This window comes from Thrips palmi, unplaced genomic scaffold (genome assembly GCF_012932325.1).
Source record: "Thrips palmi isolate BJ-2018 unplaced genomic scaffold, TpBJ-2018v1 HiC_scaffold_8, whole genome shotgun sequence".
Taxonomy (NCBI): Eukaryota; Metazoa; Arthropoda; class Insecta; order Thysanoptera; family Thripidae; genus Thrips; species Thrips palmi.
This window is the reverse complement of record NW_023144635.1, coordinates 5,348,605-5,416,962: the sequence shown is the minus strand read 5'-3', so window position 1 is coordinate 5,416,962 and position 68,358 is coordinate 5,348,605. Positions and strand designations below refer to the sequence as shown.

Sequence of the window (68,358 nt, the reverse complement as noted above, 5' to 3'; positions counted from 1 at the left end):
GGAGCCGCGCTGCCCCCCGCGGCTCGAGATGAGTGCCGATCGGATCCCCGTGGCGCGCACTTAGCCCCGCGGCGCCCGTTTAGGCCGCCTCGCCTTTTTTGCCGTCGGCTCCGGGCTGCCGCTGCCTGCCTGCCTTGCCTGCCTGCCTTCCTTCCTGCCTCACTGCTTGCCTGCCTGCTTGCCTGCCTTTCTGCCTGGCATGACCTCCTGCAGAGTAGCGCCCCACCCGCACAAATCCGGCACCTGCCGCGCTCTTCCGGGCCGCCTCGGAGATGATCCGGTTCGACAAGGCGGTGCTGCGCGCGCTGGCCCTCCGCGATGGCCCCCGCGATGGCCCAGTCCCGTTAGGCCGGCCGATTCGGGTTGACTCGGGGCGCCTAGGGAAGGGAGACAATGCTTCTGGACCCTCTCTAGCCAACCTCTTGCCCCGCAGCGCGCAGCGGCGACCCTCGGTGACGCAAAGGTTATGTTGACGCGCGTGCCACAGCCAAGCCACCTCGTCGTGACGGGTCGTTTCTTCGATCTGTCTCGCTCGCATCCCTTCGGGACGATTCACAAGCGAAAGAGAGAGACTGATCGACGGAACGAGCCTTCGGGACCGCGGTGGCCACGCACGCTCACTCCGAGATCGAAAGCGCGGGCGCAGAGCGGAACGGTCCGGCCGCGTAAACTCACGTTTGCAGGGAAGGGTGCGCCACGCGCGCGGTGCGTCAACACACCCGAATGAATGGCGAGGCGGAACCGGCGACGTCACGCGGGCCGAGGCGCCACGTGGTCTGAGGAGCCACGTGGCCTGGGCGCCGCGTGGTCTGAGACACCACGTGGCCTGAGGCGCCACGTGGTCTGAGGCGCCACGCCGCGTTAGCGCCGCGTCGTGCTCCTCAACGCGATGATTGCCTGTTTGCGGAACACGACACTGACCCAACCTCCTTCCTGTTTGCAGGTCCGCAAGTCCGGCGACATCTCCCTGGCTGACGGCGTCGCCCTGGTCCAGTCCAGCGAGGGTGCCCGCGAGCTGTCTGGCCGCGCCCTGAGCGAGGACGAGCTCGACAACTCTCTGCCCCAGGACGCCGCCGAGCGCGACTCCCAGGTCGAGACCCTCCTCGTCGACCGCGTCGCCCGATTCCTCGAGTCCCGCACCCTGCAGCTGAAGGTCCCCGACAGCGCCATCTCCGACATCCGCCGCTCCCTCGATGAGTGTAAGTATCCACCGCATCTTCCTTTATCTTGATACCGACGTGGAGGTCGTCCCGGAGGCCGTCTCCAAAGTCAACCTGGCGGCCGTCGTCGCGGTCGTTTCGGAGGCCGCCCTGGGGTCACCGTCGTGGCCGCCAGGAGGGTCGTCCCGGACGCCGTGGCGGACGTCGGCGCGGTCCATGGTTCCCACGGCGTTGCGTCACGTCCATCCGGATGGCCGAGTAAAAGCCGCGCCCGGTGTCCGGAGAGATGCTGTGGCATTGATACACCGCGGGGCGGGGCGGGGCGGGCAGGCGTGGAGAAAGTAGTGAGGCACATTTTTTTCTCCCCGCCCGCCTCGCCGTCCCCGCGGCGTCGCGTCCGGCCCACGCGCCGGCACGTGCTGTGCACGTGTGCGTGTGAGCGCGCGCGTGTGTGCGTGTGCGTGTGCCTTACCACAAAGCCGCGCGCGTCGCCGGCGATAATTAGCTCGATCGCGACGCGCCGCGCCGCGCCACGCCACGCCCGGTTCGGTTTACTTTCTAGCGCGTGCTTTCTTCCACGCGTGCGCGGCTGCGCGGCGCCACACGCGCGTGACCCTGTCACTCCGCAGTCGCTTGTTTATACATTTGAAGAAGGAGAGGGTTTCTTTGTAGGCGGCCTGGTGGCGGCCTGCTGGCGGCCACGGCCAAGGCAGCGATAGCCAGTGGAGGTGCTTTCTCGCGTCCGGCGTCTCGCGGCGCGGATTATGGCGCACGATCTGTTTATTCTACTTTCCTATGCACCGCGGCGCGCCCCGCCCCGCCCCGCCCCGCCCCGCGGGACTCATTACGGCCGTCCGGCTACCGTCTGCTGGCTGCGGCTCCACGGCGACGTCCGGAGTGGGTCGTGCGGTTTAGTGGAGAAATTGGGGAGCCCCGCAACGAGGGGCAGCCGGTCGGCCGGCCGGCCTGGCAGGCTGTGGGTTTAGCCGGCCAGCCGGATCCGCGCGGCTCATCTCAGAGGCCGCGGTGTTGGCAGTGCTGGCGGCGCTCGGTGCGGTCCGCTGGCCAAGTCGGTCGCCGCGTGTGTGCGCGCACACTGTGCACACTGTGCTGCACATGCATGGCGCGGCAACGCATCAGCTAATCGGACTCCTTTTCGGCGGCGGTCCGCGGGCTAGCTGTACCTTGCGGCGGCGTCTGCCCAGCCCCGCCACACCCGCCGAGGCGTCGCGTCGTCGCTCTGCCGCTGTCTCGAGACTCTCGCACCCCTACGGGACGCCCCAACAGACGGAGACAGAGCGGCGAGGCGGCTCCTAAGGCTGCTGGTGTGCATGGTGATGACCTACAACTGCAGCCCGGCGGGCCTGGCGGCTCTGGCGGCTCTGGCGGCATTCCAGCCCGCAGGCATACGGCACTTTTAGCGGCCGCGGCGCGTCGGCGCGTCGGCTCGGCTCCACGTCGGCAGGACTGGCTGGGCGGCTTATCGGCTCGCCTTTCTCCCTAACGCGATTGGCCGTGCCGACGTCCTGGCCGGCAGCCTGGCCGCCAGCCTGGCAGAGGTCCCAGTGACCCAGTGTGGCCAGTGGGTCATGTGTCGCCGGGCCCCGCCGCGCCTCGAGCCTCGCGCCTCGCACGCAGGCGCACACTCGGAGACTTGAACGCGGGGCGGCACCGGAGCGCGCCAAATGAGAGCTCGGCTCGGCAGCTCGGTTTCTCCACGCCGCTCGCCACGCCATTTTTATTCAGAATAGTTGCCGCCGCGGCCCGCAAGTAGTCCAAGTAGTCCGAGAAGAGCGGGGAAATCGGGCAAAATCGGCCCGGTTCTGATGGAGATGAGATGACTGGTTGCCGACCTTGGCGTGTGCCGTTAATTCACGGCCAAGTAGGGCGTACCGCCCCGCCCGCCCCGCCCCGCCCCGCCGAGACACTCGTCGATGATAGACCACACGGCTGCTGCTGCACCGTTGCCGATATTGGCTGGCAACTCTGGGCTCTAAATCAAAACGACGCTAACGTGTCTGCTTTCTCTCCCCACAGCCCGTGGCAAGAAGAAGAAGCTGAAGATGCTCCTGCCCCTCCTGCTGCTGCTCAAGCTGAAGGCCGCCGCCCTCATCCCCCTGGCTCTCGGCGCCCTGGCCCTCCTTGCCTTCAAGGCCCTCATCGTCGGCAAGCTCGCCCTCGTCCTCTCCGGCATCATCGCCCTCAAGAAGCTGCTGTCCCAGCAGAAGCACACCCAGAGCTACGAGGTGGTGGCCCACCCACACTACAGCCACAGCCACAGCGGCGGTGACGAGCACGGCGGCCACTACGCCCGCTCCCTCAAGGCCGAGCAGCCCGCCCAGGACCTCGCCTACAGTGCATACAAGCAGGAGTAAGGTGCGCCTCCCTCCTGGCGCTGACGGCGTCCTCCACGCCGCCCGCGCCGTCCTCGCCTCTCTTCTCCGTGAGCATTGTACCATACACCGCGTCCGGCCGGCGCGGCCCCACCCCCTCACTCCCCCGCAGAGGGCCGCGGCGGCGGCGCCTTCCCCCACCAACGCTCACCAGCTAATTTATTGAACCCTCATCGTGTACGTCGCGGACGTGCCGGGGCGGGCCGGTTCGGCCGCCTCGGTGCGGCCTCCCCCTAGGTCCCCTTCCCCCCTCCCCCAAAGAGACGAGTCTGTGTGTGTGCTGTACATTTTGTTTTTAGAATGACCGTCCGTTCCCGACCGCTGGAAGCAAGGACTGATTATTTGACACAAGAAAAGAGGGGCCGTGTTTTGAGATCTCTTAGTGAGTCGGCCCGTGGCGGGCCTTTAGTCGCCTTTAGTGCGGTGTAGTGGTGTAGTTTCCTCCTTTCCGCTTGCTTTGCGACGCGTCCCCGCGCCGCGTCCCGGCCTCCTCGCTTGCCCCTTCGCGTGCTGCCATTCCCGTAATAAGACGATGAGACTGAACTGACCTCTTTTACGGATGCTACTATTTTCCCCTCTTGTATATAGACGTATACGACTCACGTGACGCCACGCATCTGCGCCTGTCTGTCTCTTTCTTTCTCTCTCTTCCCCACTGACGACGACTCGACACCGTGAAAGACGTTCTACAACTTGCATGATGTCGGTACTGCAACTCCATTGGCGACTCGTTTTTTACGACGTGCCGCGTCTCGTCTCTGGGAATGGAGGATATAGCTTTAAAAAAAAAATAACTTTCTCAGGGCTCCATTTCCCATGAGAGGCGACCGGTGCAGGACTCAACAACTTGAGACCCAGGACCAAAGAGACTGTCTAGCTGCCCCCCTCCCCCTTTCCAAGCTCCCTTCCCTGCTGGGCTAACCGCCTAGTCACACCAGAGCCTCGCCGTCCCGTAGGCCGTCGGGGTTTTGGGGTAAATGCCCCAGCCAGCTTCCTTTTTATTTCCCGTCAGACTTGACTCTCTCCCTCTCTCTCTTTCTCTCGCTGATGACTCAGTTTGTGTGTCAATCCCTTCTCTCTCTCGCGCTCGCTCCGAAACAGGTTTCCTTTCTCTTTCGCTCCTCTCCCGTGCCACGAGGAGAGGAGATGGAAAGAAAATATAAAAAGTAATTAATGGTGCCTGTATCGACAGCGGCCGGCCCGCTGACCCAGTAGCAGCATTCTCGCTGCTGCATCCTGCTTGCAGGGCGTGCCCAGGGCGTGCCCAGGCAGTGCCCGGGCAGTGCCCGGGTAGTGCCCGGGGAGTGCCTCACGGCCGCACCTTGAACCTTCGACGCCCACCCGCATCCTAGACTAGTTTGGTCGTCGCCTGGGAGTGGTCCTTATTCGAGAAAGATGGAAAAAACTGGTCTCTCTTGTCCTCGTAGAAAGTAATATGTGCTTCCAGCAGGTCATTGTGTTACTGGACGGACTCTCCTTGTCGTGAGAGGTGCCATGCACTTTAATTTAAAAATGAAAATGTGAAACTAAATTATTTCCAAACAATTCTTTGTAAATAATTTATAATAATATATTGAGTCTCCTTAATTTATGAAAGAACCTGACTAAGTTATTGTTGTTTTTGTTTTGTATTTATCGGACGCGACCAACCTCGCGATCTGGTCTCCAATAAAAAACGAATGTTGTGAAAATTGCTTTTCTGTCTCTCCGATCCTGCAGCTCCCTAACCCAGACAACATGAATTAATCATCGTTTTCTTGAACAGAGAGACACAAACACCAAAATTAACGAAGGAATGCTGCCCGCACTTGACTGCTTGAAAAAGAAAGAGACCGAAAAAGCACAAGTCATACACTTGCTTGTTTTCCACCTGGCCCGCCGGGTCCAATGAACCAGCACGCGTGACGTCACGCTGCTGTTGCGCGCTTCGCTCGCGCTTTCGAGCGGCCAACCCGCCAACACATTCTGCGCAGAGAAAGTTATCATGTCGGCCGTGAATCAGGCGGACCGGGCCGGGCCGGGCCGAGCCGGGCCTCACTCATTACCAGTGACGCAGCTCATGAATGGAATGCCGCGTAGAAAGTCGGACTGCGCTGCTGCCGACTATTTGAGCCGCCCGTCCCGTCCGTGCCGGCCTGTCCGGCCGGCCAAAAGGGAAACCTCAATTGTCCTTGTCACATTTCGCGGTGTGACGGCGTGTCTGTCGCACGACGGCCACGTGACAAAACGGATGCCGATTTCGAGAGGCGAAAAGAAAGCCAGACCGGCTGCGCGTGCGGCGCGCGTGCCCCAGTGGCTGCCTCGCATCCGGGAAGATGACTCCGCGCCGCCAAAGCGAAGCCAGAGCGAAGCCAAAGCGATTCGAAAACGGGAAAAGGGAGCGCTGCCGAGAGACAAGGTGCAGTCACACAGCACAGCCGTGGACAAGCGGCGCCAAAGACAGATACTCAATTTACTGGGTGATCAGAAAGTATTGACTTCCTCACTCACGACTCACTCACTCACTCACTCACTCACTCACTCACTCACTCACTCACTCACTCACTCACTCACTCACTCACTCACTCACTCACTCACTCACTCACTCACTCACTCACTCACTCACTCAACTCACTCACTGGCCTCAGCAGCTTTCACTGAGAAATGGTTATGATATTTTGGCTGATCCTTGTCGAATGCCTGCCTGTGAACGGGGTCAATATCATGAGGCCCCATCAGTGCCGCGCTGCGCCGCGCTGCGCGGCCGCGCTGTGATATGTCGGAAACGGGTTTCGGTGCGCTCGGGGAGGCTCGGGGAGGCTCGGGGAGGCTCGGAGAGGCTCGGAGAGGCTCGGAGAGGCACACTCAAGTGTGCGTGCGCGTCTGTGTCTGTGGGAACGCGCGCATCCAGAGGCCCCCGACGCCCCGACAACCAACAAAGAAGAATACGACCTGATACGGGCACTATAGGTCTTTAGAACTGAACGGAAACTGATGATGATTGTTCCGTAGAAGGAAGAAAAATAAAAAGACTCAATTGTATGAAAGAGCACACGGATGCAGGCGGAACAAAGAAGAGCATCAAAACGGGAGCCGGAAATGGGCACATTCTATCAAAGTATGAACTGTGGATAGTTTGTCCCTGAACGAATTTTTCTTATGCAAAGTGTCATTTCTGGCTTCTGTTTTTGTTCGTCATCTTTCAGCAAAAGTCACCTTAGAAAAAAAACCCAAATGCTCATAAATTTTCTTCAAAAGTATGAACAAAATCTCTTGGCAAACAACGGAGCGATTTCGACTTGTCTTCTTACTTCTTGGAAGCTGCCTCCGCTGGAGAGGGCAGGAGCAGTGCAGCCTTGAGTGGTCCTTCGAGCCTTCCAGTCCCTCCGGGTGGGTCTCTTCGGTGTCAAAGAAGTTGCCTACCGCGACGGCGCAGCGGAGCCCGTCTCGGGCACTTCCTCGCAAGCAGCCCCGGTGCGTAGGCAACCCGACTGCCTGCCGCTTCACTTCTTGACCTGCTCCAAAAACACTGGTCGGAGCCGCTGTGGAGCGACGGCGTGGGGGCAGGGAAGCAGAGTCCGGCAAACATGTTTCACGTCCTCTATATTTTAACACACTAGAATCGACAATCCAGGCACACACACAGGCACACATAGGGTTAAAATACACCTTTTCAAATATACAAAAACGCACAGACTCTCACTCTCTCACACTTGTTCACATCACAGCAGGCGTCATGGTATCAGAGCTCCCAGCAGGTGGGCAGTTAAATAAATAATAAATAAGGTCGGTGGCGGTGTCAGTGGTGCGCGGAGCCGCCCCCCGAGGAGCCGCCGCCCGCGCCCATGTTGCGCATCGCCATGAGGGCCGAGATGAGCAGCGCCAGCTTGGACAGCATCAGGGCCTTGCCGGCCAGCATGGCGAGCATGCCGAACTTCATGGGCAGCAGCGAGCCGGCCAGCAGCATGCCCAGCCCCATCATGCCGCCGAAGGGCTGGCGGCGCCGCCGGGCTGCAACACAGGGCGCAACAGGTCAACACGACGTGGGAAGATTTGATTACTCGGCCGGCGTGCGAGATTAATGCACGCACTCACTGCCATCTGACGTTTTCGCCACCGGGATGGATGCAATTATTGGGTTCGCCCGATGGCGCGTATCACTGGCTGACTGCCCAGCATGCGTCATCAAGCAGATTCAGTTTGCAATTTCAGAGTGACCGGGGAAAGAAACCTATCTAGTTATGGATTTGAGTGACTGCATTTGGGGAGCAAAAAGGGTAACAGTGACCCCACCAATGGATTCCTCGTCCGGAGAGCAATCCATTGGCGGGGTCGCACGTTCTGTTCAAGTCCCATTTAGGAGCTCAAATCGCGTTGAGAGTTTTGGTCGCCTCGTCCGGTCTTCTGGCCCACTGTTGGGCGCCGGCGTGCGACTTTCCGGCGTCGTGTTTGATGAGGACTGACTTACCCAGTCGGAGCCTCATGCAGATTTTGCGAGTTTGGCCCTTGTCATCACAAACCGCCTTCCGCTGGACGGACAGCCGCAGGGGGCGGGCCCCCACAAACAAGAACGTCCACTTGCCCGCCCGCGGGGCCCGGCCCCCAATGGGGCCCCCCATCCCCAAAGCCCGGCGGCCTGAGCCTGCATGGCCTGCAATCGGGGCAACCAATGACTGCGAGCCTCCACCACGCGGCAACGTGCACACCGACACCACTACCGCCACTACGGCAACTATACGGTTAGAACGCTTGCTAGAGAGGAATGATTTGTAACGAAGAAATTTGCTTTCGTAGACTTTGTTCATTTTTCGTCGTATTGCACAGCGATTTTTCGTAGGTTTTCAACAGTCTACAGCGTGACTACAAAGCGCGCTACAGGGTGAGCCAGGCGTGCGCTGTGGTGCCCAGTTTGGTCAAAGCCGCGAGGTATGTCCAAACGGTTGAGGAACAGATTGTTTCCATGCACGAGCTCGTATCCTAAGACTGCAAGTGCATTTTTTCGTTTCAAAGTGGCCGTCTACGTGCAAGAGGTGTTCGAAGGTTGGATCTTTGAGAGCTAAGAGGCTGTTTCTGTCCCCGCGTGTTCCCTGACTGACTCACCGTCCTCCCCGGCAGCTCCGACGGCTCCGTTGAGCTCGGCGACGGAGGGCAGCTTTAGCCTGAGGGAGTAGTTCTGCAGGAAGCCGAAGAGCTTCTCCATGATGAGCTTGTCCAGGGAGCGCTCCCGCTCCGGCAGGGATCGCGGCAGCGTCTGCTCCAGGTCGTCCACGGCGGCGCCCTGCTCGGGGGCGTCGCTGTCCCGCTCCAGGGTGACGCCGGCGCCCAGGGCGACCTTGCGGGTGGAGCGCGCCACGCGGTCCATGGCGTGGATCACCTGCACCTTGAGGCACGAGCCCAGGTCGTCGTCGCGGCACTCCAGGTACACGCGCCGGAGCATCCTCATGGCGCCCACCGTCCACGGCACCAGCGACGACGCCTCGTCCGAGGCCGCCGCCACCTCCCCGGACGACGCCGGCGTCGACGGCGAGGGCGTGTCCACCAGGTCGGCGCTGTCGGGGGTATCCAGGTTGTTGTAATCCGAGGTCGGCGCTGTGATGCGCGCGCTCGCGCTGCCCGACACCATCACCACCAACATGAAGATCACTACCGCGGCGCGGGCGCACATCGCAACGAGAGCCATGGTGAGACGCACTGCTAAAACGCGACGGGGACACTGCTGCACTACTGCACTGTGAGCTGGGCGACGACAGACTGTGTCCGGCCAGCCCAACAATGCCCCTTTATAGGGCTATGTACTTCTCACTTTCCGCGGCCCTCCGAAAAACAGCGCCGGCGTCGTCGCCGCCCCCGCGGCCACCGCAGCCCCCACCCGGGGGCCGATGGGCGCGATCGACGGCCGGCCGATGCCCTGACAAGAAGTGCCATATGCTTTCTCTCATTTAGGCAAAGGGGACTTTTTTGTTACGTCCCTACTTCCCCGGATCACTCGCGGGCCTCCCACTAACGCAACGCGGTGCCGCCCCCACCGCCCCCGCGGCCCTGGACGAGCCCTGCGGTGGCCGGCCCGCCCCCCACCGACAGGTGCCGATCAGGAATCTGTCGCGATTCGCGGGGGGCGGGGCAGGGTGGAGGACCTTCGGAGGCCCTTCGGAGGCCCTTCGGCGTGCCTTCGGGGGACCTCCGGAGGCCCTTCGGGGGGAGCCGAGGGCCGCGGCGACGAATCACACATTTCCTCGCCAAAGGATTCTCTACGGACGAAGTGGAGCAGCACGGAAAGAATGCCGGATTTTTCTCTCCCCTTCTTTCCGTCCCGTCCTGTCCTCCGTCCTTCTTGTCCGCCTAGTCCTAGTCTGCGGCGGTGGCGGTGCCGTGGTGGTGGTGGCCATGGCGACGCCGACCGAATCGGACACGATTAAAAGGGGAGGTGTACTTTCTTCCGCGCCTCGCCTTCCGTGCCTTCCGCGCCTCGGCCGCACCGCGAGTGCCACCCCACCCCGCCCCGCCCCGCCGCGCCGCGTCGTCGTAATAGGCCTGCCTTCACGGTGTCCCAGGTCGGAAAATTGGTGTATTGGCCGGCCGGTGACAAAAAGGCGGCGCGCAGCGGCTCGACACGGCCCGGCCGCGGCTCTGCTCGCCGCGGTGCCGCAGTGCTCTGCGCGCCGCCCCGAGCACGTCAAGGCTGCCTTCACCGAGGCATTGCGTGGGCCCGGTGCATCCTGGAGGCATCTCCGCTGTTCTGGACCTCCACCCCGTTGACGGCGTCCTCAGAGTCCCGTGCGAATGCGCGACATGCGGACCGTTGCCGTTGCTCGGATTCGGACTGCCGCGTCCCCCGGGGCGACGCGAGGACACGACGAACGACACGGCGATGTGGCCGCGCCCCGCCTCACGTCGCGCGCCGTCCCGTGCGCCCTCCTTTCCCAAATAACCAATACCGCGGTGGTGGTCCTCCGGCAAAAAACGGGAATATGAAAGGCAAAAACGGGGGAAAAGCCACATCGGCCGTCCGGGCAGCGCGCCGCCGCGCCGCGCCACGCCGTACAAAATGCCATATTCAATTATCCGCGTAGCCGGGGCCGCCGGGGCCGCCGGGGCACAGCGGAGCACTGGCCAGGAATTTTAAAGGCAAAAGAGGGCCACGGCGAAAACGGCAACAAAATAAATGCAAAGTAAATGGAAAGTGCCGGAGGTTTTCGGAAGCGCGCGCCGGACCAATATCGCAAAAGTTTTCATCGGCTGACGAAACGTTTTTTGCCTGCTGTGGGCGGCGCCCTCAGAGCCACGGTGGGGCCACGGCCTGATTACGTGGCGGTCAGCGGGAAGGGTCGGGAGGGCCAGCCGCGTAACCCGCTGGTCACCCCGCGGCCGCCAGTTCGATCACTAATTCGGTTGGGTGGGTGCCACGCCGCCTTGACCGCCGCCACCGCCGGCCCGGTCGCCCGGTCGCCACAAAGGAGGATGATTTAACGCGGCCTTTCTTCGGCCTCCAGGCCCTGCAGGCCCTGCGGGACCCCTCCAGGACCTCGGTCAACGCGGCGCCGCGACTCGCCGGCCGTCCGCGGCGGCGTGACAGTGCACGCGGCTTCCACTATGTTGGGGATAGTTTGGGCAATGCCGGGTGATCCTCTGCACACGTAAGTTTCTGCATTCCACGCAAAAAAAATTGTAGAAGGCAGAAGAATTAGTTTAGTTGACCATCTGCATCTGATCAGCGCCCCGTCACCCACCGCCTTGCCAACAGTTTGGCGGGGGAGCAATCCGGGCAAACATAGTTCCCTCGCGTCAGTGTGCCCTCGACCGCCCCCCCGCGCATCCCACGTCAGCAAGCAGATCGCTCCTCTCCCCGTGGGAGGCGGTGTGAGGAACGTCGCCCGGGACGCACCGCAGCTACCGCAGCGCAGTGCAGCAGGCCCGTGAGTTCACCAATCAAGAGATAACGAGACCGCCACACTGCACTGCCAAACAAGCACACTGTGGGCCAGGAGACCGGCGCAGACGACAAAACGTCTAGACGCGTCGAGCTCCACAGTTGGCATGAAAGAGTAGGGTCTTAAGAACATTTGAGCGTTGAGGAAGGCCTTTGACCGCAGCTAGGATATGACGCAGTCACTCAGCAAAAACGGCCACTTTTCAGAGAATCAATCACATTTTGACCATTTTTGCGAGGCTACTGCTCCAAAACTAGCTGCGGTCAAAGCCTTCCCGAGGCGAGGTATGACAGAGTAAGGTCTTAAGTATACTAGGGCGTTGAGGGAGGACCTTGACCGCAGCTAGATTTGACGCAGTGGCTTTGCAAAGTCAGCAAAAACCGCTGCTTTTGGAGTTAAGTCACTTTTTGGCCATTTTTGCGACTCAACTGCTCCAAAACTAGCTGCGGTCAAAGCCTTCCCGAGGCGAGGTATGACAGAGTAAGGTCTTAAGTATACTAGGGCGTTGAGGGAGGTCCTTGACCGCAGCTAGATTTGACGCAGTGGCTTTGCAAAGTCAGCAAAAACCGCTGCTTTTGGAGTTTAGTCACTTTTTGGCCATTTTTGCGACTCAACTGCTCCAAAACTAGCTGCGGTCAAAGCCTTCCCGAGGCGGGGCATATAAGAGTAAGGTCTAAGGAACACTTAGGCGTTTAGGGAGGCCTCTGGCCGCAGCTAGATTGGACGCAGTGGCCGCCCAAAGTAAGAAATATTTGCTTTTAGACACATCATTGACAGTTTTCTGAGGTCAGCCCTCAAATAATCTCCCAAAATTCTTTACAATCGACAGACTCATAATATCCTATAGTCAATGACATTCATATAATTAAAAGTAATCACATCAATATATTCTCTGTTATTTCAATAATCAGCGTATGAAAATGTTGCGTTGGTTACTCCTTTGGCCGGTCCTTGGCAAAGACACCGCGGCCACGGTTTTTGACATTCCTAAAAATCCGTCGGCTCTCGAGCCGCCTGCTGCCAATTACTCTTATTGAATCAATTTGTCGAATTGCCTAATTGGCCGAGGCTCATTACCCAGGTGTCTCTCAGCGCAAGCTCTGAGCTCCGGGCCGGCTCCAGGCCAGCTCCAGCCCAGCTGGGGCAAGCTTCAGCGACTCCGGGACAAATCGCAGGAAAGCGCCACCCGAACTTGGAGAGGCAAAGCGCTTTGACTTCGCTCAGCGGTGGGTAAAATGGAGGACGACGGCCTGGCCTGGCCCAGGCACGGCAAAGGCCCGGCCCTGGACCTCCCCGAGCCCCCCGTCGGAGAAACAATTTCGCGGCGAGAATCTGGAGAAAATCGGATTTGACGTAAGGCAGATTGTGTTGGAGACTTTAGGACAGTATCGCGAGTGTGCGTTAAGCCGTAGAACAGCAGAATTTTCAAATTGACTTTATAAAGACCTCCGGTGAAACTTTACTGTTATCACTACTTTTCAAGAATGAAAACAACCTTGCGAGATATTTTTTAAATGGTGCTACAGTAATTATTTTTTTGATGTACGAAAGAGTTATTTTCATAGAAAAGTTCATATTGATTTTTCTTTTTCTAAAATCAAAATTCTTCGTAATATATTCGAGTCTATATCATTCCTCCTACCTAAATGTTCGCCTACCTGTCTATTTCGCCTTCCTATTTTTCGCCTACCCAATAAAAATATTGAATAAAAATATTCAATAAAATATTGCCTTTTTTCGCCTACCTATAGTTCGCCTCCCTAACAAAAAAATTAAATAAAAATATTCAACAAAAAAACGAAAAAATCGGCGGCAAAAAGTGGCAATACGAAAGTCTCAAGGAGACCCGCCGATCAGCTTCGGTGTTCTTATGGGAACCGGGCCTTCATCCGACGCTCCCTGCCGCGCAATTCGACAGATTAGTGGGTTCGTATTGGGCTGGCCCACCCGAAGTGCGCGCGGTTTCTGTGGTACAGTGAGAGTCCAGATTCAGAGGCCTTACCTCAGAGGGGTCACATTGGGTATTTGAACCCGCGACCCCGAGTGCCGAGTCTAGTCAACTCCTCTACCCTGACCGCTCAGCCACCGAACCAGCTTGTCGGCGGCGATGTCGCAACTCCTCTTGAGCTACCGTTCGAGAAATCTGGTCCCGAAAAAATTGTACCTTGAGCGGTCTCGAACCCGGGACCTGCCGCTTCCCACTACATGCTCTTAACCACTGAGCCACCGGGACGCCATGGCACCCGGCCTGCCTGCGCTGGTACTCAATCTTCTCTGGATATACCTCGCAAAGCAATTGGTTGCCGAAAAAATTGTATGTACTACCGGTCCCGAACCCGGGACCTGCCGCTTCCCGCAACATGCTCTTAACCACTGAGCCACCGGGACGCCATGGCACCCGGCCTGCCAGCGCCGGTACCCAATCTTCTCTAGATATACCTCCCCAAGCAATTGGTCGCCGAAAAATTTAAACATTTTACTGGTCCCGAACCCGGGACCTGCCGCTTCCCACAACGTGCTCTTAACCACTGAGCTACCGGAGGATCATGGTGCCCGCACTGCCAGCGCTGGTACTCAATCCTCTCCGGATAGACCCCGTCAAGAAGTCGGTTGCCTCTGCCGAAAAATATGCTCATGGCACTAGTCTCGAACCCGAGACCTGCCAGTCAGGAACGCAGCACTCTAACCACGGCGCTACCAGGTTGCTATGCACACCACTCAACTAGCGCCAAACTTCAATAGCCACCCATCTTGCTTGATGCTGGACAAATAATAACTTCGGCGATGGGGTGAGCGCCGTGCGTAGCAACTTAGTAGCGCAGTGGTTAGAGTGCTGCGTTCCTGACTGGCAGGTCTCGGGTTCGAGACTAGTGCCATGAGCATATTTTTCGGCAGAGGCAACCGACTTCTTGACGGGGTCTATCCGGAGAGGATTGAGTACCAGCGCTGGCAGTGCGGGCACCATGATCCTCCGGTAGCTCAGTGGTTAAGAGCACGTTGTGGGAAGCGGCAGGTCCCGGGTTCGGGACCAGTAAAATGTTTAAATTTTTCGGCGACCAATTGCTTGGGGAGGTATATCTAGAGAAGATTGGGTACCGGCGCTGGCAGGCCGGGTGCCATGGCGTCCCGGTGGCTCAGTGGTTAAGAGCATGTTGCGGGAAGCGGCAGGTCCCGGGTTCGGGACCGGTAGTACATACAATTTTTTCGGCAACCAATTGCTTTGCGAGGTATATCCAGAGAAGATTGAGTACCAGCGCAGGCAGGCCGGGTGCCATGGCGTCCCGGTGGCTCAGTGGTTAAGAGCATGTAGTGGGAAGCGGCAGGTCCCGGGTTCGAGACCGCTCAAGGTACAATTTTTTCGGGACCAGATTTCTCGAACGGTAGCTCAAGAGGAGTTGCGACATCGCCGCCGACAAGCTGGTTCGGTGGCTGAGCGGTCAGGGTAGAGGAGTTGACTAGACTCGGCACTCGGGGTCGCGGGTTCAAATACCCAATGTGACCCCTCTGAGGTAAGGCCTCTGAATCTGGACTCTCACTGTACCACAGAAACCGCGCGCACTTCGGGTGGGCCAGCCCAATACGAACCCACTAATCTGTCGAATTGCGCGGCAGGGAGCGTCGGATGAAGGCCCGGTTCCCATAAGAACACCGAAGCTGATCGGCGGGTCTCCTTGAGACTTTCGTATTGCCACTTTTTGCCGCCGATTTTTTCGTTTTTTTGTTGAATATTTTTATTTAATTTTTTTGTTAGGGAGGCGAACTATAGGTAGGCGAAAAAAGGCAATATTTTATTGAATATTTTTATTCAATATTTTTATTAGGTAGGCGAAATATAGGTAGGCGAAATAGACAGGTAGGCGAACATTTAGGTAGGAGAAATGAACAACTCCCATATATTCATAGTGTGAGACGATTAACTGAGCAATGAGAAGAGCGCACTGGTCCGCACTTTTGACTCCGTTTTTTTTTGCCAACGCCGCGTCCATTCTTCAGTTTTTCCCCTTAATGGTATCCCCCCACCAGGGCCGGGTATGTTTAAAAAAGATCGCTAGAGCACAACTACCTTAATTAACTTAACGACCTTAAACTAACCACCTTCCATTGGGCGCTGTTACTGCTCCGAATCATCCCGATTGCAGCAACTTGGCGAGAACTCAACTTTACTATTTTTTTGGCCTGTGGTTCGTAGTGGCTGGCTGGGCTCCGGTACGCCCGGCCAACCGGCTGCCCGCTACTCTCTGCTGCAGCAATAGTTGCCTACTCCGCAGGCGCGCGAGGCCTGTCTGCCGTGCACTTCACCCCGTTCCGTTTTGCGAGGCGCCTACGTGCCTACGTGGCGCCTACGGGATGGGAACCGGTGCCATCAGGTACGACGCCTCTGCACCAGACCCTCAAGTCGGTGGTCGGGGGTTCAACTCTCCAGACCGAGACGGAGTGGACGCAGTAGTGTGCTTCTAGTCCTTTTTTAATTACCGAGCTATTGAATAGGAACTCCTTCCTCGCTCTCCCGGTCTCTCAAGGTCCACCCTTATCAATGGGCTCTTCGTGGAGAGCTCTGCGCAGCTGCGCCACGCTGCTGCTGGCTGCTTCCGACAGCCGTCGCTCTGTCTCTCTCGCTCTCGTAGGGCGTCGCTTGTATAGGCGGGAGAGAGACAGAGTGACGAAAACGACTCTCGGAATCAGTCTGGTGCCGGGCCCTTTGCAAGGCGGGGTCGACGGCCTGGCTGCCTCTGTCGTGCATGACCGCCCCGCGCCACGCCGCCCCCGCCCCCGCCCCGCCCCTCCGGCCCTTGGTCCTCCGCGAGACGACGCCGGGCCCCGCCGAGCCCTGCCGAGCCCCGCCGGCCCTACGAAGGGCGCATCGGGAAAACAATCTGAGCGCGCAGACACCTGACTTTCTCCTTCTTCTAATCGGCTGCTGCAGCTCCCCTTCCAGTGGCGTGTCCTGGCCGGCCGTCCCTGCCACGGTCCCTGCCACCGGGCTGCTGCTTTCGCCCAAGTACGTGGGAAGCGGCAGCAAGCGGCAGCAAGCGGCAGCAAGCGGCCCTCGCGGCCACCGGCCAGCCGGCCGCTCCCATATGCCGGGCCCCGCGGCGTGAGAAGGCCCCAAGACCGCTTTCCTTGACTGGATGCGCTTTATTATCGTGACAGGAAAGTGTGTGTCTCGTCTCGTGTGGAGTGTGGACATGGCCATGGCAATTACACCGCCAGGCCGGCCAGTCCGGCCGGTCCGGTCCGGCCGCCGCTGCTTTCTCTCTTCACGCGTCAATCGGGCCAGTTTTTCGGCGAGGAACGTCGGGCAAAGAAAAACGGGTGCTTTTCTGTAACAATTCTCGATTTTTATTGAGAATATAACAACAAAAACAAAAAAACAATAAATTAGATGTCGCGTACATCGTCAACAACAACAACAGTCGAAATAAATAAATTAATTCGTTGAGAAGAGGCTGAGCTGAAAGACAAGCACGCGGGGGCGAGTGCCCCGCGCGGCTTGCGCTGAGTATTTCAAGGTACTGAGAGTGTCATCCATATCCGGAATGGCACGCATGACAAGTCAACACTACGTTACAAAAGTACGGTATCAGTCGGTCCCTCAGGGAGTTATCGTTAAGTCAGAGGAGAGTGGAAGAGAGAAGTGAGGGAGAAAGCAGTGTTGCGTAAGAGAGAGTGTTTGTCCACAGAGGACAGTTTGGGGCAATTTGCAGGTCCAACAGGCAGCCAGTCGTGCAGTGTGCGGTCAAGCAGGCGAGCGAGTCACAGGTGCGGGAGGGGTGGGGGAACGTAAAGTCACTTTCCATTTCAATCATGTACTTATCTCAGTTGGTTGTACACAGATGGTCACTTAGTCTTTGGCAAATAGTCATTGTAAAGTACAGGGTTTGCTGTCAGGGATTATATTTTTTTTTAGTAGGCTCCCTGCAGCATTTACGTCATAATGCAGTTGTACTATGTCCAGTGCTTAATTGTACTCCAGTCCGTCACTGCTAATCAGATTTGTTTCTCTACTAGCGTCAACTTTATGTACAGGTAAGCGTTCGTCCTCGTTAACATTTCTCTCCAGAAGTCACAAGATAGTCTTTTCACGTGGAAAATGGCAAAAAGTTTCACATTTTCAGATTTTGTCAGACAGGCACAAGGAGGATATTTAGTCAATAAATATCAGCTTATATACATTCACAAATAATTTAAAAAAATAAATTAAGGGGCATTTGGGGGATGGGGACGATGGGGGCAGTGGGGATCGAGTGAAGAAAATGTCCCTCGTCTACCCAAAATTTCGGGACGAGGTGAGACGAGGTTTTGGCCCGGACACTGGCAGGCCGTCCGCGGAGCCGTCCGGGCGCGAGGCCCGTGTCAGCTGCGCGCCGGCCGTCGTGTTGGAGGCCGCGCCCCTGCCGGCGACGCGCTCCAGCCCGGCTACCCTGCGATAGCCGCGCCGGGCTGCGTCGACGGTGGCCGCGCGCTGGGTCCCCGGCGGAGCGAGGCGCCCGCGGCGCGGCGGCGGGACGGAGGTGCTTGTAGACGGAGGACTCGCCTGCGGGACAAGGAGAGGACGACGTCAGTCGGGCTGTCAGCGCGACGGGTGCAGAGCGAACCACTCCCACGCCCGTGAACGCCATGCATCACGGCTGACACTCACCTTACTGCTGGGTGGCGGGGACCTGCGCCCTGAACGCCATCTGGTGGGCGTCCTCGGTGATGGACCTGCCCCAGCCGCCGCTGCTGCCGCCGTGGCCGCCGCTGGAGGAGCCGCCGTAGTCGCCGCCGCTGCTGCCGCCGAAGGAGGCGCCGGAGCCGGAGGACCAGGAGTCGTGGCCGCCGCCGCCACCACCGTGGCCGTGGCCGTGAGACACGATCTCGTAGGTGACGGTCTTCTGCTGCTGGGACAGCAGCTTCTTCAGGCCGATGATGGAGGCGAGCAGCAGGGCGATCTTACCGATGAGCAGGGCCTTGCCGGCGATGAGGGCGATGGCGCCGAGGGCGAGGGGGATCAGGGCGGCGGCCTTCAGCTTCATCATCAGCAGGAGGGGCAGCAGGATCTTGGCGGCCTTCTCTGTTGGCAGAAAGAAGAAAGGGGTTAGCGGGCGTCAGTTGGGTTGCCTAGCTGTCGGCGCCGGCGTGGCGGCGGAAGGGAGGCCTACGCGCCACGCGGCGGGCTGCGGCCCTGCGGCCCTTCGGACCGTGGCGAAGGAAGGGCGAAGGACGGCCGCAGAGGGCAGGAGTTAACGAGCGGATAAATAGGGAAACGAAGAGACACATTCCTTGTCACGGCGTTTGCGACCATCTCGGCGCTGGCAGGCTGCAATGCCCAACCACCCCCTTCCTGGACGTGCCGGGCTGGGCTCCACGTTGACCTAGGCCCCGAGGCGCCCCGAGGCCTCGCAGCTGCCCGGATGTCGGGACGGCCTCGCGCCGCGCGCACGTCCGGTCGTCCAACTTTTTATCCCCCCTCTCTCTCCCTCTCGCTCCATCTTCATTTCTTTTTCGGGATGATGACGCCGGTGCGTCCTGCCTTTCCTTTCCCCGGCGTGTTGGGCGCCGTGCTGCCAGCTCCGCCGGGCTGCCTCTCCGTCCGTTAAAACGCGGCGCTATTCGCGCTGTCATCGCCATAGATCTCGCAGCCACCAGATGATGACCGGCACTGATGCCGGTGCCCGCGTCAAGAGGCGCCGCCACTGCCGGCAGGTGGCGCGGGCGGCGGAGCTGATTGGGCGCCATCAAGCCGGCGGCGCGGTGACAGAGAACGCCCCGCCCCGCCCCGCCACGCCCTCAGCCGACGCGAAGACACTCGTCAGCCGGCTGGCGTGCTGCCGGCGTCATTATTTCAAATGTGCAAACGCGCCGCCGGTTCGTGAATCACCGGCGACGGCGCGGCGGCGCGGCGGGCACGGCCTCTTCGTGACCGCCATTTCGGCGCGCGGCCGCGCAGCCCGACCTGCCCGAGGGCCTGCTCGGCCTGCTGCCCGCGCGGCGTGAACTGCTGCAGGCAGACGCGACCCTGCCCGAGTCACGATCGAGTTGCGATCAAGATTCAGTCCATGATCACGCCACGCCCCGCCACGCCCCGCCACGCCGCGGAAGACAGAGCCGGCTACAGGACAGCCGTGCCTTCCGACAAAAGCAAGCAGTTCGCTTTCTACCGCTCTGCAGCCGAATCAAACCGCCGACGGGTTCCTTTGAGGGTCAGGAGGAGGTGGAGTGGTCCACGCGCGTCATCAGGTAGCCGGCTCCCCGACCCGGCCGACTGGCTGCCCGATCCGGATTAGTGCCCCGGCCCGTTAGGGCGGCGCTGCCGGCCGGCACCTTGACCATCACGATGTCCGCCGTGATGGCCAGTGAGTTATGACCGTGCCGTGCTGCGCCGCGCCGCACTGGGCCGTGCTGCGCCGCGCGCGCGTTGACTTTCTAGCGACACAGAGGCCGCACGCCGCACGCACTCGTGGACCAATCACAGCGCTGGCGGCACGCAGTGGCTACTGCAGCGAGCGTGCGTCCCACATGCTACGAGCCGCACGCATGCACGAGGGCGGTATGCACGATGGCATGCAGCTAGCTGTGTCTCCGCGGCCGCAGGGACAACATACAGAGCGGGCAGTGAGGCTGGCCGTCTCGTGAAAGGGGCCCAATAATGTAAACAAGCGGAGTGATCCAGGACTGGTTCCGGGATGTGGGTCACTGGTGCTGCCGGTGCGGCGGGGCCAATGCCAAGGATCTGACCAGTGGCCCAGCCGGTCCTGCGGCCAGGCCCCGGGCGGCCAGGCCCCGGGCGGCCCTGCTCCGCGTGCTCGGGCCTTGCGTGGGCCGTTCCCAGTCCGTTCGGACCGGCAGCCGCAGCCTCCAGCCGGCCAGGACCGGTTTCCTCTCATCTCTCACATTCCTGTCCTGTCCCGATGTCCGATTCACTTTCACCAGGACTTTCCTTTCCCCCCGGAGTCTTCCGTCTCCCTTTTCCGGCCGGCCAGGGCCCGGAGCCTGCAAGGCATAGCAAGGCACTGCAAGGGCGGCCGGCCAGGGCAATACACTCTGAAAAATGTTTGACCCGGATGACGGCGGCTTTCTTTGACCCACATCATGATCCACCTGCTGCCCCGAGTGCCCTGCCCTGCCCTGCAGCCGGGCAGTGCGTGGCGGTGCCGGTTTCACTCCGTACAAGGTGGCTGGCCTGGGCCTGGGCCTGGCGGTTTGAATTAACGCAACGGCATTTTCGGCCCGGCCCACCGCCTCCTCTCACACGGAGGCCGAGGAAGACGGCCTCACGGTAGTCCGCACAGCGCCTCGCCGTCTCTCTCGCACTCGTGTGGGGCGTCCCTCCAGGTTGCAAGAAAGAAAGAGGAGAGAGATGGAAAGGGTGAGAGAGAGACAGAGGCAGAGAGACAGAGAGACAGAGGCAGAGAGACAGAGAGGCGCAGAGAGACAGAGAGATACAACGCTAGGTAGGAGGCCGCACGGGCGCACGCGACGGCTGGAGGGCGGCACGGAGGCAGGGCGGCAGGGGTCCCGGGTTCGAATACTACGCTGCGGCACGCGAAAGAAAGGTGCGCAACCTTGCCCCTGACAGAGACCTTTCACCGCGCGGCGCAGGCCGGGCACGTGCGCGCTTAGCATGGCCGCGGAGATTGACTCGCACGCACACACACACACACGCGCGCACGCACACACGCTCACACACGTGCGGGATCCTTTTCGGGTCCGGAAACTGACATTCTGGCGTTCCTTGACACGCTCACACACACACACAGGGCTGAATCCACTTACACGCCGGCTATCGCGCATGCATATGTATAGCCTGGTGCTTATGAATGCCGACACGTGTAAGTGCGCACGTGTGTGTGCGTGTGTGTGTGTGCCACTTCGCGGCGGGCGGGCCCGAAGAATGGGGCGGAGGCCTGGTCCGGCAGGTGCACGGCGTGGGAGGACGCGAGCAAGAGAGCAGTGGAGCGGCAGCGCAGCAGGTGGGCGAGGAGGGCCGGACGCACGCCGCCCCCGCAGCGCAGCCCATGCAGCCGAGAGGCTCGGAAGAGTCGTCGCTCTGTCACAGTCGCACGCATGGAGCTCTCGGTGCGGGAGCGAGAGAGAAAGAGGACGCAGTGCACCGTCGCGGTGCTGGAATGCAGTGGCCGATGCGTCGGGGTGCACCGGTGGACCGGCGGCCAGATGTGGGCCACGGGGGTCGCGTCCTGCCAACGCCGCCGTGGCCAACCACGCCCCTGGCAGGGCCTGGCGCCCGGCTCCGCCTCTGCCGCCCGTCCCTTTCGCTCCACCTCTCTCCGTCTCTCTCGCACGCCCCGTCTCCCCTCGCTCCGTCCCTCTCGCACGCCCGGCGCGCGTGCTCTCTGTAATTACTTCCGGCGAGCCGAATAATCACAGCGGGCTGACCGCGGGCCGCGTGGCCTGCCGTTCGGCTGGGGTGGCCATTTGGACCAGCGGGCTGCAGTGAGCACCAGTGAGCACCAGCAGCGGGCCCCTGGGGTCAGCCATGCAGTGGTCAGCCACGGTGATGAAGAAGCGGACCAGACCGCAGCCGCCCCGCCCCACCCCGCCCCACCTCTCCCCGCCCCGCCCCACCCAGTGTCCCAGTGCAACGGGTTGTACGGCAGTGTCCCGCTCAGCCATGTGGGGCGAACGGTAATCATTGACAATGGTATTCGAAAAAACAACAGTACTTGCTCGGGAAGTTTGTTTTTGTTTTGAGAAATAGCTAGAGTTGAAACCCACGGTCAGCTTAATCCGTGACCACATAAGGCCAAAAACATCCAAGTATCAGCCAAATTTTCAACTTTTTTTTTTCAATTTAGACCGCGTTGACTCTATGCAGAAGCCCCATCACGCTGGCTAGACAAGGCGGCGCGGCGCGGCGGCTGCCCAAACGGAGCTTATGTTGTTGTGCCCGGCGGCGAGCAGAGCGGCGAGCGAGGAGGAGAAAGGGCCATTTGGCGACCACGATGACCAGTCAGCGAGGACACTACTTTCGGAACGCGCACGCGCGGAGAAACTCCCTCGGAGGATGCGCTGCCGGCGGTGCTGCTGGCGGTGCAGGCGCGTCGCGCAGAACGACAAGAAGCGCCGTGCGAACGCCACTCCGCTTCCCATGCAGGCCGCCGCTGCAGCACGCCGACCGACGCAGTCGCTCTGTCTCCCTCGCACCCTGGCGGGACGTCCCGCGAGTGCGAGAGGGACGGACAGAAGCGGAATCAGTCTGCAGGCCCACGCGCGTCTCGCGGTGCCCCTCATTAACCGAGTCCGTCCCCGCGAGAAAAAAAAACAACAACAAGAGCGCAAACAACGGGGAGTGACTGTGCTTCTCCGAGCGGACGACGCGCGAACGCGTTGCGACCACACTGTGAAGCCGTTCCGGAAGAGCGAGCAGTGCGGGGGAGCCAGACAGTGTACGCTCCCTGACCCAGACCCTGGTAACCCAGACCCTGGTAACCCAGACCCTGGTAACCCAGACCCTGGTAACCCACATGGGCTCTCATATTCACACGACGAAGGCGTGTGGGAACAGAGGGCCACGCCACGCCACGCCCCACTACGGGAAAGAAACGGTCGCCCATTCAAGAGCGCGCCTCTTGGCGGGAAAAAAACAGAGGCGTTGTTTCGGCCGAGTGATTAGTATTCCGAATGAGGGCCGCGCGCCTCGCGAGGTGCGCTTTTACGGGCCGGCAAAAAGAGGCCGTAAGGTGCGTGGCAGTGCAGGCGACTCTCGATCGTAAAATCGTAAAGCTAAACGCTAACGAATTCGGGCGCCTTCTCCTTTCCCTGACCTCTGGCCCCGCCGCTCCGCCGGCTCGACTTCCGGAGCGCAGACATGCATTCCAGGACTATCCCGCGGGATAGGGGGCCGGGGGAGAGGGGGGAGGGGGGCTGACTTTCGCCCGCTAACAGTGCCCCGGCTGTTGTTCTGCGTTCAACGAGTTGCATTCTAATCGAGCAGAAGGAAGGGGAAGGGTCCTACTTTTGCCCGCCGTTTCTCGGAAAGGTTATGAGCCGCACGGACATGCGCAGACGACGGCACGCAGCCTGTGTGTGTGAGTGTGTCACGCGGACTCACACACATGCTCACACGCGGGGCATGCGTGCAGAAGATGCAGTAGCGGGATAGCAAACCACACGGCAACATTGAAAACGGTCACATTTTTTTTTTCAAAGTACGCGCGCAGCCCCCCTGGGTAGACAAAACGTGCAGTGATCATTCCACCTGGAGAGCAGCTCGTGGGTGCGAAACCAGCGCGCACAGTTTGAATGCGGCCAATGGGGAAAACGGGATCGAAAAATTCAAGGACCGGAAGCTTCGAAGCGGAGAGCAAGTTCCATTAGCCAGTTGGACTGGGTGCGTCGCGCGGAGCCGGACCGATGACGCTCGGTGCGAATCACCCCCTCCGCGCCCAATCAAATGCCCCTTGTTGACACTAGGCTGCTCCTCCGTGAGCTGCAGCGGGAGGCACCGGAAAACGGTTTTCAAAGGGCACGGCGCTGTAAACATCGCCACTTGATTCCGCAACGAGATGGGGGCGGCGCGGCCGGCAAAAAGAGGGCCGGTTACTGATTCGGAGCGATTCGGCCCGGCGGGGATCAGGCTCGGCAGCGAGACGGGCCGCGGCGCTTTGTCGCCAATCCAGCCAATCCAGCCGGAAGCATCAACGCGCTGAATATGCATGGAGGGGTTCCGGTGCCCGAGTCCCGAGCCAGATTGAGCGGTTAAGCGGCGCCACGCGGCCACGCGGCCACGCTGCAGCGGGTGGGCGGCGACCGCAAACGCGTGCCGGCTTAGGCTAGGTTAGGTTAGGTCGGCGACGGTACTCACTCTTCTTGCCCCTGCTCTCCTCGCCGACGAGCCCGGTCTCTTCGGTCTCGGTCAGTCCCAGGGAGTCAGCCATGTCGCCGAGAGCGCGGCCGGCCGAGTTGACGGCGTTGAGGACGTCGCTGCCCTTGAGGTCGATCTTGACGGTGTGGGTGTCGAGGAAGCGCTTGATGCGCGACGCCAGCATCGACTCGACGTCCTGGGTCTCGGCGTCCTCAGGGGTGAGCGCGCGGGGTGCGCCATCACCGCCAGCGGCGGGCGCGGGCGCCTGCACCACCGTCACCCCTTCGGTCAGGGAGAAGCTGTCCTTGCCGCCGAGCACCTTGTCCACGAACGAGAACAACTTGTATTTAACACACGACACCGAGTTCTTCTGCAGACAGTCACTGTACAACGAGTCCACGAGGTCGTCCCCGGACTGGATGGCGTTCCGGCTGACCTGGGGCGCGGCGGTGGCGACGGCCGCTAGGGCAGCCAGGACGGCGAAGACCCTCATCATCGACGTGGTCATGGCGGAGGGCTGCTTCTGCTGAGCGGACTGACGAACTGACTCACTGACTGTGGTCCCGCTGCCGGCCGCCCTCCGTTCTTATACGGCAGCCCCGCCCGGCCCGCCGCCCGGCCCGCCGCGCCCCCTCCAGGCCGCCGCCGTGGTCCCGCCGCGGTCCCGCCGGACGGCGGCGAGGGCTCCGGTCCGCCGCGCCAGTCCGCGCAGCCTCCGCCGGCGCCGACACAGGTAAGGGGGGCTGGGGGCGGGGGGCTGCAGAATGGAACATGCAGGCGACATTCTTCGATCGGGGACCGTTCGCTTTCAATACCCGGTAGGCACTCGGGGGTGCACTCCATCCTGACCGAAACAAGACTCGCCAGAAAATTTAAAACCACCCGTGTTGTCGACTAAAGTTATATTGGTGGAGGTGTGGGGAGAAATTTGTGGCAGCACGGCGCAGGCATTGCGTAACAACATCCCTTCTTCTCTCCCGGCATCCTGGCCACCACCCGGCTACGGCCACGGCGGCGGCGCGGGTGCAGTGACCCCGAGTCTCCCCGAGCAAGTCCGCCTCACGGCCACCACGCCCCACGGTCAGGGGCAGCGCCCGGCGCGCCCGGCGCCTGACATTGGCACTGGCTTGGCGGCTTGGCGGCTTGGAGGCCTCCGCGGTGCTCCGGCAGCGGGACTGGGCGCCGAGTCTGGCGCTACCAGAGTGCAGGCTGCAGTGCAAACACACATATCGGCAGCATTATTCGCCGCTGCGTTGCTTCGGCTTCAAAATTTGTGAAACTGTTGCGACCTGGAACACGCGCCGTGACCCGCCCATTTTCGCCGCGCGAGTTTACCACCCATTTCCCGGCGGACGACGACGGCCTTATTATGAAAAAGTTTACATCTTCATACTCCTGGTGGACGAGGCGCGCTAAAAATCTTTATGTGGGAACGAGAGGAGGAGGCAGACAATATGACACGAAAACGGATCCCCACTCCCTGTTCGCCCCTGCTGCAGGGCCCTGCCGCCTATCCCAGGCTTAAACACCCAGGCCGCTGCGGGTGCCCGGGAGGGCCCACCAACGGGGGGCCCCCTCCCCAGTCCGAACTGCCCAGAAGGGCCGCTAACCCCCGGCCCGGCGCACTATGGTCACCAGGGCAGCCCGCCTGGGAGGTAGGCAACGCTAACGCAGCGCAGCGTTGCAGCACAGCGGCTGCCTACCCGCCAGGCGCTAGGCGCACACATGCTCTCCGCTTCAGTAAAGTGCACACATGTGCCCGCTCTTGGAGTGCAGTCCTCACAGTAGTGGTCCTCTCTGTCACTCCATCGACATGACCCGGACAACGTCGTCCACGTGACTGCACTGCGCACCGCGTACCGCTTGTCTGTGATTAGCGCTGTCTCCCTCGCTCAATCCATCATCATCGCCCCTCTGCCCGCGCTGCGGCGCCGCTGAACTTTCGTCCGCGATGAGCGAAGTTGGCGCACGGGAAGCAGTGGACCTTTTGTCCCCAGGGGGTGAGAGGCTGATTCCGAGCGATGCAGAGTCGCTGTCTTTCTTGCACTCACTGAGTGGCCCGCGGGGCTGCGAGAGAGACAGCGAGAGAACGCTGTCTGGAATCACTCTGCCCGGCCCTGCCGCTGGGACGGCGGCAGAGCAATCGGCGTAAAAGGCTAAGCAGGCGATGCGAGCCGTTTAAGCAGCGCGAACCAGGAGGGCAAAAAATTGGAGGGAAGGGCCTCACGCCCGGCAAAGGGCATGCGAAGGAAAGTACTTCCCCGTCGGGGGAGTAGGATCCCTCGCCTTGGATTGGACGCAGTTGCTATCAAAAGTCAGCCAAAATCCTGGACATGAGGAAATTTTTGGCTACACACGCTCTTGCCAGTACCGCTGCACGACGCCCGGCGGGGGAAGCATCTTTTCACTCCACTTTTAGGCGGGTACCTGGTGTAACTGGCGTACGGGCTGCGCCGCGCGCCATCGTAACTCCGGCTGAAAGCTGCTACTCACGCCGTCGATGCACACGCAAGCATTTATTTGCTCAGTGGCTTAACGTGTGTGCTGCAGCCGCGCTGCAAAAAAAAGGTGTGTGGTTCGGAGCGCGGCCCTGGAAGAGGGCGCAGGGTGCGCATGGTTCCCAGGAGACTCAAACCAGTCAGATTTTTTCCTTATCCAGTTAGGCCTGTGAGTCGTGGAAAGGGTGACGCGAAGTGCAGGTGCGGTCCTTTATTCGTCAGTAGTCTTGTTTTTCGGCGATCGCTTTGGAGGGTAGAAAGCCGGTTCGGGTTGCTGAACCCCAAGCAGCCGCCGGAACGACGGGGTGGCCGCCCCAGACCGCCCCTCGAGGGAGGGGGCCCCGCGCGGGGCGAAGCGCGCGACAGCAGAGGTTGCCGGGGCCCGCGCCACGGATTCCACTGAGACTTAAGGGAGGCTTTTGTCTCTTCAGTTTAGTTCTGCCTCAATCCCTTACCGAAAGTTTTGCAAAGGTTAGCGCCCCCTTTCTGCCACGCTAGGCAAATGCACACACCAACACACACACACACTCATCAAAACGCATACCAACACACGTCGTATATATACACATTCTAAGAGGATGAGAAAGAAAGAAGCCGTCTCCCTCGCTCGCTCACACACACACAGACATGCACACACGCCACGCCTGTCTCATTTGCATGCAGTGGGGATGCGCCCCCCGCCCCTCTCCCCTTCCTGGAGGCGCCCAGGCCGGCCTGCGGGGCCTGCCTCACTTTGGGGTCACTCGGTGCTTTCCCACATTCAGGACAATGATGCGATGAGCCACAATCACGTGGTCCACATTGCACGCACTCACTCACACGCACGCTCCAACACACACACACAGGCTAACACACACACACTTACACACAGACAGACCGTCTTCCTGCCGTGGCCAAGTTTATGGGGAATCGAACGGGACCGCGCGAGAATTTATCGAACTACCGTAGTTGCACTTCAGGCGCTGCTATGCGACGTCTGCCGGCGGTAGACTCGGCGCGCGCGGTACCTCGGGTGCCTGGGCGCGCGCTGCCGAGAAGTAGGGCTTTTATTTTTTTAGCGCAGCGAGAAGAGATACGTGGGAAGAAACTGGTAGAGTTCGAGGCCCTTCGGGTCAGCAAAATACCAAGAACATTGAGCTTTTCGTTTTCTGTAACAAACTGCCGCTCGTTTGGTCCGTTTTCTGACGCTTCAGTGGTGGCATCATGGCACTCCCTCTTGACCGCCGCCACTCACGCACACACACACTCGCGTGAGCGCACACACTGGCGTGGCGTGGCCATGGCGCGGCCACACCCGTGCGAAACCAGATTGAAAGCGGTTGGCCGCTTGGCCCGCGAGAATCCGGCGGGATGGCTGTGCGAGTCAAGGCGCATTTCGAGCGTCCCAGCCACCACTTTCCACCCGGGAGCCGCTTGGCGCGCTTGGCTGTGGACCCACCCGTGACCCACCCACTTCACGGCACACCGGCACGCCACTCCCCGCCGGGCCACACCCAGCTTTACGCTTTTTTATCTGTTTTTGCTCGAACGCCACCAACTGGCTCCAATGCAACTCGCTCTGCATATTATTCTTATTCAATTTCACACGGCCCAAAGTTCCTCTCCCGCCAAACTTTCTACCATCCAGTGCTCCAGATGCCTTGACGCAGCGGCCTTAACACCAACGGGAGCGCCTTTACAGCACGCCCAGCTACACTGCCGCCAAAACATAATAGAGAAACATTTTTTAAACGTCGCCGCGTGCCGCGCGCGCCGTGCGGATGGCTTGACGCGGCTCCCACAGTGTGTCCGCGCTTCCCCCACCCCCACCCCCTCGGAGCGTCTGAGCGAGAGCGAAAGTGACGCGAAACATTCGGAGCCGTCGGCAGGAAAAGGACACTAGCTGAATACGGCTTCCTTAACAGCTCGATTCGGACGTACCGTGGGCAACGCTTACGGACCCCTTTGTCTTCGGCAGGCACCTCGCACTGCAGCGCCGCACCGCGCCTTGACCTTTGGAACGCTTCGCAGCGCTTCGAGGCAGGGCCCTCTGTTTGACTGGCTGCCTGCGCTGTGCGCAGTGTGCAGCCCGCACCACTCAGACGCGTGTCAGAATGTGTACGCGAGGCAGCTTATCTTGACCGCCGGAAAGGTTAAAGGGTCCGGTAGAAAGCGATAGGTCCGAACTTCGCCGCGGCTGCTGCTGGGAGAGGTGCGGCTGCAGGATCATCTCGGAAAAAGACTGCGAAAAGGCGCAGTACGTTCGTCGTAGTAAGAACGGTCCATTGTTACCCGCCGCCATCGTGATCCCCCATTGTCACCTCACTGACTTTCAGCTGCACTGTAATCTTAGCCTTTTTCTAACCAAAGGGCAATAGACTTGGGGACGGTGGGGCTGAAGTTAAAGTTTACATTTTGGGCCGGCGGTGGGTCCCCCGTGTGGAGTGTACATGGTGGTGGTCTACACTGCGGCGTTGCCGCCGTCCACTAGCCACAGTGCTCCCTTCGCACCCAGGCGTTATAGCGGCTGTCTCCAAACTCTTGACGCGTGGGTGTTAAAATCACCTTTCTTTTTCACTCACTGTGACGCAACGTTACTGAGTATTCGCTTTCAAAAGAAAAATCCACACGCACTTTATTCGACATTTTTTGGACATTTCTACTTCTTTTTTGACGTGCCTCAACACTCTGTGGGTCGCGGCCTCCTTGCGAGGATCCCTTTTCGTACACATTACTGTCGAACACGCCCAGCGGAAGGGCGCGGGGCGTGGCGGGGCGTGGCGGGGCGTGGCGGGGCGTGGCGGGGCGCCGCGGGGTGGCAAGCTCTGCTCTATTGTTCCGCGCCAATTGTTTGGAAGATATGACCCAGCATCAGTCAAAACTCCGCGCCTCGCCGCGCCTCGCCTCTCCCACGACAAGGTGCGAGCGTCGGCGCGCGGCCCGGAAGGAAGGCGAGCAGTTTGCAAGGAGAGCCTCGCCACCGAAACCGGCAGCGGACCCACAATTAGCCCGGCCTGCGCCCAGCAAGTATGTTTTGTTTAAACGCCTTTTGTCCGCGGCCGCGCTCAAAACGTTGAAGAACCCTCCCATTTCGAGTGGGGGCGGCAGGGGACTCCTTCTTTCCGCTACACCACAAATAAAGGCCCGGCCCGGCAAGTGCGCCGCGGCCTGGTACGTGAAAGTGATCCCTACATGGCGGTGTTGGCTCTCCGCTGATGAATTCGACTGGCAGACCTGGCAGGCCGGCCGACCGCACACGGGCACACTGACGGGATGGAGGCCAGTGGAGCTCTTGCGGTGGACAATGCTGCGGCCGGCAGGGCTGCGCGAAGGGCGTCCCGCCTGCGTCGTCCTGCCTGCGTCGTCCTGCCTGCGTCGTCCTGCCTGCGTCGTCCTGCCTGCGTCGTCCTGCCTGCGTCGTCCTGCCTGCGTCGTCCTGCCTGCGTCGTCCTGCCTGCGTCGCTGCTGCGCGTCCTGCCTGCGTCGTCCGCCTGCGTCGTCTGCCTGCGTCGTCTGCCCGCGTCGTCCTGCCTGCGTCGTCTGCTGCGTCGTCCTGCCTGCGCGTCTGCCTGCGTCGTCCTGCTGCGTCGTCCCGCTGCGTCGCTTCGTCAGTGCAAAACTTTAGCCTGACGTCGCCCGAGTGCGCGCCATCCAAATTTTCTCTGCAGTCGCACATGTGAACAGTGTCTCTCGCGTTCGAGTAGCACGTGTCCCGTCCTTGCAGTGCACATTGAGACGCGCGAAGGCGCGCATGCAACGTTTTCGCCCATTTGGAGCAGTGTCCACGAAAGTGATTCTAACTGCCCCGCCGGACTCCCAGTCCTCGGACACGACGGGGCGACGGCTGGGCCGGGCAACGCGCAGGGCTTAGGACGGCGATCTGCCCCGGAGCCTCGCTCGGAGCGGAGCCGAGCAGAGCGCCGGCCGGAAGCCAACATCGGCGCCGACAGTTCCGTTTATCTAAAAGGGAAAACCGACCAATGAGAACGCGGTGGTGGGGGCCACTTGTGGGCATTACGCTTTACATAGAGCGTAGTCTGTGTGCGCTCCTGAGGAGTGTTTGAGTCTGTGTGTGTGAGGACCCACACCGCAGACAGTTTGGCCGTGTTTGCTTGGTCGGGATGGTCGGGGATGGCCGTGCTTCCAGTGGTCGGGATGGTCAGAATGGCCCACAGTGGGCCAGAAGACTGGCCACGGCCGAAACTCTAGACGACTTTTGAGCTGCAGAGCTCACCTCCCTGCCTCGCCCCCAGGGTCCTGGTTGGGTTGCGGCCTCCGAGCCTAGCCCGCAGGAACGCGCAGCGCCGCCACTGCTTTGGCGAACGGCGTGCCAGCTAGGTCGCGTCGGGGATGATGCCGTTAACCATTTTTACGAGTGTAGCACGGTGCGGCGTGCCGTACGCGTATGACCCAACCTACTCCTGTCGACTCGAGATAAGTGTTTCCCCGGTCCGCACTTCGCTCGCGCACTCGCCCCAGTAATTAGCAAGCCGAGTCCGGAAGCGACCCGCTCGCACTCTCTCGCACTCGTGGACGAGGCCGGGCTGTGCGACAGAGGAAGCGTCGCAAAGTTCGGAGCCCAGCTCAGCCTTTTGGAAAATGGGTGCGTATGACAGTGTGGTGGCCGGCGGGAACGGCGGCCTGCACCTGCACGGCCTGCGTCTATCTGGCCGGCGCCAGGCAGCCAGGCTTGGGTCGGGATAGCGGTGGCTGCAGCCGGGCTGGAGCGGCGCCTTCCGCTCGGCAAAGTTACTGCGTCCGCCAAGGGCCAGCCAACGGCCAGCCCAAGCCTACGGTCACGGGGGCGGCCTCGTGGATCAGCAGGGCCTGCTTGTGGGGGGTGAGGAGAATGTCGGACACGAGGAGGCTCCACACGCGAAGGGCAACGCCACTCGCGCGATACACGCGCCAAGTTTTCAAGTTCTCGGATCGCCAGCCGAAGATGCCGACCTGTGGCCCGTGCTGTGAAGTAAAGAGTACCACGCTTATTCAGCGACGTCTCGACTTTACAGTGTGGAAGTCAGCATCACTTTACGACATTGTGGCGCCTTTTTTCACGTTTCCAGTGGAGTGTCGGCGCGTGCTGGCGTCACCGTGACGGCGCATGCGCCTCGAGATGCGCATCGGGCGCTGCCTGAATAGCCGGCGCGTATCGCCGCATCGCGCGCCGCGCCGCGCGTTGAAAGCTCACATTTGGCACCCCGGGGTATCGCCGGCCCGCATCGGCCCATTGAGCATTGAGCCCCATCCATGGGCGCGTTGAGCCGGCGGACCCATTTGCATCCAATCGCATGCCCGCCTAGAGCCTCTGCCTCATTCACCTGCCGCAGCGCGCCGCCACCGCCAGGTGCGTGCGGGAAGGCCCGGAGCCGGCGGAAGGAGACTTTTCGGGCCGGGCGTGCGTCTGCATGGTGAGGTGGTCCGCCCCGCCCCGCCTCGCTGCACTGGCCGGCAGCCGGTTTGACCGGGCCTTCGCGCCTTCGCCGGGACCACCACACGGTGCCGGCAGGGGATCTGGGCGGTCCGAGACGGGTCGACGGGTCCACAGCAGGCCCTCATCAAAGAACGCCCCGCCCCGCCACGGTGGCCGGCGTTCGCAGACCTGGTGGAGCCTGCCAGCCGGGCGGGGCGGGGCGGGGCGGGGCGGGGTGCCCTTGGCGGGACCCGCCAGACCCACTTACAGTCCCGCCGTATGAAGCCGCTGCATGGCCGCAGTGGCGCTATGGGAATCAAAGACGGTTTACGGGGCCGGCAGCTTGATGACCGGCTCGGCTCGGCTCGGCTCGGTTCGGCTCGGCTCGGCTCGGCTCGGCTCGGCTCGGCTCGGCTCGGCTCGGCTCGGCTCGGCTCGGCTGCATTCGGCCGGACGTGCTCGGCTCGGCCTGACAGCCATTCTCTGCTTTTTGCGGTGATCGCGCCCCGAAGTGCCGCAGGGAGTTTGGCATCCCGGCCCGTCCCGGCCGGCAGCCCCGCGTGCAGCGTTAACAACCCTGGGACGCGATCCAGGACCCAGGGACCAGGGACCAGGGATCCAGGCAGGCCGGGCCTGGGCCGGGCCGGCGGGATGGCCACCGAGGAATGCTGGGCCGTGCTGGGCCGCGCTGGGCCCGGCGTGAAAGTGAAAAGGCAGGAGGAGGCGGCCGCTCTCCGGACCACCGCAACCCGGCCCGCGGCAGTGGCAGTTACGGCCCCTGCCGACTGATTCCGAGGCTCGTCTTCGTCGCCGTGTCTCGCTCGCACCTGTGCCGGACGCCACACGAGTGCGAGAGAGACACAAGGGAGGACTCTCGGAATCAGCCTGCCGGCCGGTGGACCCGTGTGGATGGCCCTGCCGGTGTGCCAGGTTGTTCTGATTAGGGTCCCACCGTGGAGGGGCCAGGCCAGGTCAGTGTGCTTCACGCGATCACTGTGATTTTTTTGTCTCTTAATTTGTGTGCGTCCGTCTTTCCCCTTTCCGCTGGCTGCCCCGGCTCTGCCGCGGCTGCCCCCATTCGCGGGGCGGCCGCCGTTCGGCCGCCGTCCGGCCGTTCGAGAGGACCACTTCCACGTCCGCGACGCCACTGCGACGCCATCCACGCCACTGCGAAAACCGATCGGCACCGCGGCCACTTCGATGGATGTCGGCCGCCCGGCTCCACCTGATGAGCGTCCTGGCCGCGGCCTGCGTGCTGCGTCTCGGCGGACCGTCCGGCCGGCAGGTCCAGCAGGTGGCGGCGCTCAGTGGGCCAGCAGACCGGTGGAGGCGGGCAAAATCTCGGACGGGATTCTCGCTCCAAAGTCGCTAAATGGAACTCGGATCGATCGTGTGACCCCACCAATGGATTGCTCTCCCAACGAGGAATCTATTGATGGGGTCAAACTTTCGGTTCGTGTCCTTTTAAGCGACTCTGGAACTCAAAACGCGTCGATAGTTTAGGCCACCTCCATCGGTCTTCTGGCTTACTGTGGGGTGCCCACTCCCACCATCCACAACCTCGCATCCCAGACAGCTAGGCAGCCTAACTGTCCCAAGTAGCGTCGTCTTCCACGTTTCAAAAAAAAATGTCTCCGATGTGCCAGTCACCACGAGAAAGTCGCACATTGCAGTTTGATGCACAGTTATGGAAAGCGACAGTGGTAGTCGCGGCGTTGCTGACCGCGTGGCGAGGTGGAGGCGTTTCGCCGCGGAGCTCGCAGCGATTATTTGTAGGACAGGCTCGCGTCACGGGGTCGTCGGCACAAATCACACACCTCATGACCGCCGGCTCCGCTATGCGCCGGAGGTGCAACTCGGAGAGCTCACAGCCCAGCGCGCCAACGGCCAAAGACGCGGCACGTCCCTAGGGCCGAATCACCTGTTTCCCTTTCGATGGGAGAAAAACCATCATTCAGTGTGTGTGTGTGTGCGCGCGACTGCACAAGCGACCTGCCGGCATCCAGCCCTCCCAGCGCCACTCCGAACATTGCGGCGAAACGGGAAAACTTTGGGCGATAACGCGCAACCACCCGCCGGCTACCTTCACTCACTGAGCCGGCAGGGCAGCCGACTTGGTTTCAACTTTGCAACGACGATCAAGACTGCGAGACTGCGAGGATGCTTATCGGCTGGGAGCGGCTGCAGCAGGCTAGAGAGAGGAGGGGGGAGGGGGGAGAGGGGGGAGGGGGAGAGGGGGGAAGGGGGAAGGGGGAAGGGGGAGCACGCCGGACGATTCCCACAGCGGCAGCATGGCAGCGCGGTCTGCTAAATGACTGAGATTGATTCCGCCGAGTTGGTTCTTCCTCCAACTTGGCGCGGCTCAGCCATCGGCTCAGCCCGCAGCCCCCTGACCCCTTTTAAAGCAAAGTGAGCCGGATTACGAGGCAACAAAGGTGGCCGAGGGGATTCGATCCTGCCGTCGGAATCGGTGGCCTTGCGATGAAGCTTCAGCTCTAAGTGATTGAATTACTTTCTTCCTTTCTTTTTAAGGGTGATTCAGTTTCGGTGGAGATGGCACCTTTGCGCTGGACGTATCTTCTCCCGTTTTAATCGTTTGGAGGGCCGTGGAGAATGATGTGGCCCATGGGCAAACACCCGCACTGTTTGAGGTCATTTAACGTTTACCGATCAGTGTGCGTAAAAAAAGTTGAGCTCAGGGAAGTCAAAATCAAGGCCACATGTGAGTCATTCCAATCTAAAAATAAGCGAAATTTTGACTGAAATCGCGCGTTTTAAATTCATTTCGTCACGATTTTGTCTTCTGGGAGGAAACAAAGCCTACGCAGAGTCCGTTTGTGAACGAAAATTTTTTCGAGTGTGCGTCCGTACTGACGTAGTGTCGCTTTCTCGTCCTTATCTGGAGGTCCTTGATGCACTGACCCCTCGTCCGGCCCCGTGCACTCCCAGCCAATTACAACGTCATGTCCCACATCGGCGTTTCGAGGAGGAAGCCCCGCCGCCGCCTTCGCCGCCCGCCGAGGCAGCCCGAGGCAGCGAGGCGGGGTCAACGGGGAGGCGCTCCTTGTTGAACTTCCACGCCGTGATGAAGGCGATGTGACACGCGTGATGGATCACCGCCGGGGATCTCGCCGCGCCAAGTCATGCCATCATCTCGCAGGTGCAACAATTTATTTTTAATTCGTTTTTTTCTCGCGCCTGTTCGGGACGAGACAAATTTGGTCGCGGCCCGCGCCGTGGATTACGCCGCCGCCCCCGCGATGCCCAGCGGACTGATCCCGACGGTCTTTTTCGTCGTTCTGTCTCTCTCGCGCGTTTATGGAACCATGAGTGGAAGTGAGGCAGCCAAGGGAAGGCCTCCTGAAATGAGCCTCCAGTGGACCCTTTTTGTCACTGACCGTCTTGCTCGCCCTGCCCACCTCCCAACGCCTAATCTTTTGAAAGGGACGGGGCTGCTCTCTTTGCCCCGCGAATCCGGCAGAATTACGCAGACAGTGTTACGTCTCCCAGATTCGGAGGAATGGCGCGGAGGGAAAGAGAGTTAAATAAATATCTCAGCGCCCCCGGCCGGCTCAGCCTTATCCCTCGGGCCGCCGCCCACTGCGCCGCGCGTGCCCAGCGGACTGGGCCGAAACGGTTCAACGGGCACGGCCTGAGTAGTTCGGGCATGGCGTTTCCGCGGACGTGTAGCGCTTGTCCAGCGACGCCTGACCTGGGCAACCGCCTGGCCCGTGCGGTGCCGCGGTCCGCACGCAACACACATCGGCACATGTCGCGGCGGACTAGAGTGTCGGAGCCGGCCCTAACGGACGCGCCGCTACAAGCGAAAACCAAACTTCGAACTACTTCAATCATTTTTTTTGGACTTTCTGGTCGCGGTGATTTCTAGAAGCCAGATCACACACTACTTTTGGCACGTGTATTTTAGCGGTTGGAACCCTTAGCGGCCTTCCGGGGATAGCTTATCCATGCACAGTGTGCATCTGGCGGTATGGTGCACCGTGTGAAGTTGTGGCGGACCACGGCAGCCAGTGCAGACACTCCCCGAAACGCACCGAGAGGCGTACTCGCCGGGACCCAGGACCGCCAAGACCCACGTATCTCGCCTCGCCCCGAGCTTTTACCGTTCGGCCGGCGGCATAGCGCGGTCTTGGTCGGACACGGTTTGGGCGTGATGCAGCCCGCCGTGAAATGCAGACGGACGGGGCGTGGCGGGGCGGGGCGAGGGGGGCAGGCCTATGTATTCGCAGGCGGCATGCGAGATTGGACTTCGCGCGCAATGCGAAAGGGCGAGGGAATTTTTGAGCAGCCCAAATAAGCTAGGGACCGCAAGGGCACAAAAAAAGGGGATTCTGTCGTCTTTTTAGCGCTCACGCCAATAACACTAGTGCACTCTCGAGCGCACTTGCAAAAACGGGCGTGCGGTCACTCACGGTAATCAGATCGTTTTCGTTGTGGTTCTTTTTTGATTTTGCGTACTTTCTCCCGCCATTTGTCGACGTTCCCCGGGGAGGTCCGTCTGGGTGCGGCCAGGCCGAGGCCCAGGCGGCTGGCCGGGCAGCGTGACCGCTGGGAGCGGCTCGGAAGGGGGACGTAGGGCAGGGCAGGCCGGGCAGGCAGCCCCGCGGCCCTGACGTAGGTGGAGGCGGTGAGAGCAACATTCAACTTGCTTGGAATCGAAGGCAGGCGTCGTCAGGGCGTAGATACTCACAGACTTACTTCTGCCACATTTGAGTGAAATTCGCCATATCATGATTACTGCCCCACCCGGGGGGCCGCTCACTCGCACACATATGCACCGGAACGGTGTACCTTCTGGGAGGCGATGCCACAGACATCTGCAAGTGAAAGGGCTTACGTTGGTCACGACTTTGTTCAACTCTGATCTCGAATCAAGGATATTACAATGACGGCGCACTTGAGCCCGGCCGGGCCGGCCAGGCCGGCGCGGCGCACCACGCACGCTGAATAATGGAACAGTCGATCAACTTTATTGCAGTGCCGTGATGGATCAACTTATGTCGCGGTGCTGCTGGCCAGGGTCCGGCCGGTGGAGGGCCATTTTCGGCAGCGGTCGACTCGATGTGTGAGAAAATTTGGCTGACTTTCTCCCGTCTTTAGCCTTACACCACAACCAGCCTCCTGATGATTCCGCAGGATCGACGTCTCATCGCTCCGTCTCTGCCGCACTCGTGGGGCGTCCCGTAAGGGAGCGAGAGAGACAGACAGTGAGGCCCTGGCGGGGCCAAGGCGGGGCCATCATCGCCGCGACCGCACACGCGCCGTCCATCCAGGCACGGCCAGGCGCAGCCAGGCAGCCATCGAGGCGGCCTGCGCGCCCGGTAACGCCAAATGGACGAAAACAGCTGTCCGTTTGCATATTTTCGTTTCTGGGTCACGGAGCAAAACCCGATTCGCTTCATCCGATGCTTCAAGATTACCCCGTTCAGTGTGACATCAATATGGCTTTTGCGGGAGGGGCGGTGAAGGGAGAGCGGGAAGGGAGAAGGGGGTCCCTGGGAGAAAGATTGGAACCTGTCGGAACAGTCACACACATCAAACCTACTTGTCAAACATAGCGGCGACCGTTTAGCGGCAGACAGACATTGCCGTTGCCTCGGTCGGCCCCCACGGCGAAATGCCGCGCCCCTAGCGGGCGTGTCTTCTCGCTTCGAGTTCAAATGGGGGGGGGGGCATTTTCGTTAGTCAAGATAGCCTTTACAACTTTCTCTGAAACGGCGAGCAACGTTTTCCATGCTTCATTCCCGATCCATTTAGATCGGGGGATCAACCAACTTTTCCCACATGCCTTCCTGCAGGTGCATACTGCCGGACGGGGTGGGGGTTGGCGGACGGCGGCAGCGTCCGTTCAAGCCTAAGACAGGGCCCGGCCATCATCGCCTCTGTAATTAAACAGTGGGGTGCACACCGGGGTGGGGGATCACTCAACCTTTCGTGCGGCACCGCCAAGTACAACACTCAGTCCGCCTTCCCCGCCGCACAATTTAATTGTGTCCACTCCCCGCCACCTGGAAAGAGGGGGGGGGGGGAGCACGCAGCGGCACACTGGTTTACACGGCTGTTGTCGCTATTGTTGCCGTTCGCAGCAATCGGCGCAAATGGCAAGAAAGGAGACGACTGTGTGTGTGTGTGTGTCACTGTGTCTGTCTCTGTGTGCCGAGTGTGTGTGTGTGTGTGTGTGTGTCCGCGGGGACAATGCAGCGCTGCACATCATCATGTCATTTTCGCAGTGAAATTAGACGTGGCAGATACGAATCAAGTAGTGCGATGCATCCGGTCAGCAATGGCTGATCTACAGAGCGCTTGGGTACAAAGTCCGATCTACAGAGCGCTCGTCTACAATGACCGATCTACACGGAACCATTTTGAAAAGACCGATCTGTATTTCAAAGCTTTTTTGCTACCTCTGTCAATCCTAAAGTACGACTTGTAAAATTTCGGAACATTCTGTATTGGAAAATATGCTAAGCATACTTCGATATAAAGGTTAAAACAACATTTTGGACGTTGTATTTTAACTTTGACAGAGATGGAAAAATAGCTTTGAAAAACAGATCGGTCTTTTCAAAATGGCTCTATGTAGATCAGTCATTGTAGACGAGTGCTCTGTAGATCGGACTTTGTACCCAAGCGCTATGTAGATCGGCCATTGCTGACCGGATGCATCGAGTGGGCGTTGTTTTCCGTGCAACGGGGACGCACGGGACGCGCGCGGTGGGGGCGCGGCGGGGGTGCGGCGGTTTACTCGTTGTGAATTTTATTGCCAGGAGGAATAGGCGCTGCTAGGAACTCCACTCTTCCGGGGTGTATTCCGTCTGCCTCGGCAGCCGGAGTTGCCTCGTATTCGAATTTCTCTTTTCCCTGGAATTTCCCAGCGCTGTCGTTTTTTGTGCTTCGTATCGATACGTCAGCCAGTGCCCCACTTGACCCGCTTCGGTCCCCCTGTGCTCGGCCGCCCCGCCCCCGCCGCCCCTCCTATGCGCAACACAACTTTATCCCGACAGTCCCCCCAGTAAACAATCTCCGTGCCGTTTTCCCCGCATTCCGTTTGGTCCTGAAAACGGCAAAACGGCGGCGCCCCGGGGGCTGCGAGGCTGCGAGCGGTCCGAGCTCCATGCTCGGCCATGGCCACGGCCACTCGCCGCGCCCCGCCACCCCGCCGCCCCGCCGCCCCGCCGGTCGTGGTCTTGACTTTCTACGGCCGGCTCCCTTGACCGCCGCGTGACCGCACCGTGCCTGAATTCAGCCGCTGGACCCTCGCCCGCCGCTGCCCGCCCCGCTGAAAGTGAGCCGGCCGGCGCCGGGGATCGAACCGCATTACTGGACCGCTATTTTGATAAACGCCGAGGCGGTGCTTGCAGTGCAGCAGCGCAGGGCCGGCACAGCGCACCACTTCCAGCAGGTACTTGGCAAAGGCGCAGGAGCTGTTTTTCAGCGCGGCGACAGGGCGGGGGGCCGAGGGCGTGGCGGAGCCTTGTTGCGGCGGGCTCGTTCAGAGTCTCTCTCGCACGCCAGCGGGGCGCTCCGTGCGTGCGAGAGAGAGAGAGAGACCTCGAGCTGCCCCGCTAATGCGAGCGTCCAATAAACAATCGACGTGCCTGCCGTCCGCGGCGCTGCCGGACGGACGCTGCCGGACGGACGCTGCAGGGCTGCAGGACGGTCACCCAGCCGCAGTCGCCGGCACAGAGGGATTCAATCACGAATCGGAGAGAGAAAGTTGTTTTGTGACTTGCCAAAGTTTGAAAAGTCCGGCCAGACAAAGAGATGGACACAGAGGCACCTTGATTGATGGCTCTAGAGCTCCCTAGAGCTCCCCCCTAGAGCCTAGACGGCCGTGTGGTCGCGAAGCGCAGCGCGCGGAGCAAGACGCGGCTAGGTGGTCCGACGCCCCCGCGCTGAAGGCAGCCATCACAGGCTCTCGGTCAAGCACAAAAACGAGCCGATGCGTCAGCAGCAGTGACAATCGAACGAATCAAAATGAGCTGAAACAGTGTCACGGCTTTTGAAGCTGGACAAACGCGAGTAACGACCAATGCGATCCAACACGACCTAACCGAACCCAACCTAACCTTACCTAACCTAACCTAACCTAACCAAGCGTCATGAGAATCAGTCCCTGCCAAACTGCTGCACTGTGTGACGCACTCAACCGAAGGAGGAGGGTTTCATCCAGGTGAGTTGTCAACAATGCACAAGTCAAGTCTGAGGGGCCCTACAGCTATCTGGCCCTGCCGGCCCTGCAGCACTCATTTGCGGCGGGATGACTCATTCACAGACGGGAAGGGATGTCTGCCTGTCTATTTTGCTAACGAGCTGTCCGAATCGTCAGTCATTAGTGACAAATAGAGTTGCACCCAGTCGCTCTCCCCGGCAGCAGCGCCGCGGTGCCAAAAAAACAAAACGAAAACCCAATTGCAAAACGTCTTTCCTTTTCAAGGGCAGCGGCGGCGTCCCTCAGAGAGTCTTCCTGATGACACCTCGGAGTGGCTCGCCTTACATGACTTGCAGCCCCGCGCTCCGTATGCAGCTGAGTCAGTCCGTGATGTGGGTTAGGTGTGGCGCAGGTCGGCTCGGCCGGCAGTGACACCGTGGCGCGAGACGCAGGCCTTTTCGCGCCATTTTTCATTTTTAATGATGACTGCAGAGGATGAGGCCCTAGTTCACGGAGTGGCCGCAACCTGACGCCGGGCGGCCCAGTGGGATGGAGTGCGAGGTGGCGGTAGCTCGCGCCTAGAGCGGAATGCGCTCTTCTTCTTCAAGCTGCTTCGCGCATTTCGTTGCCACGAGTTCAAACTCGGCAATTGTGATCCTTCACACAGTGGGCCAGAAGATCGGTTGGGGCGGCCAAAATTCTATAGACTCGTTTTGAGCTCCAGAGTCACTAAACGGGACTCGAACCGTGCGTGTGACCCCACCAATGGATTGCTCTCCGAACGAGGAATCCATTGGTGGGGTCACACGTACGATTCGAGTCCTGTGAAGCGACTCTGGAGCTCAAAAGCGCGTCTAGGATTTTGGCCACCTGCACCCACAGTGCATCAGCTCCGCACGTGGCCCTCCTTGCTCTCCGCTCGCGCACGGCCGATGCTGGCGGGCACGGTGATCCTTTCCCGTTGTTATTTTGCCCTTTTTTTGTTTCGAGTGACGAGTCATTCTCCGCGCGAGCATTAAAAGTGAGTTGACGGCGGAATGGCGGGACGCTGCGCGAACGCCGCGCGAACGCCGCGGCAGACGGCCGGCCGGCCGGACACGGCACGGCGGGACGCGGCGGGACGAAGAAAGTCAATGCAAGAGTCGATTTCTTCTTCGGATGATGACCGCTAGGAAGTCCAGTGCTCATTAACGTCCAGGTGCGGTTTCGTTTCAGCGAAGGTGTGACTCCCGCTTTTCCCTCCATTCCGTTATGAATGCCGGCCAGCTTCGCGTTTTGTTTCTTTTCGACCTTTTTTTCTTCTTTCCCTCTGTCTCGCAGTAGTGTACCGGCGGCGTGCTCCAGTGCGCCACGCCATTGTCTCACGCGGGCCGCGATTTAAATCTGATTCAAACGAATCCCCGCGTGCCGCGCTCCACTTGACACTTTCCCTGATCGGCCTGGGAGAGGCGTCGTCGCATGTCGCCTGGCATCGTCGCGCGGCATCGTCGCGCGGCATGTGGGCTAGGCCGGCCTGCGCTGAGATATGTTAACTATTTTCTCTCGCCAGATCCGGTGCGCACCGCCACACCACGACGCTCTTTGTAATTGCAAAGGCCAGGCGTTTTGATGAGCACGACTCGCTGGTCTGCCTGCGCGACGCCCACCCTGGGACCTACGTTCCGGACTCACAGTGTATAGCTTCTCGTCGTCCGCCAGTTCCGCGCGGGGAATCTTCGTGAAATTCAAAACGCCGCGCTCCGCCCCTGCAGACTTGCACGCGGCCGGGAAATCGAAAGTTGTTTGTCTGTTTGCCTGTTGGGGCGTGCTGGAGCATTACCGGCCAAACGGCCGCCGAACGGCCAGCGGCAACAGGCTGTCACGAAGCCCCTGCTTGCTGTTACGTCGCGCGGCACGGCGTGGCGCGGCGTCCGGGAGTCGCATGCAAAACGTGTAATCCGTTTTCAGCGGCCGCGCTTCGCTCCGGTGCGTCCAGGTGCCTCCCTTGTGCAAGACTTTCATCGGCAGCTGCGGGAGCAACGACACGCCGATGACGGGCAACGCGTGCTTCATCTCCGCTTCCGGTCGAAGCTGTCTCTCTCGCACCCAGCTTGCCATCAGTGCCAGACAGCCTGGAATCATCCCGCGGGGCGTCGCTTAGGCTGGCTGCCTCTCCACAGCTGGAACCGCCCTGATCTCCTTACTACTTCCCAAACACAAACTTGCCTTATGTTGAGTTCATTTATTGTCGGGGGCAGTGTGTGTTCTGCACGTGGCACAAAAAAAAAGTGGGTCCGTTAGCGGCGGACACTCTAGGAAAGTTGTCCGTCGGCTTGCAAAGCAGGATGTTCCGAACCGTCCCATTCCCATTCTCGCCCCAGCGTGGTGCCAGCGACTCGCACAAAGTTGTGTCACCCATATCAGCCCGGCCGGGCCGAAAGCCGAGGGTCGAAGCCCGATAGCCGAAACTAGTATTTCCCTTTGTATCTGATTTCCTCACAGCATCTCGCACTGAGGCTTCCGGCGGCGTTCGGCGGTAGGCGCTGCTGAGGTAAAAAAACAATGCTAAGACAATAGGGATCGGGCTCCAACGGTGGAGTCCTGCTGGCTTCAAGTACTCTCCTTCTCCAGCTGACACGCCATTTCTGTAATTCAATAGTTCCACCTCCTTGCTATCCTGTATTTATTTCCATTTACTATTTCTATAGTGTAGTTCAACTAAAACGCAAAAACAACGATTTTCTTGAAGAGTTACAATGTTCCTATGAAAGCTTGGAGGATAGAAATGCGCGTGGATCGACTGAGAGGTAGGTCAGCTGGTGCTCGGCCGGGCTTCCCGTGGCGCACGCAGCGCGCTCTGGCGGCGCGGCGCGGAGGCAGGACGAGCGTGCTTTCTCCACTGCAAGGCCGCCGCGCCGCCAGACCACCCTTCCGACACCGCGCCTGCGGAGCGGGCAACCTACTCGACGTGGACCTTTCTCCTGCCGGCGAAAGGGTGGCCTACCCGCAGGGGGTTCCGGACCGCCTCCACTCTCACCGACGGCGCCCTGCCGCCCGCCATCCTGCAGCCCTTCGAGGAGCCCAGCCGGAAGAGAGGTCTACCTCCCGGGCGTGGCGGCGGAGCGCTCCCGCAGGGCCGTGTCTCGGAACAGGAAAATCAGCGTCGTCAAGGTGAACAGACCGTCGTTTTGAGAAGCTCATCGTGACCCATGTCATCTCACATTACCTAGCCTCAGGCAATTTATCTTATTCCAAGGGCTTCCCCCATTCCAAGAATTGTCTTAGCAAGCCAACCTTTTTTTTGCAGTGAAGCTGAAGGAAAGGAAGGTGAGAACTCTGCAGTCGTCGCCTGTAGGAATCATCTTTTAGAATATGGAAACGAACATTGTGCCGTTTTGCTGACTCCTCGTCCTCCTCCCTCAGTGTTCGTTTAACGAATGTTAACGCTTTTCACCTGGGAAGGGCCGGTCTATCCCTTCCCGAAACGCGGGACAAGGGCGATTTGCAAGTCAACGCCTCTCAAAGCGTTGCGCGTTCACGGCAGAGGAACCTCACGAATCCTCAATTCCGCATCATGACAAAGGCCAGGGGCGGATTAGTGTCCGGGCGTTCGTCTCCCAGTGGCTGCGGTGCCTGCGGTGCCTGCCGCCACTTTCGACTCGTCTTCGCTGCCCATCGGCCGGGAGGCCCGGCCGCTCATTCGCGTCGCAACTGTTTAGTCATCATCAAGAACGTGACGTGACAACGTTCCTTCTGCTGTCATATAAATCCGATTCGCTGTTCAATAAAATGTTTTCTTTCTTTTCCAAAAAATATTCTTTTTCTATTTTTGTGTCCAGCCGTGTACATAAAGGTCTGCTCAGAAACCTCCACGCCCGCTTTCGAATTTATCAAAATTCATCATTGGCAGGCTACTCTTTTTTTTCTGACCATACTGCCGTAGGGTATTAGTGAGTGAGTAAACTCGACACAGTCTGCATTGTGTTCCCGCTCGCGGCTGTTTGTGAATGTCTCGCGTCCGTTCGTTCGGCTCGACTGCCCGCTAAATGTTGGTGTGGCTACTATAAAGTCCATCGCGCGCACCGGCCGGGCCGGCTCGCTTTCTTTCGAGCCGCTGGAAGGTGGAGAAGGCGGAGAAGGTGTCCGAGGCAGGCCGGCACGCAGATGAGCCCGCTAGAGAGCGCGACGGGACGGGCAGCACCTGCCGTGGCTGCCGCGGCAGCCGGAGCTGGCATGCAGGACTCCGTTGCAGCGCCACTCTCCCCCGGGGCTGGAGCCGGGGCCACGCGGCCACACCCAGCGGGGAGCCTTGATTGGGACCAAGTCCGAAACGTGACAACAGTCGATGATTTACGACCCACGGAAAAAAAGAGCACCTGATGTATTGATGAAGAAAGCTGTTGAGATGTGTGATGGTTTCGTAGAAAGCCGTTCCATTTCTGTAGCCAGTAGCAGTGGCACTGCCCCTTCGGAGAGAGCAGTTTTCTAGGAAAGGGAAGCGTGTTCCAGTTCCTCTTGATTGCGACCGACATGGGAAATTTGACTCTCAGCGGGAAATGCTTGCAAATTGTTTCAAACATTTTGTAGTGTCCTCAAGCAAAAGTTTCATCTGTTTTGTAGCTTATGGGTCTTTCCTCAATGCTCAAACAACAAAATGTGGTTGGTCTGTTTTGTGTTTTCAATGGCAGATGAGTGGGAAATTAAACCCAAATATCGCAGCAAATTTTTCTTTATTTTCGAACAAGACAGGGAACACATGATTGTTCTCTCCGTTTCATCAGACACACAGTGGAAGATCTCCAAAATTATAAATAAGAAACACAACAGAACCAGGTGGAACAGTTAGCGAATGAAGGAAGACATTCTTCTACCTTTGAAATGAACAGGGGCAGCAGTAGGACGGAGAAGTATAAAAATGCAAAATAAATTAATTCAATAAATAAGGAGGATGAAGGGTAGATTTTTAAGTCAGTCAGTGTGGGTAGTAGAGTGTGTCACAAAGTTAACAGTAAGCAGGAAATTTCAGCTATGTACAAAAGTAAACGTTTTAAGTCAAAGCATGAGCTGTTAGATAAAGAAATATCGTCCTTCAATTAAAGAGGTCTGTCATGAAGAAGTCAATCATCGTTTTGAGCAAAATACAAAGGACTAGACGTGTTAAGTGGGACGCTCAATGCTCCGTTAGTAAAGTTCTGTTATTTCTTGGGCATAACAAGGAGATTCATTACACAGGTTTCATTAAAAAGATGCATGGTAATGAAAGAATCCATCTGGTGTGCGTGTTCCTCTGACGCTATGTAACACTGATGGTAGCTCATGGCTCCAACCGAGAAGAAAAAGTAATATCACAGAGCAGAGAAGATGCATGAGAGCGAACAAGGGAGTCACTTAACAACAATTAGAGAAACACTGAAAGGAAAGAAGTCTTCGCCGGTCAGTCAGACAGGAATAGCAAAAAGATGAGGAAAGGTGGCGCCACCCATCTAGGCGGGAGCACTCGTTAAAAAGGTACCTGAGATATGTTGCTAGGATTCTAATACTTCATTCATCGTCTAACGTTAAAAGTCAAGGATGGGAAAGTTCTCAGTCAAGCCGTCCAGAGTCAATTGTCTTGAGTCAGTAGCCTAAGTCTTTGGTCTGTCGTCTGATCCTAGACTTAAGTCTTGGTTCATTGTAAGCCTGTGCTCAAATATAGGACTAGAGGTTGTAACGTATAGTTTTAGGAGTATCATCTTCGACTTTCAAAGAGCAGTGTAAAAGTTCCGTTTGTCGTTGTTACGGTTTCGTTAACATTTACGTGTCGGTTTCTGAAAGGAAAACAAACAATACAACATGGAAAAATAATAAATTATTTACAAATAAATTAATGCTTGTACGCTCGGGAGGTTCTTCAATAGCGCGTCCAGGACTGTCCGCGATGTATCACCTGGAACAAAAGAGAAAGGAGAGGGTCAGTACCTCTATCATCTCGATGCATTTGTCCGTCCGGTAAACGGAGAGGGGAGCGGAGGGGGAGAGAGAGGGAGAGAGAGAGAGAGAGAGAGAGAGAGAGAGAGAGAGAGAGAGAGAGAGAGAGAGAGAGAGAGAGAGCGTGGCCATCGAGCCGTTATTAATGGCAGGCGTCGGAGGAGCAGCTCGAGTGAGAATCAAGGACGAAGAAAGCAAGGCTGGCCGGCCGGCACGTAAACAACTAAAAAGAGTTGAGTGAAATGAGCTACACACGGTGGGAGGGGCTGGGGGGCTCAGAGAAACCTGTCCTGCTAGTTCTCGGAGCGAGCCGCCACCGGGCCGCCACCGCGCCGCCACCAGGGATGCAGCGGCGCGGGTGTCCTGCCGGTCCTTCTCTGGTCACTGGGTCACGCGACTGGACGGACGAGTTGTACGAATGACCCACTTGTCTCCGCCCCTTCGGGCCCTCGGCCTTCGGGGCCTTGGGGAGGCAAAACGCGGGGAGTGGTCGCTGGAGGACATTCCAGAGCTGGCTCGCGCCGGCCTAGTCCAGGCCTAGTCCAGGCCTAGTCCAGGCCTTGACCGCCCCGCCCCGTCGTTCCGATCGCACCTGCCCTGCCGCCGGGACGGCCCAACAGGACGGCCCGACAGGACGGCCCGACAGCCTCCGCGCCAAGTGGGTTGAATGATCTCGGTCGCACTCGCGGGGCGTCCCGTACGGTGTGACAGAGACGACGAGCGGCGAAACGACTGGTCTGTGGGCCGCGAGGGGCAAACGAACCCGCTAGAAGGACGTCCCGATCGACATCCTGGAGGACACTCACCTCTCGAGCAACATGGCAGCGCTGGTTGGGTGGATAGGGTGGGCCTGTGCCTCACCGCCGTGAGATGGGCTTCTGGCCGTTGTACGCCAGCGCGTGGGCGACGGGGGAGGAGTAGGAGCCGTGGGCGTCGCCGCCGTCCCAGCCGCCGGAGGAGTAGCCGCCGGACCAGCCGTGGGGAGCGTACTCGGCGTGGACCTCCTTCACCTCGTGGCCGTGGGACTGGTTGCCCAGGAGCTTCCTCAGGGCGATGAAGCCGGAGATGGCGAGGGACACGAGGGAGGCGAGGATGGCCTTCTTGGCGATCAGGGCGATGATGACGTAGGCCAGACCCAGGAAACCGACGATCTTCATCTTGGCGGCGAGCAGGACGGGGATCAGGGCACGGATGATCTTCTTCTTCTTGCCACGACCTGCGGGACAGAAGGGGCGTGTGAAAGATTTGCAACGTGATGGAGAGGGGTGGGGCCAGGGCCACGGCCAGGGCCACGCAGCAGGTGGTGTCGCGTCCGATCGGGGCCAGTGGAGCCAAGGCCCGAGCCAAGGTGAAGCGCAAGGCCACCCGGTAACGGTGCCGGAGGAGTGCGTCGTAAAGCTGGACGAGTTATGGCTGTGGTCACGGCGCGGGGGAATTAGGGAAAAGAAAGTCGGGCTGCACGCATGTTTAAAGACACGCGAGCACGGCGCGACACCACAGCGGAAGTGGCGAGAAAAAAGGGGGAAAAAGAGAGAAAAAAGGGACCGGGGAAGAGGCGCTTCCCGTATTTTTTTCTCCCCCGGGGATTACCGCCCGAGGAACGAGTTTGACCGTTACAATTTGAATATTCATGCTCAATTTGGCGTTTGTTTTGCTCGCGAGAAAGAGGCGCGCTCCCACACTGTGTACCCTGTTTACAGTGGCGCCGCGTGCAGTTGGCGCCTCGCGTCTCGCGCCTCGCACGCGGCGCCAGCAACAATGGCGGCCAAAGAGACGTTCTTCGCCAGTCGGGCTGAGAGGCTGCAGGCGCTGCAGGCCCTGATCGCGATAGCCGCGGTATTCCCACACGCGGGCAGTGAGACAAAAGCGGGAAATCTCCGCCGCCATTTTGAACACCCGGAAAGATGAGAAATTGAGACTCACCCTCAGTCATGAAGCTGGTGACCTTGGCCTTGAGCTCGGTGGGCACGTAGTCCATGAGCGCGCGGGCGCCGGCGCTCACGTCGCTGACGAGGGGCTGGACGTTCCATCGCAGGCTCCTCTCGGAGAAGAACTCGGTGGCCTTCTGGACGGCGAAGGTCTCGAGAGCCTCTTCGCGGTCTTCGACGGCGCCCTCGGGCAGGACCTCCTCGGCGGAGCGGCCGTCGCGGGAAGGCTCGCCCTCCTTGACGAGGGCGAAGCCGCCGGGCAGCTCCACGGACTTCTGGTCGAAGAAGGATCTGAGGTGGCGGTACACCTGGTGCTGCACACACGAGATGGAGTCCTTGCGGAGGCACTCCTCGAAACCGTATCCTTCACTGTCTTGTATCGAGTTGGCGTCCACGTTGACGGACGCGGCGGAGGCCACCACTAAACACAACGCGAAGGCTCCGAGGAGCTTGAAGGTGTTGCCGGTCATGGTGATGGCGGGTAGCGGCGACTGCGGCGCTGCTGGGTATCCTTTGGGGGTCCACACACGCTTTTTCACGGATCGCACTGAGCAGGAACGCGTCTTGTCACCTTCGGAGACTGAGAGCTTGTGTGCCTTCTCAATGCCGGTCCCTGGCTTTTAAACTGCCCCTCTAGAGGCCTTGTTGGACCGCGTGTGATTGGCCGGCGGGGAGGGAGGAGCGGCGCTGCGCCGCTGCGCCGGCTGGCCGCCGGGGACCGGATCGGGTGGAGGGGAGCGACCAGGAGCGGCCGCGCGGGAGGGGAGCGGAGAGGAGCGGGAGAGGAACCGTCTGGCCGGTGAGGGCGAGGAGGACGAGGAGGAAGAGGGGCACCAGAGGGACGGGGAGAACGAGGAGGATGAGGGTAGATATTGTGAAGCTGGGATTTTCTGGTGAGATCAAATCGAATCAAGTCTACGAAAAATCTGCTGAATCGAATCCTACCCCTTAATTTTACAGTCAAACATTCGCCATCCAATCAAAGCCCTCAATTTCATATGACATTGTGAGTTTTGAAATTTTACAGAGGATCTGTCTGATTTGAAATTTTAGAATTTTCCATTGCTGAGTTGAAGCGAGGAGGATGAAGAGGACGAAGAGGACGGACGAGGAGGACGAGGGCCGGCAGGGGAGGGAGAAAGCAAGCCGGGTGGCGGCATGGCGTGGCGGCGTGGCGTGGCGGCCACATCTCTCGCCTCCCCGTCTACGCCGTCTACACGCACAGTGGTGTGAGCGAGAGTGCATGAGTGTGAGTGAGTGCGCCCACCGGGCGTCCACAGACCTACACGCCCATTTTGGCCATGCGAGTAGGATGAGTACCACCGCGATGCAGGGTGGGGCCGGGTGGGGCAGGGCGGCCAGGGCCGAGCGAAACACAGGGCCTGGGCCAGGGCCAGGGGCGGGGGAGGTAGGGGAGAAGGGACTTCCGCTTGGACGCATCCACGCCCGCCACCCCCCTTCCCGTCATCTGCGCTCACACACACACGCGCGCGCACACACACTCACGGCGGCCGTTCGTGCGCTGAGCTGGAGCAGAACCCCCCTTGCCTGCAGCATTCCTATCCAGTTTTCTCTCCCGTGGACCAACGAATCCAGATCTGGGTCTGGGCTCGCTGCCCCTGCATCCGGTGCGGCGTCCGTGCCGCGACCGCCGCCTCGGCCGCCGCGGCCACCGCCACTGCATGTGCTTGTGGCGCTGCTTGCGCAGCTTGCGCCGCCGTTTGGCCGTTCGGCGCGGAGCTTTCCCGAGTAAAAGTGTGGACAGTGGAGTAGCAGCGTTGGCAGCCACCGGTGGCCAAGGCGGCCAAGGCGGGCACAGTGGCCGGGGTTCATTGAGCCGGTAGCGACAAGTTGTGCAGTGCGCCGTACGCACCGGCGGGGTGGGGCGGGGCGGGGCGTGGTGGCCCCGCGGGGGGCTGCCTGCCGGCCGGCGGACCGCGGCGGTTCCCCTTATTGGCTTTGTTAGCGCGGCCGGCGCGGCCGGCGCGGCGCCACGGCCGGGACCGCGGCAGGGGATCAGATTAGGATCGGGCGGCGTCTTTGGCCGGCGCCAGGCACACTCCGCTGCGGTGTAGCCTTTCTCTGAGCGGCCAGTGTTTATTGTGGAGGGGCAGGACAATGACGGACGTGCCGGCCAAGCGGCGCGCGGCCGGGATGCTGCGGGTGCGTCCGGACGTCTTCCACCGCGGTGACGGCGACGACGGCGACGACGGCGACGCCCAGACATCCGCGTGGCGGATCATGAACGACCGCCACTTTCTCTGCAGGCCAGTGGCCGCGGGCCGAGGAGGAGGGGCAGGGGGAGGGGTCCAGCCAGAGATGCCTCCGGTGCCATTTCCAGGTCTAATTTTCGGACCGCCCGTGCGCCCCGTGCGTGCTCTGCGTAACTAAACGCTCAGAATAATTATTTCCTGCCTTGTACGGGCGGCAGGAGAAAGAAAACAATTAGTAGGTCCGTCGAGAGAGCGCCTGTGAACCCCGGGGTAGGCTGCACCGCCCAGCAGCGCTGTGTGGCGGGCTGGCCTATGCTGCAGGCGGTCTAGCGCCTGCGAACCTCGGGGTAGGCTGCATCGCCCAGCAGCGCTGTGTGGCGGGCGCTGTCGTCTAGTGGACCGCACTCCTAGCGGTGCCAACCCTCATCATTTATCCTCTGGCGGCAGCAGCAGCTGTCTCTCTCGCACCACCACGTGTCCCGTGCGAGTGCGAGAGAGACAGCGCGACCAAGCCCGGTCCGGAGTCGACCCACAGGCGTGTCCGCCGGGCCGGCGGGTCGCCCCGCGTGCGCATCTGCTTGGCCTCTAACGGGCGGCTGGCCAGGCGGGCCGGGCGGGGCAGCCCGGAGCCTGAATGGAGACTTCCGTGACCGAGCCATAACGTGTGTCCGAGTGCCCGAGGCGCGGCGGCGGCTGCCCGTTCACTCAAGGACGCTGCCGGCCGGGGACGGGCCGGGGACGGGGTGGGGGAGGGCAGGCCTTGGTGGGACCTTGTAGGAGCGTGGCGGGGTCGGGCGGGGTGGGGGCCGCTACCGGGCCGCCGACGGGGCCTCACAGCCGTGGTCCAGTCCCATCCAGCCGACGCCCTGCCGGCCCTGCCACCTCGCTCCTCCCACGGTACTCCTCTTGTCCTACTCGTATTCGTGGTGAAGGCCGAGACGGCGTTCGACACACTTACCATCCGACCTGATTGTCTGCGGCTCAGTTTCTTTCCTGCTTTCCTAATTCGGCTGCTAAGCTCGGCTTCAGCCCCGCCTCCCTCCACGCCTCCGTACGTGGATCCCAAGTTCAAGGACTACAGACTCTACTTCTTTTCAAAACGGCATTGCTCTTCTTTTCTTGACCTCTGATGACCGAATTTCGTGTTTTGAATTACGGCATGAGGCGTCCCCGCGAGTAACCGGACGCAGCCTAACTGCGGCCACGCGTGGTCCGTTTCTATCGCTTTATAAATTTGGGCCCGGTTCCGCTATGAAACGCATTCCTCTCCCCGTGGGCCAGGCCGTGGCCGGGCGGACCGGGGCCCGTCTTCCAGTGCCCATGGCGCAGCCCCGCCGCCCGTTAGCGGATTTATGACGCTCGTGCATTCCTCGTCCACTCGTCATTTCGGGCTGCACTCCGGGCCCCCCGCAGGCTGCGTCGCTGCGTCTCTCTCGCACTCACGGGACGCGGCGTGGCAGTGCGAGAGAGACTGGCGGATGCAAACAGTGGCGTCGCTCAACAAACTCCGCAACAAGGCGGTGCCCTGGCGGCCCGGCCGAACGCCGCTGCTCCTGGAAAACGCAGCGGGATGAATAATGTAAGACGGAAAAGGAAAGTGAGGGAGTTGTTGGTCTGCGCGAGACCAGCCACCGTGCAGCAGTCTCGTTCCGTCTCCCTCGCACTCGCGGATGGCCGCGCCGCGGTGCGAGAGAGCAGGGCGACGGCGCGCGGGATCGCAGTCTGTAGCACTGCGTGCACTGCTGGTGGTCTGGCCGGGCCGGGCCGGGCCGGGGTGCAGCGTCCTTGCTTTCTCGTGCATTACGCATGCGTGGGTCCAAACGGTACCGCTCGCCCGCGCCGCCCGCGCCGCGCGCTTCGACAGCATCGTGTTATGATAATGATTACGCCGCCTTGCCTGCCTCGGCCGGCCAGCCCCGGCCAGGAGCAGCCCGCCACGGCCTGCCTCGGCGCGGCACGGAACCGACGCCACCGGCCGGAACGGAACGCATCGGTGATTGAGAGGGGGCGGTGGGCCCGCGTAGCCCGCGTCGTCTGCTGCAGGCCCTCTTTGTCGCCGCGGTGACTCAGAGAGAGAAGGGGGGGAGAGACTGCGTCGCTGTGCGTGCAACAAAGGCTCCAAAAGATTGCCTGTGACTGAATGGCAATATGCATCACTGGGCGCGTGCCTCGGCCTGCCTCGCCTTGCCTTGCCGCGGCTCGCCTGCCAGGCACTGTCTGCTCTACACACACAATGCAGTTCGAAGATGAGGGAGAGAGAGACAGAGAGAAAGACGGCGGGGTGGCTTTCTCTTGATAACTCATCGTGGAAAAGCTGCGTTTGACACGAAGGCGCGGGCTTTTATGGCAGGCTTGTTAAAACTACTCCGCAGCTTGAGGAGGGAGAGAAAAAAACCGAGGAGGCTTCAAATGTTCGACCGCGGCGCTGCTGCCGTGCCATCGCCTCCCAGTGTAGTTGTCGGCGGCGGCCGGAAAGAAGACCCCCATCAAGCAGGCGCCTCTCTGTTTACGACGAAAAATGAGGGGTAATTGGGATTCATTTTTCCGTCAGTCATCCTTTTATTTTCTCCTTGCCTCCCGTTTTGGGATGGCGCTGCCCCGCGCTGCCCGGCACTGCCCCTCTCGCTTTCCCGTGCACCTTCACTTTTCTTTGCTCGTCGCTTCGGCCCGCTTGGGCCGCTCGGTGCAGCCGCGGAGGCGGAGCGGGTGGCGCGGAGTCCCGTGGTCTGCCTGTGGTGACTATGACGGCCAGCCGCCGTGCAGCCAAAACAAACGACGGCCGAATCGAACACTCATCATTCATTCTCAGCCCACAAAATAAAAATTGCAGGATAAAAAAGGCGTTTCAAATAAAACGGTGGTGCCTGCGACGGCCGCCGAAAAAAAGCCGCGGTGTTTTTCCTTTTCTTTTCGGGGCTGGCCCGGCCCGTCCTCGTCGCGCCGCGCTCCAGTGCTCATCCGCATTCGCGTGCCCGGCGTGCCCAGTCGGCGTGCGTAGCCGCCAAGCCGCGCCGAGCCGCGTTTGTTTGGTTTGGGAAAGTAACAGAGGGAATAATTAAGGCACGCACAGGCGCACTTTGATGGGATTAAGTCGTTACACTTTCCCGCTGCCGAGGCCCTGGCTTGAGCGGCCGTTCGGTTTGGTGGTTCGGCGGCCGCGGCCCGCTTCGACGAGGTCCTGCAACGCGTGGCTGCGGAGCGGCGCGCTCGCAGTAGCCGAAATTAAGACAGTAGCAGGTGGCCGGAAAGACCCACGCCAGATCGGTAGGGTCTTGGAAGCTACCCTTCTCTCGAGAGACACGCTCAGCGGGGTGGCGCGCCACGTAAACAAGTGCGTTACAGTTACGGGGTCGCGTGAGCACGCGTGTGTGTCTACGTGTGAGTGTGTGAGTGACCCTGACAGGCAACGGACGGCGCCCCGCCACGCCCCAGCGCGGCGCGCGACGCAGAGTGGTATCCATGCCAGTGGAACATCTCGCCGGGCTCCACGGCGGGGCAGTCCGTTGGGTCCCGGAGGAGGCGGGCCGGGCGGGGCGCACGGCGGGCCGGTCCGCGGGTGGTGGCGCCCCGGCGGCGCCCTGGACTGCCGCCGCCACGCCACGCCACGCCATGCCTGCGTGCGCGGGCCCGCCTGAGCACCTCGTCGATGGCGCCCGGCGCGCCTGTCAAACGCATCCTCGCTGTCAGCGTTGGCCGATTTTGCCTGGCGACGCGCACGGCGCACCGCGCACCGCGCAACACCCAACGCCCGACCCTCAATGGGCCGTCTGTTCGAATCCGCGCCGCGGCCCCGTTGCTGGCCCGGTTGACCACGTGCAGCGCGTCGAACAACCGGCCCATTTACTCGGAAAAGGCCCCGGGGGAACACACCGCAAATAACCATCACCCCTGTGTGCGTGTGTGTGTGACGTGCGTTCATTGGGGAGTAGTAATTGTGTGTGCGCCAGGCGTGGCGGGGAGGCGTCGGCGGCGCTGACCTGGGTCACAGAGTCGCAGGCCGCGGGGCCCGGCGTGCCGACCGTGTTCGCAGCGGGACGTGTGTGCGAGTGTGTCGAGGGGGGAATGCCTGCGCGTTGAAACGTGTGCGTCAGTCAGGCCAAACGTTACGAATCCCCTTTTGTTCTCCTCTCCGCCGGCGGTACGCTGGCACACTGGCACAGGCGTGACAGACCGCCGCGACGCCCCGTCCGCCCCGTAGGCCAGATTCGCCAGGCGAGCACGTTCACCGCGCCTCCCCACTCCGCGGGCAGGTCCGCGGTCCTCGACCCTCTCCCAAGGTTTGCTTGTTTTTGCAACAACGGCAGCGGCGGGCCCTCGCACAGGGGGCGGGGACACGTCAACGCAGACAACAACCTGACTGGATCAGAACGTCTGTTCTCGCGACGAGTCGCAGTCTCCCAGCAACCCCGACGAACTTACCAGTGGGGGTCCTCAGGCAGAAGCGCGGCGCATGGCAATGCCGGACGGAGGGAGGCCTGCGCTCTCTCTCGCTCTCGTGGGGTCGCCCAGGGGAATGGGGTGTGGGCTTGCAGCCCAGTGCACTCGGCCGTCATGCCCGCCAATTTGGCGGACAGTTCGCGCAGAAGGCGCGGCGACGCGGTGACAACGAGCCGCGTCGCCACACCGCGGACAGTGCGGCCAGCACCACGCCGCGCACCCTCACCCGGAACCGAGCCGCCGCCGCTGCAGCGCTGCAGCCGCCTGGGTCACCCCGTTATCGCAGCTCACAATCCATTTCGTCTGGGGCCGCCGGTGTCAAATAAATTTTAAAAATAGAAAGCCCGTCGGAACGCAGTGGTCGGCGCTGCCAAGGCTGCTGTCCTTGCCAAGGGACCGTCAGGCCGTCAGGCCCGACGTCGCTGATGATTATCCAGCCGGCTGTTCCGCAAAGCACCTTCCCTGCTTGGGGATGGCTGCCCTTTCCCGGTGCTGCTGGCGCCTGGCGCCACTGCAGGGGTCGCCGCTGTAAAACTAATGGGCGTTTTGCATTTGCCGGCCGGGCGGCCTCAACCCTTTCGGCCTTTAGGCCGCCACCGAGGCCGCCACCGAGGCCGCCACCGAGGCCGCCACCGAGGCCGCCACCGAGGCCGCCACCGAGGCCGCCACCGAGGCCGCCACCGAGGCCGTGGTCGTCTTCAGGAGCCCCTTCGGCCTTTGGGCCGTCCTGTCGTCCGGTCCGGCGGGGTGGCGCTGGAATGCCGTCAGAAGGAGAAAGTGTCTTCAGGGTGTCCATCGGCATGCCGCCGGCCAGCTTGATGGCCACCGCGCAATCTCATTCATTTTTATAAGTCGGTGACCGTGTCGCGGGGTAAGTATTATATATGTGGCCGACGTGGGGTACCGCTAGGCCGCCTCGGCCTGCCCGCCTGCCTGCACCGTGCCGTGTCGGCCGGATGACTCCCGGCCGGGATGTAACCGCACTGCTAATAGCCTAGTCACTCGACGAGGGTGGGTGAAGTATGGGGCGATTTTGAAGGCGTTCAAGAAAATCACGATCAAAAAAGAAAATATGAAAGAGGGTGATTTAGAATCGTACTCCGTACGAACTTCTTTCCTTCCAAACAGCAGAACTACCCATAGAACTATACTGTTCAATGTATCATCAGCTCACTGAAATTATGTGTTTCTAAGCAGTATTACTGCAGTAACTATTCCTGTATTAATCGATTAAAATTAGGGACCTCCCGGTGCGGTGCCGGGGCGAGCCGCTTCTGCTACTGGACGGGCCGCTCCGCCCGGCTGCACAGCACAGTGCCTGGCTCGGCCTGCCTACAGTGGCGCCAACCGATCCCAATTTCCGGCCAATTCACCGCTGGGCCTAAAGAGACGGGGCGTCGGCAATTAATCCTCGAGCCCACCAGAGAAACAGAGAGAGGTGAGGAGAGAGAGAGGCAGAGAGAGGCGGCTACTGACTGACGAGGTGCGGTCGGCAGCCTGCGGCTAGATCGTGCGCAGGCCGCACCGTGCGCGGGGGTTGATCGCCGGAGCCGGAGAAACCAAATGAATAGATCGACGCCGAAGATTGGTGCGGTCGGGTCAAGTCGGACAGTGATGGCGATGGCCGCGCCGCACTCCACAGTTGGCACGCGTGTCTCCCGGGGGCGGCCCGCGCCGATAATCAGCGGGTCGCCCCGTCTCTCGCGCTGCGGGCTGGCTCGTGAGGGCGAGAGAGAGACGGGCCGACGAAAGCGTCGTCCGGGACGGGCCGGCGCCGCACCGCGCCGCGTCGTCGCGTCGTCGCGTCGCCGGGGCTATACTTTGCGAGTGTCGAGATGAAGCGCAAGGCGGGGCAAGCGGCCGGCGGCAAGCGGCCAGCGGGTCGGTGGGAAACCAGGTCGGAGGCGCCGGGCCGCGCCTCGCCGTGCCGCGCCGGGCTAGGCCGTCGGGCCGTCGGGCCTCGCGGACATCATAGTTCCCGTTTCGTTTCCATCTCGGCCGATCACCCAGCCGCAATTAGCGATGGTTTGGCTGCCGCCAGCTGCCGCGCGGCCGGCCTGGCCGGTCCCTCGTCCCACGGCACAGCCCGGCCTCGGAGGGGATGGACCGCTAAACTTGGCGACTCCATTTTTAGGCTCGATTTCAGGCTACCCTTTCCTCGACGGTGCGAATGCACCGCCTGGACTGATTCCGGAATCCTTTTTCCTCGCTCCGTCGCTCTCGCCCCCATACGGGACGCCCCATGGGTTGGAGAGACACAGAGCGGAATCAGTGGTCAGGCTGCCCTGCCAGACTCCTGGGGCCAAAATGGCGACCCGACCGCTGCAGCCTCGCGACAAGGCGGTAACCTGCTGCCGCCGCCCTGCCGCCGCCCCTCGGCCTGTTAATGGCACCTCCTGCCTGCTCCTTCTGGCGGTGACTTTCCAGACAGCCTGCCCTGCCCTGCCCTCAGCGGGGACCGAGCCCGCAGGTCAGTGACCGGCCAACACGTCCACGACACGACGCCAAAAACAACAAGAAAGAACGAAAATGAGCGCCAACTTTTTAAAATCTTCACAGTGTGCACGCATTATTGTAAGAGTGGCAGACTCGTTCCAGCAGAATACAAACAAGAATAGTTTCCTTTTGCTGGTAGCCAACAAGCGAGTGATACTCAATGTGGTGCAACCTCAAGCACACTCGCAGCCGCCAGGATCCGGCTCCGTGGTGCGCACGTGTGTGTGAGTGTGTGAGTGTGCGGCCATAGCGGCGGGCACGCGCGGGGCCAGCACGGGGCAGTCGGGTCCAGCACCACTTTCTCCACCACCTTTCCAGTTGTTGCTCGCCGGAGTGATTCTCGATACAAATATCCTCCTCGGCGGGAAATTGTTTTGGTGGCCCGGGCCGAGGCCGGAGCAGTGTTGCCAGATAAGTAGGTGAAATTCACCCGCGATTGGCAGTGTTGCCAACCTCAGCGGGTGTTTTGGGAGTTTTCCCGAAAGCGGAGCGATGTTACTTTCAGGGGCCGGAGGCTGGGATAGGCAGTCCCGCTGACAGGGATGCTCAAAGACTGCGTATCACACGGGGCCGTGCCGTGGTGCCACTCTGTGGACGCCAGTTTGCCTGCCTCCCTCTTGCCCTGGAGGGTGCCCCGTGCGGCACCCTTAAAGTGGCACCCCTGGCGAAGCCTCGGATCCGGCGCACCAATCGCAGGCCTGGCAGCGCGTCGCCGGAATGCGGTCGTAAAAAGGGCGCCACACACGAGAGGTGGCCGTTAGCGGTAATCCGTCGCGTTTGGGACCGCCTTGCCTTGCTACGCCTTGCAGTGCCTCAGCTTTTAGTGCCGCTGAATGCAGGCAGGCCGAGGCAGGCGCAGGGCTAAAGGCCCCGGCCTACAAAACGGAGGCAGATTATCCGCGGGATGGAAAACGCATTGAAAGTGTTTTGCCGCGGGACGTCCGACTAGGCTGCCGGGACGCGCGAGTCCGGACCGAGGGATAGGGAGGGGGCGAAAATCGATTAAGGGAAATGTGTCATTGTATCGGACCGGATCCGGACAGCGGCGGCGTGGCGCGGTGGCTCCGGGGAGACAGGTGCGTAGAGTGTAGGGGCACCCAACTAGGCGAACACGCCTGGAACACGCCTTGCGAGCCGAGAAGCGAGCAGGGCGGGGTGCAGCCAGGACACGCGATGCCTGGGCGCCGCGCCGAGCCGAGCCGCGGCGGGGCGGGGCGGGAGGCAACGGCCGCGCCAGTGGGCCGCTACCAGGTCCTATTATGTGGTGGGGCTGCTCGCAGCGCCACGCCGCGTTGTATGCAAAGGCAGCGTAAGCACCCGCCCTCACCTCTTAATGGAGTCAAAGACGCAACTTGGGTGTGTTCCTAAGAGGGGCGGACATGAATACAATGCCACAAGAAAGCACGGCTTAGGGTCTAATATCCTGGCGGCGCTGCTGAAGGAAGTCTGGACCCTTTCGGCGTTCTCAGCACATTGTAGTTATGTATTCACCGTGGCCAACAGGTCGCGGCAAAGATCACATTTCTTCCGTCGCCGAGTGAATAACAATAGTAATCAAAAGGCAACTGCTGTCGACTGTCATGCCCTGTGCTGGATACCAATCAAGGCTCAGCCTTTGGTTGTTGACAGAGACCAGCACTAGGTAGCGCACCCTACTGGCTCCTGCTTTTTGATGACTTCTGACTGTCACAGTCAGTTGGGTGAATTGAATGAGTGTTGTTTCCGTGTTGGGTACTTTTTCAGCAGTGCTGCACACCTTGACCGACAGTGACATTGGTGCTCCTGCCCTCCTCCCAGCCTCTCAGAACCTTGCCTCGCCACCCTAGAGGTAGTTTTATGTCACATTTACGTACCTCGTACCTGCTACGGCGGTTTTCGTTTTCCTGTTCGCCGCTCAGCGCGAGGCACAGGCACGGCATGGCTGGGCACGGCCCGGTGTATGGTAATGAGTGCCATGAATACCAACCCTTCGACGCCAAGCCGAGAAACACCATGTGAAAATGGCGTGCCGCGAGGCCCAAGCCGCCCAAGCCATCTAAACGGCATCTAAAACGAAAGCAGCCGTGGAAAATAGTCATCGGCGCATTAATAGTTTGTTCGCGAAGCACTTAGGCAGCCCCGTCGTTGCCTCAGTTCGGGCGATTCCGGTCGCCGTCTCTCGCCTAAGCGCTCGTCGCTTTCGAGCTTGCAGGGAACTTGCAGTGAGCTTTGCAGCGAACATGCGGCGAGCTTTTGCAGCAAGTCGTTAAGCTGCAAAGACTAATGAGGGATGCCTCGCTCTATCCGGTTTCTAAAGAAACGGCCTCGCGACTCCCCCGCGAAAGTCCTCAAAAGCATCAGCAGCGTCAGCTGCAGCAGTGTCGGACTGCAGCGTCTCTCTCCAAAGCGGTGGAAAACGGAGCCACCGTCTGCCCGCCTAGCGCGTCTAGCACGCCCAGCGCCCTCTCCTGCCGTCTCCACGCTCGCCTCGCGAATGCCTGCGAATGGCCGCCCGGAGCACTTCAGAGGTCCTTCAGAGGTCTTTCAGACACGAGCTGCACGTTGCGATTCCAAACTTATTCTCAATTTCGTAAACACGGCCGCGCTTTTTCGCTCGCGTCTGCAGCCGACTCCCCCCCCCCCCCTCCTCCTCCGGGAGAGAAAGGGGATGCCTGGAGGTCCGGTTCACTGCGTCCATCCTTGTACGTCGCGCGGCACTCTACGGTAGTAAAATGTCGGCAAATTCGTCGCGGTGCTGCGCGCCGCATTCTCGTCTAATTTTGGGCGGTGCATCGAAGGCAAGGGCGTGCCTTTACGACCCAGGCGGCACCAAATTCCGCGCCCATTCCGCTTTAGGGACTATGCCGTCGTGGGAGTTCCGGCGCCACTCGTGAGTAAGTGAGTGTGACTTCGTGGTGTTCGGTCCTTGTCGTGCACAGTCGGACATCGGATGTGATTACGTGGAGCCTATGCGAAAAGTGCGGCGCATGTGTGTGTTTAGGACCCCGTTACGTTGTCAGTTGCGTGGTAAATCACGCACGCACACACACACACAGTAAGGAAGGGAGACAGCGGGGCCAAGGACCTGCCCGAAAGGAGAAAGGAGCTGAAGGTCGCTGACCGTTGCCGCCGAAATCCGGCCGGACAGTCTAAAGTAGCGACAGGTGGGGCAGGACCGGGCAGGACCAGTAGTCGGGAGAAAGGAAGCAGGTGACAGAAAAAAAATTAGCTCGTTTCATCCGTCTGTGGTGAAAAATTTAAGAATGATGCCTTTGAAAACGTGCGCTTGAAAAGTTGAAATTGACGAAAGCGAAAATACACGTGTATAAAAATAAACGAGCCGCGTGAAACACGGAGGGAGAAGGACGACGCAAGTTCGACGCGCAGCGTGACAGGCGGGGGTTGGGGCCGAGAGGCGGGCACCGTCCCGACTGTGACTGACGGCTCGCAAGATGCGACCGGAGCAAGTCGGACCGAGTCTGACCGATGGAGTGCCACGTCGCGCCGTATACTGATTAGGTGTCGAGGCGAGATATCGAAACGCGCGCGCGGGGGACGCCGGGAAAAATGGATCACTTGAAGGCAGCGAGGGTGAAGTCGGGGTGTGCGGACGGACAGGCAGACAGGCAGACAGACCGGCGGGAGGCACGGCGAGGAAAACTTTCGGTCAAGGGGATGCACCCCAACTCGCGCAGCCTCATTAGTCCGGACGATCCGTGCCGCTCTTCAACAAAAATGCCCCCTCCCCCTAAAAAAAACAGTTTTGAGATATCTTTTTTCCCGCGACGACGTTTTATAATGGTCTTGCGTAACGCACGGCGGCACGACGCACCTCCCTTTCGTACGGCCCTTCCAGAAAAGCCCCCCGCCTCCTTTTCGCTCTCCGCGAATCGCGGACCAAATCACAGCAGCGAAAATGAGCCGCTTTTATTCCGGGCGCAGCGGGGCCGGCGGGCCTTGTCGCTCCGTCTCTCTCGCACGCGTACGGGACGCCCTTCGGGTGCAAGAGAGACCGAGCGATGAAGACGACTCTCGGAATCGGGCTGCCGCCCAGGGCCGGACTGCCTTGGGCTGCCCTCGAGTTCCGCGATGCCGCCCATAATTACCTTACTTTCTTTTTCATGGGTCCAGCTCCCTCGCTCCCGTGTGCGGCTTTTGGGCAAGTGCACGGCGTCCCGCTGCACTGCCTTCTCGTCTTGTTGTTGTTTTTCTTGTTCTTGTTGTTGTTCTTGTTGTTGTTGTTGTTGGCGTTCCGCTGCCTGCTCCCCAGCCCCACCTGTGCTCGCATACTCGGTGCGGGCGTCGTCGTCCCCCTGTCGAGTGTTCTTACATCGGCGGAGCGATCCGCGAGCGTTTATACACTGGCGTGCTCAGTCAGTCACACGTTCACGCTCTCCCTTTCGACACGGCATTAAACACTTTATGGTGTTCCCAGTTACACTGGCCGTAAACCGCACCCCGCAGCTCATCTTTATTGGAGTGCGGTTGAAAACGATGCCTCTTTTTCCCAGCTGGCGATTCATTGGGCGGCGGATGGAACATAGGGGTATCTTCCACACGTTGCCGAGTGGCTATGCGCTGTTACGGTACGGCCCGATTGGTTCGCTGGGTTTTCCAGTGGCCGCCCTTGACTGCTGCCGCCATGAGTGAGTGGTTCCTTATTCGGAGCCTGAAAATCGTCCCGAGTGTCTGACGGAAAGCCCTCGGTCGCTCGCTTGGAGAGCCCTTGGACAGCCTTCGCAGACTCATTGTGCTGACACACCTGCCTGGCTCGCTCCGCCTGCCCGGGCTTTCGTTGGCGATGAGTGCTCGTCTTCCACTTTCGTTCGCGGCAGATGTTTCTTCAACTGGGAGCAGCGCGACTCACACTCCGTGACTCACGGCGCGGCCGGCTTACATCAGGTAGGCTTAACATCGCCAATTTCCTTTGCAGAAAAGTTTGTCCTTTTCGCAATGGTCACAGGTTTAAATAAGTGCATACTGCCACAACAAGCACACAGGGTAGTACCAGATCATCTGGTCAGTTATCTTGCCTTCTGCGAAAATAAGTCGTAAGACTCCTTCCCTTTTTTTGTTCATGGTGGTGATGTCGACGACAGTGCAGTGAGGAGGCTCAGGAATCTGCATCGAGGTTCGTGGTCTTCGGCGGGCCGCGCGGCACGTACGCGACTCGAGAAGTAGCGACATTTTAGCCGCTTCGTGGAGTTCTGCCGCATGCACCCGGGAAACGTCGCCAAAGAAATATATCGTCGCCAAGCCCGAGACGCTGGACCGGAGCATCTCTGCGCGCGGCGGCGTCACCTCGCTTCTGACACTGGCCGCTTGTCTCGCTGCGTGGGTCCCCTATTCAAGAAAGGAGCTGCCGCAGTCGTACACAGCCGAACGGCCACGGAATGCCGTCATTGTCCGCGATTGGGCTCCGAGCTGTTCAGACCATAACCGCACCTTCGGCCGCTCTAGTGGCCGGCGCGCGGAATGGACTGCGTTGTGTGCACTGCGTCGCTCTGCGTAGAAAACCAGCAATTACAGCCACTTTTAGTGTTTTTCTTTCTGCTTTTCCCCTTCCGCCGGGCCGTGCGAGCGCTTGTCCGTGTTAGACTACGGCGTGGCCGGGGCCTTCCGCTGGCATTATCAAGAGAAGAGTGCACGCATCCACTGGTCGACGGGCCTAGCGAATCAACAAGGTTTCTACATTTTTCGACGGATCCTGAGAATCGGCCGGCGCTTTGCATCATAATCCATTCTTCGGCGGGGCGCGCATGCCGAGCGCCACCCGCGAGTTTTCGCAGCGAGTTTTGTGAGTACAGTGTTGGTGAGCTCTGGAGCCCAAAAAACGCGTCCGGGATTTTGACTGCCTCCAACGGGCCCACTGTGCGGTGTCATGCAGGCCCAAGTTGTTCCTGCCAGTGGCCGCCACGCCCCAACGACGTGCCGGGCCGCCTGGATGCAGCGCCACTTTCGTCTTTCTCATCCGTAATGAAATCGCCCGATGACCGCAGCGGCTAGCCCTACGCTTCACAATTAAAATCCCACAAGCAAGCGGACGCAGCCGTATACGGAACAACATCTGGTCGGCAGACGTTAAACAGCAAAGCTATTTCCGATTCGAGGCCGTCAGTGCCTCTTAAGGGTGCCCAACAAACGCGAAAACTGGCACATTTTTGATGTCACAGTGAAAGTGCACATTCCGGCTCATTACGCTACTGTTATTCGACACCGCGGACCGCTGGTATTTCACCATTTTGTGACCTCATCTGTTTCACTCCTTATTCACCTTACTGTTTCAAAAATCCGCACTTGCAACGTATGCTGCCCTGATCGGAGAAAACCCCCACATCCGGCCGGTACATATGAGAGAGAGTGCACTACTGGCGCCGCGGGACGGTCGGGATGGTCGATGAAGTGGAGAAGAAAAATTGATATCCGAGATGAAGGCCAGGCTGGCCGCGCCGCTACCTGCAGCTTCCTTTTGGCAGGCCGAGGCACGCCAGGAATGCGGCTGGGGCTGGCCGGGCTGGCTGGGCTGGCTGTGCTGGGGCGGGCCCAGGCGGGCCGATGCCATGTGCCCCTCCCTCTGCCCTACTCTGCATGCAAATGTATGCCCGCAGCATACATCGCGGGAAAGTACTTTGGAAGGGTGCTCTCTTGAGGCTTCAAAGGCGACTGGACGCGTTAGTTTTAATTTATTTTGAGTCACGTCATCGAATGCGAATGAACGGGGGCGAGCGACATCCGCCAAAGCGTCCGTGCGTCGTGTGGTGGACGGGCAGGCGGCGGGGCGGTCGCCGCTGGGAACAACACCAGAGAAATGGCGCTGTGAGTGGAAAGATTGTGGGCCAAAACGAAGCCCCAGAATCGGGCCCATTAACCCATTCCCCAACAAGTGTGAAGAGAACTGGCCCGCGAGACCTGACGTGTTCTCTCACGGCCTCTTCCGCTCGCTAAGGACAAGGTAAACAATGCTCCGGAGCCACGCAGCGCAGCGCCGCCAGCACGGTATGGATTCGCTTTCCATGCTGCCCACGGCTGGCCAGGGCGGCCCGCGCTTTGTCGGATACTCCCTGGCCGAGGCCGTCCCTGTGCTGCAGCCTCCACGTCCGCGGCCCCAAACTTCGCCCGAAGAATCAAAGTTTTCCCATCGGGATGCACTGACTGCATTATTTTCTCGTCACCAGGCCGTGTCCTCGAGTTCGCCATGAAGAAGCTGAACTATATTACCGGCGACAAGACACTCGGAATTCGGCCCCCTCTCGGAGGATGAGGAGGTGTGAATGGTGTCCTATTCCTTCCCAGTGCCCCTCCCAGACTTCCAGAGCGCCGCCGGTGCACTTACACGCAGAACAAAGTCTCGTTACACACGTGTGAGACCGGGCCGCTTCGGCCGTGTTTTCAGGGAACGCACCGTGAAAGTGCAGGGGGCCATCACACTAAAACAAGCAGGCACTCTGTGTGGTGGCAAACGGGGCGGCCCCGGTGGACGCCCTCGCCCTGTAGGAAATGTCACGGCTTCACTTTTTCCAGAGGATTGTTGTTGTAGCTGTTGATGCGGCCCCACCTTGGAAACGATTACCCTGCCAAGGACGCAGGCTGGTCAGGGCGAGTCAGGGCCGCGTCAGGGCCCCGTCAGGGCCGCGCTGATGACCCCCCGGAGCATCTCTCTGCCTCTCCCTTCGGTCCTTCGGCCCTTGGACCAGCCCACCTGGCCGTGACCCACTTCGCCGCGACCTTGGGCACCCCGGGTCCTCATGACTCTTCGTATTCCATTAAACCCCCACTTCTCTCCCTCGAAGGGCCCACAGCAGCCGGGCGGCGAGGCAGCGAGGCGGCCAGGCGGCGGCCTCCCGGACCGACAAACAAATCAACGGGGAGATGCACGCGCATGAATGTCACTCGACGGGGACGCCGAGGAACGCGGAGACTTCCAGAGATTAGTCACACTGTTGGATGACTATATTTCACGTGTGCCTGAGAGGACGCCGAGAAAATCGTTGACTTTGGGATGCGCGTTCTGACCGCGATGCACGATGAACTTTGCAGCGCGTGCAGTCAACTATTTCGGAAAGAATTATTTTTACAGTGTGGATCTGATGACTAAAAGTACATGCAAAATGGTCATAGACCTCACAATGAGCAAGGTTTGCCTGGTTTCCACCGTTCGCAATGTTTTGATTCCTAATTTAATCCACCTTTTCTTTTGTTGATACTTCGTTCCTCATTATCACTCTGCTTTGACGCCCCATGTTTTTTGTTGTTGTTCTTTTCCCTGCCCGGCTTGGGTTCCTCATTCATTAGCTTGGAAGCGGTCTCACCACCGCTTTGTTTCTGCGGACACGACTAGTTGCTGTCTCGGTCAGTTAGTTTGCAGCGCGCCGCCGCGCCGAGACGTGACAAAAAGATCTCTGTTGGTGGCAGGCTGGCAAGGCAGCCGCGAAGAAAGTGGTTGCGGGGAAAGGGACACCTGACCGGATAACACGTCCTTACCGGAAACGAAATCCTCCGGCAAAAAAAAAAACAGCGCGCCAGAGACGCGACGAGCATTTGAAGAATGGTATCACGGCATCGCGACAAATGCCCTATCGCGCGTTCCGGGGGTGGAATTGTTGAGTAAAAAGGTTTTGTTTTTGTTTTTTCACTCTGCTGGGTCTCTTGTGTGTGTGTGTGTGTGTGTGTGTGTGTGTGTGTGTGTGTGTGTTGGTGTGTGCGTGGGGCAGGTGCCTTTCCCCCCATGCACCATTTGCGATTTGACGGGGAGGCCCCGGGGCGGTGCGCTGGCCGTGCCGAACCAGGGCGTCGCCGTGCACCTCCTGTTGCTCGCGCCCCGCCCCGCCCCACCCCGCCCCGCCTTGAAGCACATCCTCGGCACGTACTCCGATCATGACAAAAAGGACAACCACCTCGAGGTATGAAAGCGAAAGGAAAGTTAACAACTGCTGGTCCAGCCGGACGCGGCCGCTCAAAGAGTATAACAACGCCTCAAATTGGCGAGGAACTGGGCAGGAAGTCGCGTACCCGCGTAACGCGCGGCCGGAAATTGCAGTGCAGGGTCGGCCGGCCGGGGAGAGTTTTTAGCGGGGAATATTAATGCGGGCGGCCAGCGCGGCCAGCGAACCCACCCGGCCGGGTTGTGCACACAGTGCCCGCGTCCGGATCCGCCTGGCTGGGCTAACGACCCCTGGGCAGGGCAGGCAGGGCGCCGGTGATGTTGTGGCCGTCTGAAATGCAAGAGGCATCTTTCCGCGATCGGCGCGGCCGTGGCCCTGGCCCTGGCCGCTCTCTCTGAGTCCTGCAGTGCCTCGCAGTGCCTCGCAGTGCTGCAGCCTGCCAGCTTGGACGATAAAGCGCAATGTGTGCCGTGCCTGCCGGGTCCGGCCAGCAATGCCGGTGCAGGCGCGACGCCCAGTCGGTGTTTCGCCTAGGATCCGCGTGGTGGCGCTGCCGGCGCTGCCGGCACACTGTCCGAACGGCCCATCAAACGGGGATGGACGCGTCACGTCACGACGGCAGCCAATCTCGCCACCAATTGCCAGCCAACACCTTTCTTCCTCAAAGTGTTTGACCGAGTTCCAATTGGCGCTTCCAATCGCGTTTTGACAGCTCGTAAAACTTTTTTTTTTCCAGTGTGGGGCGTCGCGTCCCCGCCCCCGCGCTACTTCATCAGGGCGAGGCCGGCGCGCTGGTGAGGCTGCCGTGATATGTTATTACTGCAGAGAGGTCCGGTCCGGTCGGAAAGCCGATTCGAGCCGCGTACGCTGGCCGCTGATCGGAAAGAAAGTTCGTCGCCCAGACGGGGCTGGCAGCTGGGACAGGGCTGGCGGGGCTGGCGGGGCTGGCGGCCGGGCAGTCGAGGGGGTTGTGTCGGGCGTGGCCCGGCGTGGTGGGACTCGCTCCAACATCTGATACCTCTGCAACTTTCTAATTTTCCCGAACATGAGTCCGCCAGGGCTGCCATCCCCGTCAAGCGCACGCGACGGCCCACTGGAGTGGCGGGGCGGGGCGGGGCGGGCACCGCCTGCTGAACGACACGGACTCGAAAGCCCGTCCGGCCGGCAGGACCGGGTGGCGCCGGCCACATCCGTATTCTAATCAGTTCTGCTTTATTTTTCTCCTGCTGCCAAAAGTGACCTGACCCCCAAGAGCGCTGCTTCGTGTCGCGCTCGCACTCACACTCACACACACACACACGCCTCGAGATCGTATTTTTCAGGTGGCCATAACAGGCCCCGGGAAAGCGGTCCAGGTCGCCGGATCCGAAACGAAATGCTATTCCGGAATGATTTTCCCCTTCACCTCGCGTCGCCTCGCGTGCAAGCCCGGCGCTCTTGAGGTAGCCAGTCATCCGGGCAGCGGTTGGGCGGCGGCGGCCACTATCCCCCCCCTCTCTCTCTCTTTCTCTATCTCAGTCTCTCTTTCCCCCGATCTTTCTCTCGCACGGTCAATAATGAGAGCTGCTACTGCTACAAGGAGAAAACGCTCCGGACGCAGTCGCTGACACACCAGGCGCGCGGAGCACGGCGCAGGCGGCGCGAGCACTGCGGGGCACTCACTGCGGGGCACTCGGCCGCTTTCCCGTGTGGGGGATTTGAAATGCCGTCCGTCCGTCCACCCCGTTCACTCCAAGCCGCGCGGCCACGCGGCCATGCGCCATCGAGTGTCACTGCTCCGTTTTCTCCCTATTCCCCGCCCATTATCGAATGGTATCCCCCTCATCGCGTCCAGCGAGAGCGAGAGGGAGGGAGAGGAGAGAGAGGAGAGAGAGAGAGAGAGAGAGAGAGAGAGAGAGAGAGAGAGAGAGAAAGGGGGAGAGAGAGAGACCCGCAAATGCCCCCTGCCCTCACCGTTGTTATTTTTGAATCTGCCAGCTTTTCGCCCGAGAAACTCCTTGTCGACGTCCTTCAAGTCTGGCTTAGCCCCCCCCCCGGCCTTTTCCATCCTTTCCCGTTGCTACGACGAGGTAAAATACGTTATCAATTTTCTAGCGGGCCACGCTCCGTCGGGACGCGTTTGTCCGTGTTCGTCAGCGCGCACCTCTCC

At 60.2% G+C, this 68,358-nt stretch overlaps 4 protein-coding genes across 5 annotated transcripts in view; 1 reads left to right on the top strand and 3 right to left on the bottom strand.

Moving 5' to 3' along the window:
* Positions 1-5,244, top strand: part of LOC117653667 — a 5,797-nt gene extending 553 nt beyond the window's left edge. Inside the window, exons 2-3 of the mRNA XM_034399472.1 lie at positions 944-1,199; positions 3,198-5,244. Coding sequence (XP_034255363.1) covers positions 944-1,199; positions 3,198-3,535 — 594 coding nt within the window. The 3' untranslated portion in view covers positions 3,536-5,244. The remainder of the gene's footprint in view (positions 1-943; positions 1,200-3,197) is intronic.
* A 2,087-nt stretch (positions 5,245-7,331) lies between these two features.
* Positions 7,332-9,262, bottom strand: LOC117653668. Its single transcript, XM_034399474.1, has 2 exons — positions 8,633-9,262; positions 7,332-7,543 (listed from the first exon to the last, which is right to left on the bottom strand). Exons 1-2 carry the CDS (start codon positions 9,210-9,212, stop codon positions 7,332-7,334), a joined length of 792 nt encoding a protein of 263 aa, XP_034255365.1. The 5' UTR covers positions 9,213-9,262.
* An 8,667-nt stretch (positions 9,263-17,929) lies between these two features.
* On the bottom strand, positions 17,930-24,811 carry LOC117653750 (keratin, type II cytoskeletal 1). 2 transcript variants are annotated; one of them, XM_034399622.1, is made up of 4 exons: positions 24,702-24,809; positions 24,266-24,584; positions 18,101-18,514; positions 17,930-17,995 (listed from the first exon to the last, which is right to left on the bottom strand). In XM_034399622.1, the coding sequence occupies exons 1-3, from the start codon at positions 24,771-24,773 to the stop codon at positions 18,102-18,104; spliced, it is 804 nt and encodes a 267-aa protein (XP_034255513.1). In that variant the 5' UTR covers positions 24,774-24,809; the 3' UTR covers positions 17,930-17,995; position 18,101. The 2 variants fall into 2 exon arrangements, with proteins under 2 accessions (XP_034255513.1, XP_034255512.1); XM_034399621.1 differs by having other exon boundaries at positions 24,266-24,811.
* Positions 24,812-45,020: 20,209 nt separating this feature from the next.
* Positions 45,021-48,816, bottom strand: LOC117653703. The gene is made up of 3 exons (XM_034399548.1): positions 48,198-48,816; positions 47,081-47,490; positions 45,021-46,233 (listed from the first exon to the last, which is right to left on the bottom strand). Exons 1-2 carry the CDS (start codon positions 48,670-48,672, stop codon positions 47,132-47,134), a joined length of 834 nt encoding a protein of 277 aa, XP_034255439.1. The 5' UTR covers positions 48,673-48,816; the 3' UTR covers positions 45,021-46,233; positions 47,081-47,131.
* Positions 48,817-68,358: the final 19,542 nt, after the last annotated feature.

Coding starts and splice junctions, on each gene's coding strand:
- LOC117653668 (XM_034399474.1), bottom strand. CDS start 9,212: ATGGCTCTCGTTGCGATGTGCGCCCGCGCCGCGGTAGTGATCTTCATG. Junction 7,544..8,632: donor CGGAGCTGCCGGGGAGGACG/GTGAGTCAGTCA, acceptor CCTGTGTTGCAG/CCCGGCGGCGCCGCCAGCCC.
- LOC117653750 (XM_034399621.1), bottom strand. CDS start 24,773: ATGACCACGTCGATGATGAGGGTCTTCGCCGTCCTGGCTGCCCTAGCG. Junction 18,515..24,265: donor GGAGAGCAGGGGCAAGAAGA/GTGAGTACCGTC, acceptor TTCTGCCAACAG/AGAAGGCCGCCAAGATCCTG.
- LOC117653703 (XM_034399548.1), bottom strand. CDS start 48,672: ATGACCGGCAACACCTTCAAGCTCCTCGGAGCCTTCGCGTTGTGTTTA. Junction 47,491..48,197: donor CACCAGCTTCATGACTGAGG/GTGAGTCTCAAT, acceptor TCTGTCCCGCAG/GTCGTGGCAAGAAGAAGAAG.